The 72,089-nt window shown below is 47.3% G+C and overlaps 1 protein-coding gene, 1 non-coding gene and 1 pseudogene across 2 annotated transcripts; 1 reads left to right on the top strand and 2 right to left on the bottom strand.

Moving 5' to 3' along the window:
- Window positions 1-325: 325 nt before the first annotated feature.
- On the bottom strand, window positions 326-36,415 carry LOC149327935 (uncharacterized). Its single transcript, XM_089563132.1, has 11 exons — window positions 36,037-36,415; window positions 33,093-33,449; window positions 28,859-29,040; window positions 24,830-24,924; window positions 22,749-22,915; window positions 20,932-21,032; window positions 18,267-18,362; window positions 12,745-12,851; window positions 8,139-8,274; window positions 6,297-6,357; window positions 326-3,350 (listed from the first exon to the last, which is right to left on the bottom strand). The coding sequence occupies exons 1-11, from the start codon at window positions 36,287-36,289 to the stop codon at window positions 3,253-3,255; spliced, it is 1,653 nt and encodes a 550-aa protein (XP_089419258.1). The 5' UTR covers window positions 36,290-36,415; the 3' UTR covers window positions 326-3,252.
- TRNAT-GGU (transfer RNA threonine (anticodon GGU)) lies at window positions 4,939-5,012 on the top strand. Its single transcript has one exon. It is a non-coding gene; the product is annotated as a tRNA-Thr (tRNA).
- A 20,771-nt stretch (window positions 36,416-57,186) lies between the features above and the next one.
- LOC149327937 (uncharacterized) lies at window positions 57,187-59,280 on the bottom strand (annotated as a pseudogene).
- Window positions 59,281-72,089: the final 12,809 nt, after the last annotated feature.

Below are 72,089 nucleotides of genomic sequence, written 5' to 3' on the forward strand. Positions count from 1 at the left end.
TCCTCTTCAGTGCACCTTTAAGACTCAATAAGAGTGTTAAGATGGCTTAGGTACAGCCTACTAACCTATTCTCATTCCAAGCATGAGATCAATTACAAACATTAATACCACAGAGCAAAAAAAAAAACAAAAAAACTAAACACTTTAAAGGAATCCTAAAAATCTTGGTGGCAGAGAAACACACTGTACCAGTGTTATCATTTGTACCACGGCCGCACACTCAATTGAGGGGCCTTTGATTATATTCAGAAATTAAGAAAATAACTATGCGTTACAACAGTCAGCATCTTGATTGCATGCACAAATGCCTGCACTACAAAATGCATCAAATTTCATGCACACCGGTTTATTGACACTCACATTAGCCTAAGAAGTGCAACAATGCAACACATGAGAGCTACCCATAAGAATGTAATGTAAACAGGTATGCATTTTATATCAGGGAAGTAGATGGGCAGATCATTTCCCCTTTGCATGATCACTTCAGTGAACTTTGATGAACTGCCACATCCTTAGTGTACTGATGACTTCTTCACAAGTTTGAAGAAACAGCTTGCGTGGTGGGAACTCGTGTCAGGCCAGGCCAGAAATTCAGTACCATAAACATTGAACAGAGGCTCATAGCACAGTTAACTGGTACGCTAAGTACAAATCAATTGGAAGCCCATGTCGCCCCTTCACGACAGCTTTAGGAACCAGGTGTGAGTGAGTCTTGCATCACCAAGGGTGACAAATATCACAGGTTAACAAGCCTGAACGCAAAAGCTCTGACATCTAAGACAAATTAGTTTTACGCATGACAGAGAACACGGTGGTGTATTTCTTTCGCCAGATGACGCGCCAAGGTGGGACAAATAGCACGTGATAATGGCCAAACTTGACGACAAAGAAGGGTGGGAGGAGAAGAATTTCCCAAACAATCAACTTTTCAGAAGCAATAAAAGTTCTGAAGCAAACTTTTTAGACATTAATAACACTTTGTGTACACAGCAAAAATAGGAAGCCATAATGAGATAAAAGCCACCGCGGCTATCCTCACAGCACTTTTGTGCCCAACACAGCTTTATCCCGACTTTGCACACTCAAATACTGTGGAAAATAATTAAAAACCTGGAAGTTGTAGCCAGTGCTCAGTATGCAGCACATTACCAGAACATGGAAAACTGACGCGTTCATGGCTTAAACAATACTACGCTTTGAATCCAACCCATCCACTACAAGCGTTGAGAAATTTTGCAACATTGTTCCCCCCCCCCTGCATAGCGCAGTCCTCGCATGCACTTTTGGTGGTTTCCAGCTGAAGCTGAGAACATCCTGAATTCAATAGAAAAGAATCTGAGCTCGCTTCTAGCTCGGCAAACATGCTGCACACTGTAGAAACAATTACAGCAGGGGTTCTGAATCTTTTTTTATCTTCGAAGACTGCCAACAACTTTGAAAAGACACCCAGGTAACCAGTGTGCCCTGACTTCTATCTATTTGTGCCTAAGATGCAAGGAAAAAAGAGCGCATATTAAGAGCCCCTCAAGAAATGCCCAAATTTACTATTGATGACAGTTTGTAGAGTGAAACTGTTGGCTGTGAATAATAGAGTATGATTAGTCCTCAAATGAAGTGGCTGAAAGGAAAGTAAAGGACTGAGACATGGATAAGTTGATATCAGCGCTAAGGAATTCCAAGAAATCCTACCCCAAGGGACCCCAAGGTTTCACAGAACCCAGTTTGAGAACTTCTCGTTTACAGGCCAGATTGGGTGGTGCTGTGCAGCAGTCACAATATGTGACAGTTACAATATGCAACAGTTACAATTAGGAATGGATGCTTTCAGTTTGGAGCTCGTAGAACCACTTGCAGTTCAGAGAAGCGCGGAAGACAGTGTGAAATAGATTGGTATCAAGACCAAGCACGTGAAGTTGTCCAGAAAATTGCAATGAACCAGAAATGACCACGCTATATAAGTGCTTCGAAATTGATTTCTGTAACCCGTCCTTTAAGGTAAGGACATCATGAATTTGAATGGAGTGGTGGAAAGATATTTAAATCCAACTTTGATGGCTTATATTCGAGGAAAGTTTTCTCTTTTTCTCTCTGACCTTGAACTTTGAGGCCAGCTTAGACTTGAGTAACAGGTCACTGCCAGTCCAGAGCAAAACTACTACAGTCAAACCTCGATATAACGAACACGGATATTACGAAGTATTGGCTATATCGAACTCTTCCTAAATATTTTTGACTAATTCATGCAATTTCTACTTTATATACCGAACGCGGTTGGCCACGAAATGGGTATATCGAACTCCCCAGCGCCAAACTGTGCCCGTTCGGATGGCAGGCGGCAGGCTTCGCCGCACTGCACAAGTGACTGGTGGTGATGCGGCACGCGTTCGCACCAAGGTTTGCACTTTCATCTCGCACTCGCCAACACAGGCGTGTAGGGTTGCAGTCCGGCAGTCAGCACGCGTTCACGCCTCCGGCATCCGTCGACAGCGCCATGGAAGCAGCACCGGTGGTTGTAAGCATGCCGTAACAATCCTGCGCTCATGTCGGCCGTCGCGGAGGTGGTGAACTCGGCGGCAGCTTTCGCTCTGATGTACCGCTTTCCACGCGACACGGCTGTGATGCGGAGAAGCCACAGTAACCGGCGCTTAACTTGCGCTTGCGGTGCTGTGCGGGAGAGCCAACCTAACTGGCGCTCGGTTTTTTGCAGTCTTCGCAATAGCCGCGAGCGTCTTCTAAACGCCACCAAAACCTGGGAAAACATCTATTCACTTCTCTTGTAAGGATCGCCAGAACTGCTGTCCTTTCAATGACTAAATTGCGCCGTTATTGCGCGCGTTTCGGACGAAATTTTATATTACGAATTTCGGCTATAGCAAACTGTTTTACGATTTTGTACTAGTTCGCTATAACGAGGTTTCACTGTATACTTGAGAGAAATGGAAAAGTAAAGTACACTGTTTCACTCATACTCATGGAGTAACGACCTGATGAATGCGGATAGTGTGTATCTTTTCACATTGGAGTCACCTGTGCTCATGGAGAAAGGTACCACTAATGTCCTCGGGACAAATGCACCAATCAGTCCTTCTCTCCAGAGAGTACACACCATCTGCATGTGCTACACATGCTGGGATGTGCACGTTTCTTGAAGCACTGCGGATGCCAGACGTATGTGGTGCAGTGCACAGGCAACTGAGACACACTACTGACAGGATAAGACCACACGGCACTTCCTCCCCCCCGGTGACAGGTTCACATGTAGACCACGTAGGTGGTCGGTCCCTCGGCTGGCACTGTGCCACTTGGGTTGAGCGTGAATCCCGCAGGGTCGGTCAGCTCGCCATTCAGCGCTGCAGGAAAGAAAACCACACGGGCATGACTCGGCAGCCTAGGAGAGCACCCAGAAAAAAAAAAAAAAAGAATGATCACAGTTATTAGGTACAATATGGTATGCGAGGCTTAATGCCCCAATGGTAGGTGGGATTTAAAGGGACCATGCAAAGAATTAAAAGCCGCTTGTAAATGCTAGAAGTGATGCTCAGAAGCATTGACACCAAGTATGAGTCTTCGGAACTGAGCCGGCAATTTATTATGAATTTTTAAAAATCATGTTTTTTAAAATTCGCGGGCCGTTTGGTGTCTTCGTAGGGAGCCATTTTGGAGCCAAAATCGGGAAGACAGACGTCACTAGTCCCATGACGTCCGCAGGCCACCACACGCTGTCATTCGCTCGAGCCGCGGCAGCTATGACGTCACGGGCACACTTCCGGTAGCGGTGAAAATCATCTGCTCGAGCTGCCGCGCGACCCCCTCGGGCAAGCGCGAGCCAGCTAGGCATTGCCTTCGCGCGTATGGTTTCAATTTACCTCTGCCGCCTCTTTCTGTCGCGAGTTCGGGAGCCAAGAAAGCGCAGAGACCGGAGAGACGCTGCTGACGCACGCTGCTCCTCGGGAGGGGGACAACCGGAAGTCGTAAACCGAACGTCAGCGAATGGAGTATTCATGGGCGGAGCCCAGTCCCAGAGCTGTTTTCTTTATTTTTTTATGGTACCCCGCGGGTACGAGTTGAGGGGGGAGAGGCGGAGCGTGATTTTTAATCGTCTATAACTTCGTTGTTATTGATGCTAGCTCAAAAATTCTTGGGCTAGGGTGACGAGTGATGGAATGCCTATCTTTACATAATCTCAATAAATTTATTTCATAGTCCCTTTAAAGGGGCTCTGAAACATCTTTCTAGGGAGAGCACGTCAACTTGCTCAATCACTGCACTGTGTTGTCACCAACACCTGAGCCAAATAATACATTTCTACATGCAACAGAGGACCCACAATCACACACAAAAGTTGGCGAGCCCTTTCCGGGTAACTTTTTCATGCTCGCACCCTCCTCTGTCACTCGCAACCTGTGTATACAAGTTGAGAGGTGGCTGCTATTGGTTAGATTCTTTCAGACGACAGGCAGCTACCATAGATGTAGCCAATACACGGCGTAGCTCCGGTTTGTCAGGACGCCCTGTCTTCCAAGGTGGGGACAGCGGAGCAGTGCCGACCATCCAGCGTGCAGAAAGTGACGAGAGGAGAGGGAAAGATGCGAAGACGCTGAAATTCAAGGTGGCCAAATGTTTTAGAGGAATCCCCCAAGGTGGAGTAGATTTGTAATAAGGGAGTAATTACTCATTGACATCCACCCGAGCACAGCCATACGGCTACAAAGGAAAGCTACACAGCTTTCTCAGAAACTTCAGGTGGAGTAGATTTGTAATAAGGGAGTAATTACTCACTGACATCCACCCGAGCGCAGCCTTACGGCTGCAAAGCGCAGCCATACGGCTTATTACCAATCTACTTCACCTTGGGGGATTCCCCTAAAACATTTGACCAACACAGTTCCCACTTCGAGTTATTGATCAATTCGCTCTCGCCCTACCATAAGCTTGCCGTCCTGGTTAGCTCAATTGGTAGAGCGACTGCTCCGGTGAAGCGGTGGTCCCGGGTTCGAACCCCGGACCAGGACGAATTTTTCTTTAACTACGAGGTTTCTGAGAAAGCTGTATAGCTTTCCTTTGTAGCTGTATGGCTGCGCTCGGGTGGATGCCAATGAGTAATTACTCCCTTACTGAAATTCAAGGTTTGACTACAGATAACTCGCCTTCTATGAAGTGCATCAAAAAAATTTTTGCTGTACAATATCCGTGAAGCAGGGTGCTTTACCATCCCAGGAATACCGCGATTTTATTAGAGCCCCCTTTCAGAGCCCCTTTAATGACTCGATGGTATGTGCGATTTAATGACCTGAACCTGCACATGGACTAGACAGGGATGCAGCAATGGTGGGCTCCGGAAATTTCCACCACCTGGGGTTCTTTAACGTGCACTGGCATCGCACAGCACACGGGCCTCTAGAATTCCGCCTCCATTGAAATTCGGCCACCGCGGCAGGGATCGAACCCACGTCATTCGGGTGAGCAGCCAAGCACCATAACCACTGAAACACTACTCAGTGGGGCTGCATGTTTGGGGCATTCTTTGGGGTTGCAAGTAGCTTCACAGGGGCGGTTTGATGGGACATTTGATAATTTGACTTTCGGAAAATTGAGACATTTTCTCCAGTTGGTTATAAGTCCTAACTGAAGTAGTTTACTCAACTGGGATGCAAGCACATCACTGGTAACTTTCTTTTTTCTTCGCCACACAACCACTTGGAGACTCGTGGTTGAAGTAACGAATCAGTAGATTTCACCCATTTTTTACGTAGTGCTAACAAGTATATATAAGTATGGTATGGTACTAATATGTATAAGATTTAATGTCCCAAAGCAACATATGAGTTATGAGGGGAGCTATGGTGCACGACTGTGGCCTAATTGTTTATTTGTGACCCCTTGCGGTTCTTGGATGTGCACCAACATCGCACAAAACACAAGTGCCTTGCATTTTGCCTCCATCGACATATGCCACCACAGTTGAGATTGAACCTGCATCCTTTGGCACAGCAGTCGAGCAGCCTAACAACTGAGCCACCGTGGTGGGGCTGAATGATTACAGCTACATTCAAATAGAGAAATGGCATAGGCATCCATACATCTAATCAGATTTCATTTTGGATCACTTCAAGGCAAGCTTCTGATACTAATTCAAACAGAAACCTCTTGCCCCTTCAGGTTCCACTTAATGAGTGTCTACTGCATTGGTCGAAGCATAATGCAAAAAAATTGATGCTCCAGAAGCAAAGAGCTTGGACAGGGCAGATTAAACAATGCTCCAACATGGAGTGGCCACTGCAGCACTGTGCACTCACCAGCGAGGGTAGCAGGTGGGTCCACTGGTGCCGATGGCTCCCCTTCCGTTGCCGTGGCAACCTGCAAACCAGAGTCGGCAACTGAGCCATCACGGGCAGAGAGATCTGAGGTGGGCACAGTGCCACAGGCAGAGAACAATGCTTTAACTCTTTCGTTACTACGCCACTATGCTTCGATCACCGGTGATCGAAAAATTCGAAGTGCTACGGCAGCGCGACCACGGCCGCTACAGACTTGCTGAGTCATTTGGTTTGTTGTTCACACACTGAACTTAAATTTCATGCTTAGTTTATTGTCAAAAAGCGTCAATTTTTGAGATGTGCTTGAAGTTGGGGGTGTGGCGTCGGGTGCTCCAAACAAGCTGTCAACAACAGGAAAACCCCGTGGCATGCAATTCTGCTGCGTTTGCAAACATATTTTTGATGCATCGATAAGCACGGACCCTGACGATGACGCTGTATCATCAGGTATTGTTTGGAAGCTCAAATTGCGCAACGAGATCTCCGAATGCTGGCCTGTGCATTCAGTTTCCTGCTTCCAGTCAGTTTGTGTGAACCAAAGCTCCTCATTATAGACATTATGGTGATGTGGCGCCATCTAGTTTGTTCTTCAGAGACTACAGTTTCGGTTTCTGTGTAGACTGAAATTTTCTCATGACGCGTGAATTTCTGAAATGGCCTTGAAGCGGAGGGTACGGCGAGGATGCTCTGAGCATGGCTTCGGGCGCGTGGACGGCGCGTGCTCAGAAAAACCTTGCCACGGAATTCTACTGCATCAGCTGCAAATATTTTCTATGCTACGAGTAGCACAGTTTCTGGTGATGATGTTGCAATGTCGGATTTTGGCTCAGGTGCTGTAACTGCGCAAACCAATCCCGGAACGTTGGCCTGTTAGATTCGCTTTCTTTTTCCCAACCGCTTGTGTGGGCGCATCTGGTTTGTTGTTCAGATGGGTAGTACCATTTTCGGCATTTTTGAAGTGCCCTAAGAGTGTCAACTGCGTTCGCTTCTTGCAACTGTAGATGTTCCTCGGATAGCGGCACGTGTTTTACCGTCATGAAACTTCGCTTGCTCTGGCTAAATTTCAAATGATGCAGCATTAGCTGACAGGTACTCAGTCCAGCGTTGTCCGCTGTACTTCTCCTCTTTGTGAACGCGTCCTTTTCACTGATTTTCTACTTACCATGACCCAACTGGCTCAACAAGCTATGCTTCTTCAGCAAAGTGAGTTTGTTATATAAGGGTCAACTGACGCAACACCTTTGTTATGTGGAGGTCACAAATAAATGTGCTCCAGTAGGGTTGACATTGGGAAAATGACAAACTTCGTAACATCAAGGGATTTCCTCTGTGGAGGTTCGCTATATCCAGGTTTAACTGGACTGAGATGTAACTGAATTGAGGTTTAACTGAACTGAGGTTGTACTGAATTGTGGTTTAGCTGAGTTGAGGTTGTGCTGGAATTAAGGTTTAACTGAATTGAGGTTTAACTGAGCTGAGGTTGCACTGGAATTAAAGTTTAACTCAACTGAGATGTTACTGAACTGAGGTTTAACTGAAATGAGGTTGTACTGAATTGTGGTTTAGCTGAATTGAGGTTGTGCTGGAATTAAGGTTTAACTGAATTGAGGTTTAACTGAGCTGAGGTTGCACTGGAATTAAAGTTTAACTCAACTGAGATGTTACTGAACTGAGGTTTAACTGAAATGAGGTTGTACTGAATTGTGGTTTAGCTGAATTGAGGTTGTACTGGAATTAAGGTTTAACTGAACTGAGGTTTAACTGAACTGATGCTTCACTGCGCATACTCCTACTGAACGGTGCTGTGAGAAAGAGACTTGCCTGGACAGCTTCAGCTAGTGCGGTGGCTGCTCCGCTGGGCTGTTGCTGCATCGGCGATGAAGGCGGCAGTGTCGGGTCGAGCCCAAGCTGCTTCATCTGTACCGCCACATCAAAGAGGTAGTCGTAGCACTCACACCTGCGACCAACACCACCACCCCAAGACCAACACAAGTAAGTTCGTCTGGACAGGGTCCGGGCTAGCTTTAGTCAAAGAGAATAAATCAATCAATCACTTTATTTCAGCGTTCTTTACAAAAAAACTGAGTGCGGCAAGAAAAAAGCAGTCACTACGACCGCTTGACAAGCCTCGCCACCCTTACAAAGAGGCAGTTTGGTAGCAACTATAATGGTTACTTTATACACTTGTAACAACGCAAGGTACACGGAAAGACAAGGCATGTAAATACATGCATAAAAGGAAACTCTTTTTTTTTTTGCATGCACAAGTAGTATTTCTGCACAACAGAATAAAGGTCAACAGAATACGTAGTATTTCTGCATGAACAGAAAGAAGGACAGGGGGAAAATATGATTACAGCACACCCATTCACAACAACAGCATGCAAAGGTGCGGCACACTGTGGAATAAAAAGCAGCTGTGCAGGGTAGAAAACTTGTTTATATGTTGATTGAGTTAAGAAAGCAGCTCTGGTCTTGGAGGAATGATGTATGTCACAAAGAGCCCCTCTTTGTACCTTCCCTCGTGTGCTGAAGAATTCACGTCTGCTATGCTAGAAATTAAACATGGATGCTGTGCTCGTGCATGAGAGTTCCAATGCCAATTTTGTCTGTGCATGAAACAAGCCTCTCAGCATTGCAGCTACACAATGCAGTAGTAGAGTTGCAGCACAGCACCATCGTTTTATTTCTGTCTCAACATTTGGTTTATTGTGGTTTAACGTCCCAAAGCGACTAAGGCTATGAGAGACGCTGTAGTGGAGGGCTCCGGAAATTTCGACCACCGGGGGTCCTTTAGCGTGCACTGACATCGCACAGTACACGGGCCTCTGGAATTTCTCCTCCAAAGAAATTCAACCGCCACTTGGCTGCAGAGACTAGGCCCAAGTATATAATACACAGTGCACTTACACTCTCTACCTATGCAGCAGAGCGTCACCTCATAGCGTTGTTTCATTTTTTTTTTTTTTTTAGAACAAGGTGAGGCGGAACACATCAATGCGTGTTGTTTGTTTCACCATGTGTCGGCAAAAAGAGCTGATCACGTTATCCGTTGTAACAGGACGTGTCCACCTTGAGTCAGGTAGCAAGCTTTATAATACCTCTGTCACACAGACACTTTCGATCCTCATTGAGTCAATGCTCATCGAACTCAATGCAGATTGACGGTTGTCACACGGCCACTTTCAAGCGCAATCGATCTCAATCCTGCTTGACTCAATGCCGGCCCCTCAAGAGTGCTTGAGGTTCCAAGCTCAATCAAAAGCACTCTCGCTCTCACGAAGCTATAAAAATAAACACTAGTTAACTAAACAAAACTACAACTGTTGTTGTTGTAATTGATTAAAATGCAAGACAGAACATTTTCAGGCACTATGCCTGCTTATATGCAAACATATTTATAAATACCGTATTTACTCGCATAATAGGCGCACTCGCATAATAGGCGCACCCCCAGTTCGGTCGCGAAAAATCGGATTTTTTTATTTCCGCGCATAATAGGCGCGCCCCGAACTTGGCACTGTGATCAGTACTGTATTTACACGATTGCAAGCCAACGCCTCCCCACCCCCAAAATCTTTATTTTAACGAAGTTTTTGCTGAACTTATTACTACTCCTCACTAGTGCTGCTGCCGTCACAGATGCTGCAGACCCACAGCACGTACAACGACATCGCGTGGAACAGCCGCCCACAGTTTTCAGGGATGCTCACTTTAAACGTCTGTTTGGAAAGCTTCATCAGCCGGAAACCTTCCCGACTTAGGAGCCCGAAAACCGCGACGATAGGGGTCGCATACGAAAATCTAGGCGCGCCGCAGTCGCAACTGCCGCACTTCTCGGCCACATCGAATTTCCGGCCTGCCGCACGCTTGCCGTGTTCGAGATCTAACTCCCAGCCGTGTAGCTATTAAGGCGCTTGTCCGTCATGCTAAAATAGCAACGCTCGGCGACAGCACACGAAAGCCACAACTACGATAAACTAACGCGCTAACGCTACAATAGAAACCAGCCCTCCGACAGCCATAAAAAAACGAGCTGGTGATGCTGATGTCGATATGGATAGCGAAAGCTCACGGTGGACGAAAAAGTTGATGATGATGATAAGCTTGACCTTGGGCGCCGTCCGTGGGCGGCAACTGGAAGCTCCTGTGCGCGTGTGTGCCCTCCGCGACCAAGCGCGCGTTGCTCGCAGCCGGAGCCGATTGCGGAGGCCACGGCGCGTGCATTTCGAAGACTATTCCCGCGTGGATCGTGGAAAGTTTGGGTGCGGCCTTACACGGACATTTTTTAAAATTATTTCCTTCGGGAAAACAGAATGCGGCCCGTACGCGGGTGCGTTTATGCGGTATGTTCAATTTTGCAAGTCGAAAAATTTCCGGAAATTTTACTCCGCGTAATAGGCGCACCCCGAACTTTGAGCCGGATTTTCTGGAAAAAACGTGCGCCTATTATGCGAGTAAATATGGTACTCTCGACACCACGCTGCAAGCTTCGCCGTCAGTGTAAACAACAAAGATGGCGTCCTCCTGCTTGTCGACGCGCAAACTGTGAAGCGAGCGCGAGACAGCCGCTCTCATCGACTGCTGGCTAGACCGCCTAGATAGCTTGCGGCGCCAGAAGAGAAACGCCGTAGTCGACGCAGAAATCGCAGAGGCGTTGTGGACCCTTGGGTTCCATCGCACAACAGTAGAGGTACAGAGGTGCATCACATGTCTGGCTACGGATTTGGCTGCCGCTGCCCCCGACTGCACACTGTTGCTGGACATCACCTTGTTATGGCTGTTGGAGGAACGTTTGGCGCCACCTAACACACATGAGGGAAACTTCTCAAGGAGCATTGAAAATGCCCGTGTGGCACCGGATGTTTCAAGCATGCTCGAAAATCTCGATGCAGATCGTGTTCAATGAGCATCGAAAGTGCCCGTGTGACAGGGATATAAGACACGAGATCTGATGTCTGTGATACCCCTGCCACAGGGGCAGTCTCAGTGCTCCCCAAGACATCCATACGCACTGCTGTCACTTGGCCAATTTCATGATCATTGAGTAGTGAGCATGCGTTCCGACAGATGGCACTAGGCGTAGCAACAATCAGTAAAAACACGAAATGAAGCAGCAATAAAGCAAGCCTAATATTGAAGTAAATTCTATTTTCAATCGAAAGCTTGCTTGGAAAAAGCTATTCAAATACTTCACAATTCAGTACAATACACAGATCGCAATGACGGGCCAACAATGAGTGAAAATGCGTACTTCATTTCAGAAGCATTCACATCTTAGTATCTTTGCCGTCACTGACATTCTTTGCCACGTTCATAGCTGGTACTGTTGCCGCACTTGTAGGGAACAAGGTCTCTGGTGTCGCAAAATCCACTAAGAGCCAAAAACAGCCTAAACAAACCAGCACGCCGAACATGAATGGCATTGGTTTGTTTCTATCCAACCACTGGATACTATTCAGAGCTGTCATGGTGACTACTATAAAGAACTTAGTTCTAGAACAGGTTAATGCATACTTAGAGTCTCTTTAATACAAACTTGAAGGGACCAGAAAATTTCTTCGTCTAATCAGAAGTTAACGTTAACAGAAGTGCCTCCAAAAAAGAAAGAAATTGTATTTACTCATGTAATGAACCCACTTTTTTTCCAGAAAAGTTGACATCAATTTGGGGGAGGGTTCATTATGCAGGGAAAAAGAAGTTGCAACAGATTTTTTTTTGCCCGCCCAGCAGGCATCCATTCATCAACAAAACTCATGGACAGCTGCTTTCGTGACACAGGTGTTTAGCATCGTTCGCTTCAAGTTGTTCACTGTATCATGATGCAATCTGACAATTTTGCAATATTCGACGGCACCAGCCAATCGCATTGGGATAAAACGAACATGCTGAACACTAACCCTGATGGCCAGGTGTGTGTTTTTTATGAGAGGATAAAAAAACTTGCATGCAGGACAGTTAGAGTGAGTAATGCAAATGTTTAAGCATCAGCTTGGTGTAAGGAATCTTAAGGCCTTTTTGCTCCCAATCTCGAGCTCGCCAAACCCCTTGGGGGTCTGAAAGCCCCACTGAATACCACCCCGCATCAGGCATCGGAAAAAGGCACCCATATTTCCATGTGTCTCGTGTTCACTCCCCTTTGTGTTGGTGCTGTCGTGCCTGTTTAGTGAATTTCAAGCGCAGAAGATTCGAAATTATCGAATATTTGCACATGCCTACTCCTTTCACTTGTTACGTTCACAGTGAACCTGAAAACCTGGTACCGCCATACACTCCGAGAAGAGCTGCTTCAGCAGTCCCATACTAAACCCTTTCTTTTTCCCGTTTCCACGTGCTCCCAATTAGGAAAGTGAAAAGGAAAACAAAACAGACAAGCAGATACATTTTGGCCAGCCAGTGTTTGCCCAGCTGCACGTATACCACTCACATGGTCTTGGCACGCTGCCAGGAGTCCCCCCACACGTACACGCCGTGCCTCCGCACCAGCACAGCACAGGTGTCCGGATACTGCTCCATGGCCGCCCGCATGCTCGCCTGTGCACACCACGCAAGAACCGGGGAGCAGACCAACCTCAGCCCTCGAGAACGCTGAGAGGTCTGAGAACGGCTCGAGCAAGATCTCTTCAAGAAGACAACTCGATGCCATGTCTACAACAATGCTGAATCCAGGCTACTGTGCGAATTCCGTACAAATTTCAGCAAATATATTGTTTGGCACCAAACAATGCATTCATTGATGACAGAACTGCATCTGAAAATTGGACACATTCTTTTTGCCTGCAAGTTGATTCAAACTCATGACCTGAAGAATGGAAAGGACTTCGTGATCAATGTTTGTGAGTGAATGGCAGAGTAGCCTAGCCTCAGAGATCTTGGCATGAAAGACAGCCTCAGGATCACAGTAGCGTGCTTGCAAATAAGGGCTGGTGGTGACAGTATTGCATTGCCTTTTCTGACCTCTTCTATAGCTCAGGAAAGCTCCGTTTTAACTCTTTCGCTACCGCGGAAAAATGGCCGATTTGGAGTGCACTGACAAAAATTTTTTTTTTACAAGAAATAACAAACCTAGCGCGCATTACAATACATGAAAATGTAGCTTATTAGTTGCACTTCTGAATGAAATAAACAAAAGAGTCATATGTGCAAAGGTACTTGAGTATTTATTAGTCAAATACGGCAAAAACACGAAAAAAGTATATACAAAAAACACAAATTACCGGCTGCACTTGGCCGGAACTTGATTACAGGAAAACTGAAATATACAAATTGTTTCGCATGTCTGTATCTTTCATTCCTCCGAGTTTCAGTTCTGAGAAAAATTTTTTGCTTTTTCTACGGCCGGTCAAGTTAGGGGTCATGACTGCGGTGCCACTTTGCGAAGCAATCACGTGATGACGTAAAGCAGAGGTTTACTTTACAGGTACTCCACACAACGTTCGTTTTTTGTTCACATTTTCTGCTCTGATAGCAGACCTTGCAGTTCCTTCGTTTTTTCCGGTTGGTGACGGATTGATTGTATGGGAGAACAGGGGGCGTGGCCTTCTTTTACTTCATCATACTCGAAGATTTGTTGCATGAGCTGCTCTCTGAAAGCCAGCTGATCAAATTTGGCGTGTTGGGCGAGCTCTGGAACATCCGGATGATCTCTTCGGTGTGCTTGGTACAGAATAACACTGTTCACGCAAGTGATGTCAACACAGTAGAAAAATAGAGTTTTCCACCAGCGCACGCATTTTCTCAAGACGTTGTATGTGCCAATTATCTGATCAGATTTGTCAACGCCCAACATTCCAGCATTATATTCATGGATCAGGAGAGGCTTCTTGATGATTGTCACGGTCCACATGTCTCCTTGTTTCTGCCTTCGTTTAGCGGGAACATGCTGGTTAGCTGTGTGTATGGTGCTCATAAGGCTCACAGCACGCCGGTCCTTCCATTGCATGTACAGAATGTTGCCATCCCGAAGCCACCGGACGTCTCCTCGCTCGGCTCGCCTCTACCACGTGATGTCCTTCAACTCGGATGGGAAGCAGCGGCGGTCTTTTCTGGTTGTGCCACATGCCAGAGTTTTCCGCTCAAGAAGGTGTTCGAAGAGTTTGGTTGACGTGTAGAAATTGTCCATGTAAACCCGATAGCCCTGGTCAAGGTACTCCACGCATAGTTTGCTGACTACATCAAAAGCTAGACCATGCGGTCCTGCTACCTCACGTTTGCCAGTGTAGACAGAAAACTGTAGGGTGTACCCTGTTTCGGAGTCAGCCAATACCCACAATTTATAACCCCACTTCGTCACTTTATCTCTCATATACTGTCGAATTCCGGATCTTCCTTTAGATTTGACCATTCGTTCATCAACGGAGAGGTCACGTTTTGTTTGAAAAAAATTTACTGACGTTTCATTGATGTGCTTCAAAAGCCAGGACACTTTCCATGTCTTGCCAAAAGATGCAGCTGCTCCTGAATCCTCCGGGTCCGCTACATGAAACAAAGCAAGCAAAGCGAAAAACCGATTTCGGGACATTATTTTTGATGGAAGAAGGCCAGAATAGATCGCTCCTGTATTCCAATAGAGATGTAGTCGCGGCACGTCAACAATTCCCATGTATATGATGATTCCAATAAACTTCAGCATCTCCAGTGGAGTCACCTCTTCCCATGAGCCGTCACGCCGAGAGTATGTTGGCTTGTCCAAAATCTTCATCCATGCGTACTTGTTAGTGCTTTCACAGAGGGTCTTCATCACCTCCGCCGTGAAAAACATCAAGAAGTCTAGAGGTCGAGCGAAGCGCCGAGCGCCACTCCGCAGCGATGCGCCGATATGGACTCCTGGTTGTCTCCTTGGTTGAAACGCGACTCGACCTTGCGCATTCGGCAAACTGTCTTGGCCATATGTTGTGAAGACCCTGAAGCACAAAAATAAACCACTGTCATCAATTACAAACCCCATGCACCGCAGAAAACAAAGAGTGAACGAAAACGAAACTTACGTGCGAGTATGCGCTGATGTTCCAGGCCTCTGCAGCGAAGTCTCGCTGTCGGAACTGAAATCCGACATTTGCACATCGTTGTCTGACTCCTCACCACTGCTTTCATCGCGAAAAACGGCATCAGGAGCGGCCGAAGTGCTTGGTATGGGTTTTCGTGTTCGAGGAGCGTGCGACGAAGCGGACGCCATTTTCGCGTTCCGACGCTGCTCACCCCGTTCAAAGTTTCATTTTTCACGGCGCCCCCTCATGTCGAAACACCCAAACAACCACTGAAATCAGAAGAGTAGTCGTTGAAGACCACGCTAGATGGCGCCGCACGTCCGCAACGCTCCGAAATCAGCGTTTTTTTGGCGGGCGATTTGAATCGATCCTATGCGAACGATCGCCTATGGCGCGGTAGCGAAAGAGTTAAGATAAAGCGGAGTGCTTTCCGTAAGACTTCTGTAGTCCACTGATGGAAGCCCACTTCAGTTTATCCCCGTTGTCCCCTTAATGCTATGAAATGCTGATCACAATGACAGTCACGGCCAGCAGTGACAGTAGCACCTGGTCTTGTACCTACCTGGTCGGGTATGCTACGCGTGAAAAAAAAAGATTATGGGGGCGCTTAAAGAAAGTGTGCGCGAGTAACGCGAAGGCATTGCAATTCTACTTCAATCGGATCGTAATTCTATTCAATTCCATTCCAATTCTACTCTAATTGTATTCTATTCCTTTGTAGTTGGTGCAGTTATGAGAATCAGTAATAACTATTCTTGGTTTAGATTTAGCATTTTCCCACTTTTGATGACATCGCACCGTTCTGACCAATTGTGGGTTCACAATGCCGGCACTTTTTGGGCGATGCCAGGTTTTTGTGCCGATGAGCCATCTAATAGTTTTGCATTAACAAATATGCACCAGACAGTTCCTTCCCAGTGTTTCTTTTCTTCACTTTCTCTTTTCGATATGCTTTTGCACTGCTATGTTTCATTCTTCTAAAGGCATGCGCGCTCTTCTTTTTAAGACAACCTCAGTCTGGGATTGCTCCGATGCTCGCAAAGAAAACTGCGTGTGGACACCCCAACTGCAAACATAGACATTAAGTGCACAGGAACTATTGTGCTCAGTATGACCTACAATGCCTCCGGAGTTAAGCAGCTGAGGTTTTCAAGTAAATCAATGCATGTCACAGTGCACTGAACTTGTACAAACATTCAGTGTGCTTTGTTCCTTGCATCGACAACTAACAGCATCAATTTCCAGCATGGCTGGGCTCATGCTGCTTCAAGAACTGAGCCTCTAGCACACTTCTCAACAGGCACTGAGAATCCAGTGGACGTCCGCAGGACGTCCCACATGTCCCTAGGACATCCAAGGGATCTTCAATGCCCACTGGGATTTGTGCATTGCAGCCCATATTGAGCATGATGGTACACTAGATAAGCATAGATGCAGCGTGTAAGGAAGGCAGGACACAACAGTAGTGAGGTTTACAACAGAAAGGAGAACACACAAGACGGAGAAAGGATAAGAAAGAAGTATCACACCAGAAGGGGAGCAAAAAGAAAAGACAAAATATTTACAAAGAATCCTCTTCCTTTTTTTGACAGCAAGAGTTGTACAAGGCAGGTTTGGTGAAATCATGCCGTCTTCGTCATCGTCCGTGCACCCCCATACCCCGTGACACCTTACTGCATGCAGCAGCTACGTCACCATTCTGGGCATTTAGTGGAGTTTACATGTGGCACTAATGCGAGTGTGGCAGCACAAAGAACTTTTACGCTGCTACTTATAGTTCATAAGCACACTAAACGGCATCAGCGTTTTCCGCCAACCCAGCTGTTGCTAGAATCTGCCTACTAGATGGACAGAGATCCAGTGGGTTTTCTTTCTTTTCTCAACACGCTCACCACTGATGGCCCAGCCATGGTTCTCGAGAAACACGCCCATTACCTCCATCAGGGTTCCTCAAACTGGGTTCCGCAGAAGGCTCATAACCATTGGAGCGCTTTTTGGGCTTTCTTAATCACCTAAATTCACGCATGCCTACAAATTTCCCATTTCCTGCATCCGTTTTTATTCGATAACTAACCGTACTGTAACAGCTAAGTGGAGACTGTTTCACGCTAAAGCCAGTCATTATTGACCGAATTTGGCCATTTTTTTTAGCGGGCTATGCATCTTCTTTCCTTTACTTGGATTCGTGTGAAACAGAAATAGACACAAGTAATGACTTGCCGTGTTCCTCAGGAATTGAGCTAGAACCCTTTGAAAGTCAACGGCATGCCCGAGGATAACAACATTGGGAACCCACTAAAAGGGAGTTCAAACGAGGTAACTCCCATGTTAACTTCCAGTATATAAAGAGCATTCCCATGTGGGCATGGGCCATAAGAAACACATACGAAACAGGGCTTAAGCACTTTCATACATGCGTTGCCTGCGTGCTCCAGTCAGACCCACAAAGGTTTGCCACCAGGTTATTCAAGTCCCCTCCTAGCACCGAGGATCATCATCAGCCTGCCTACGCCCACTGCAGGGCAAAGGCCTCACCCATGTCTCTCCAACTGACTCTGTCCTTCGCCAGTTGCGGCCACCGTATTCCCGCAGACTTCTTAACCTCATCCTACCTCACTTTTTGCTGCCCCCTGCTAGGCTTGCCTTCTCTTGGAATCCACTCCGTCACCCTTGAGGACCAGCGGTCGTCTTGCCTTCGCATTGCATGCCCTTCCCAAGCCCACTTCTTCCTCTTGATTTCGACCAGGATGTCATTAACCTGCGTTTGTTCCCTCACCCACTCCGCCCTCTTCCTGTCTGTTAACGTTACACCTATCATTTTTCTTTCCATAGCTCGCTGCGTTGTCCCTAACTCAAGCTGCACCCTCTTTGTCAGCCTCCACGTTTCTGCCCCATGGGTGAGTACCGGTAAGATACAGCACCGAGGGTAGGAAGGAAGAACATTCAGGGAGAGACCACGCACCTTGAGGTCCCGCTCGAAAGGCGTGTTCTCGATGATGGGCACCACCAGCTCTTCGTCGTACCGGTAGCTCACACCAGACTGGCCCTTCTTGATGCCCTGCAAAAAGACAAGATAAAAAAAGCATAAACAAAATGATGTTCTCGCGTCTCTTCTTAATCTTGGCTTGGCAGCAATCCACTACGGCTCCATGCCAAGGCAAGGCAAGACAACTAATAGTGGCTTGAATTACACGATGTAAGGTGGGCTGCCACTAAAGTAAAGGCTCGTTAATTCGAACCAAGGGACCAGAGAAAATGTTGCCGCCGTGGTGGCTCAGTGGTTGCGGCGCTCGGCTGCTGACCCGGAAGACGTGGGTTCGATCCCGGCCGCGGCGGCTGGAATTTCTTTGGAGGAGAAATTCTAGAGGCCCGTATACTGTGCCATGCCAGTGGACATTAAAGAACCCCGGGTGGTCAAAATTATCTGGAGCCCTTCCCTACAGCCTCACTCATAGCCTGAGTTGCTTTGGGACGTTAAACCCCCATAAACCATAAACTGTAAATTATCCAAAAGTTCGAATTATCTAATCAGCCCCAAAAAACTGGCAAGCACTTTTTGCGCTGTGGTAGATTTGTTGGGTGAAAGGCTGGGCAAATAGTTGCCTGTTTCTGAGATGAGAGCAATGCAATGACGACTACCTTCCTCATTTCCATCAGTGCTTTATTGGGAGCAGACTGTTTGGAGCATCGAAGCAGAAATACTCCACAATGATAAGAGGCTTCTTTGTGGTGCGATATGGTAGATGCTTCATTCATCTCACAACTTAAGTGGCAGCTAGTTGGTACAGCTTTAAAATTTTCACCAGCGCTGCGACTAGGAACAAGAACAGAGAAGGGAAAACAAGGACAAGCGCTTGTCCTTGTTTTCCCTTCTCTGTTCTTGTTCCTAGTCGCAGCGCTGGTGAAAATTTTAAAGCTGTGCCTGTGAGGAGGCTTGACCGCACAAACAGTTAACCGCATGTGACAAGCACACAGTTTCGTCGCACTGCTTAACAGCACCGAAGCAGTAAGAGTAAAAAGGGGAAAGCATAGACGATCGATGCGCAAATTAGCATCCAAAACGGTGCATAGCTGCGGTCGGTTGGCTGGCTAATCCTGGTTAGTTGAGCCGCTGTCGCTGCGATCTAGCAAGGAGCTCAGAAAAGTCAAACCGAAACTATGCATTCGGGCTGTTTTTGGAGACGAGGCCAACCATTTGTTCTTAGGTCTGCTGTTCTGGGCACAGAAGAGTGCCAGCGTCTCTGCAGCGTGGAATTCAGGCTTGAGAAGGCTATCTGGACGATTGCTCACCACACCTATCATACCTGGACACTGTCGCCGTTTGGCAGTCCATTTGAATTAACTGGTGCGAGACCAGTAGTGTTCGAATTAGTCAGCACATGATGCTATAGGCTTACGTGGGCACTGGTAAGGCCCACAGAGGCAGTTCGATCTATCTGGATTTCCGAATTAACGGGGGTCGAATTCACGACCTTTTACGGTAACGCCTCTTGCCGTACAAAACAAAAATGGCAGTTGGGAACAACAGCACATGACCTGCACAGTGCTGCATTACTACGCTAACCAATCACAGTAGTAAATGAAATCAATGCTACGACATTCCACCGCATTGCACAAAGCAGAGGCATAAAATTTCGCGCACTTGAAATTCAAACTCGCGATTAGCCACTTGTTTAGGTAACAATAAGTGTTTCAAAGGCGGACTGTTTCTTTGTCATCGAGGAGCAGTGTGTGGCAGTCCTGAATGTGAGCGGAGCTTCATTGCAAACTTAAAACTGCACCTGACTGGAAATAAAGCAGGCAGACAGTTAAAATCCTCTCTTAAGATCTTGTAGAGAGGAATTGCTGTTGTAGATGATTGTTGTAGGATTCTTGACGTCTTGCAGATTCGAATTGCTCAATCACATTGCAAGAGGACACTTCTGGAGGGGTCAAACTTTTATAACAATTAAAAGCACAAAGGAAGATACAAGCGAGGAGAAAACATATTTACACTTGACTGGCTCGTACTTCTAAGTGACGAAACCAGCCCTCGGTCCTGCCGAAACAGCGGGTTTTAAACCCTATATCCCCGCCCTCAGTGGGAGGAATAACCAATCAGGTACTGTACAAACCTCCACCCAATAACTGATTGGGGAAAGGAAAACACAACCAATCAATGATTGGGAAAGAAGGTAGCTCATCGTGACACCGTACACATATCGTATGTACACTTTCCACCATCACGATTTTGCTTTCCTGCTGCGAGCTTCGCGAACACTCCCACTTTCCCATGATGCAGATTACTTCAACGTCCGGTTGACCCAAGCTCCAGGAAAGCCACTTCAACTCATCTGTTTCTTATCGTCGCTCCTCATGCCTGCAGCTAGCGTGACATTACGTCAAAGCACGCCACTGCAGACATGGCACAAAAGCCCACGCACTGTGATGCGGCCTAACGACTCCGTCCAAGAGGGGAGTTTGACGTCTCCCGTAATCCCCCGCCATTCCCCCCCTTCACCCGCTGGGTTGACTGACACCTTTCTGTGCGGTTGTGCGGAGGGCCCAAGAAAAAGGACGTAATGGGCATTCCACTAACGCGACCGGATGCGGTAAACAAAATACAGCACCGCGAACTTCACTCAGACCTTGATCATCTCCTGGTGGGTGATGCGGAATTCGGGTCCCGGGTAGAGCAAGGTGGCCAGCACAGCTGCCTTGGAGTGCGTGTGGATCACCGCTCCCGCACCTGGACACGTCAGCGGAAGAACGTCGACGTCAACATGTTGAAGAATCCATACTGCCGGGCAGGAATTGCAGGTTAAAAGGACATTGAAGACGACTCCACCTAATTCTTGTTTTCAGCAAAAATAAACTGCCTCTTTGTGGCTATGGTGATGTTTGCTCAAGTGCGAAAGCCATTAATATTGGTCAATGCACTTTGCGAACATGGTCGGTGGAGGCAATAGCCACATTTCATTTTCTGGCCTCTTCTAGTTTAAAAATGCTCTGTTTTTGGTGAGAGTAGCGTCTTTTCATTACAACACAGAAATCAAACCCTGCAAGTCTACTTCAGTTTGTCCTCAGAGACCATCTGAACAGTTTCCACTGCATACTGAGCTGCAACCAGGGTATGAGCCATGGTGTAATGCAGGTATCGGAACTAGCATTGAACAACCTAGAGTTTACATGACATTTGCTGAACACTCCGCACAGGAGCTTTCTTCAGTTGTACCTCATTTAAAATGTGTCCACTGTGGTTTGGGGCTGCAGCTGTGATGTTGGGGTCAGCTTCTGAGCAAACTTAAAGACAGTGAAAATGTTGAACCAAAATCAGTGGTGTAAAAGATTGCCTTATGTATATCAGAGATCAGTCGAAGTACTAAATAAATACAGCGCACATTTTTCAATGCAAACTGAGCGCAGACAAGCAGGCAAGTGGAGTATGCAAAGCTTTCACCTACTGTTCATCACCTTCTCCCTGAAGCACACAATTCTGCAATACAGAACTGCCACAGCTTATTACATGAAAAATCTTTTCATGACATAAGTCCTCTCTTTAATGAGAGTCAACTGGAGCATTCTATACACGTTTCCATTACAGGCTTGTGCCATAAAAAAGCAGAAATTATGTAGGTGAGCAATGCCTTAACCAGACTTAGCCCATCCCCTTATACAGTCGTGAAAAGATATTCTGAATGAGAATTCAGCCATCTCTCTTATTTTGAAAATTTTACAAATGGTTCTGCAATACATAAGAATTAGTGGCATTCAATATAACTTTCGACAGAGGCGAAATTCTAGAGGCCCGTGCACTGTGTGATGTCAGTGCGCGTTGAAGAACCCCAGGGGGTCGAGATTTCCGGAGCCCTCCACTACGGCATCCCTTATAGCGTGAGTCGCTTTGGGAAGTTCATCATCATCATCATCATCATCATCAGCCTGACTACACCCACTGCAGGGCAAAGGCCCCTCCCATGTCTCTCCAATTAACCCTGTCCTTTGCCAGCTGCGGCCACCGTATCCCCGCAAACTTCTTAACCTCATCCGCCCATCCAACTTTCTGCCGTCCCCTTGCTACGTTTGCTTTCTCTTGGAATCCACTCCGTTACCCTTAAGGACCAGCAGTTATCTTGCCTTTGCATTACATGCCCTGCCCAAGCCCACTTCTTCCTCTTGATTTCGACTAGAATGTCATTAACCCGCGTTTGTTCCCTCACCCACTCCGCCCTCTTCCGAAGTTAAACCCCCATAAATCAATAAACCAAACCATTCAATATAACCCGTCAACCGTATACATGCATTCTCGTGGACACATCTTCCATTCTTCCACACACGGATTTTGTTTGCTTCTGGTAATATATAAACTTTGCGTAGTAGAGATACTGCCTGCAGTCCCATGAGATTCATTATCACTGACATTCCACAGTAACCATTGATCGAGACCATGATGAGCCCCACTCACCGCGCAGTGCATAGGCGTTCATGAAGAGAGGGGTGCACTCGCTCTTGCGCAGCTTCTTGTGGGGGGGAGGCCCCGAGAGGAAGCGCTCCTCCAGGTCCTGCACAAACAGGTCCTCCGGGGCGATGCGCTCCTTCTGCACCCCCGACGGGGCTATGTAGATCTCCGACCTGCACCAACCAGGGGACAAACGAAAGTGAAGACCAGACTAAGACTTCGGTCAGAGGAAAGCTGACACCAAACTCCCAAATGCACCCACCCGAAACCCCCCCCCCCTCTACATAAGATACCTAAAAGGAAGATACAGGCACGCCCAAATCCAGTCACTTATTTTTGCACAGCTGGCAAGTCTTCACCTGCAAGCACCAAATGGCATCTGCCCTATTATGGCAGATGCTATCAGGGTGCAAAGGCATCTGTCACAGGGCAGATGCTTTGGCACCTACCCTATATTGTCTGCCCTATGACAGATGCAAAATCATGAACGTTATTCTATACACTGTGTATTTGCAACTTTACATTTAAGTGTGCTACACCGAATAGTGATTCCTTTGCTTCAGGAAAATTTTGGTCTCCTCCTAACAATATTCACTACCAAAGTAATAATCACTGCTGCTCAAATTAGTAAGCTTGGCTGCATATCCTCTGTCATTTTCACGCAAGCGGATTTTGTTACCAGTCGTGATTTTTTTTTTTTTTAATGTGCCTAGTGACATGTCAATCTTCGAAAGAAAATATATGACCTTCCCATCCCTTGGGTACACTCACCTAACAAATCCTGGCATTTTGGTGTTACAGTTTACAGCCATTGTGACCTTTTGTTCGAAATTTTTTTATCTGCCTGTGAAAAACCAATCATCTATGCTCTATGTCGTAAACCTGACTAATCAGCTTTCTCAAGGCCTGTAGAGAGTACTCAGACTGGAAAAAATAAATAAATAAATAAAAACTGCCCAGGAATAACAAGAGGCACCTGAAATGATTAAACAAACAGTGAACAGAAAGTTTGCTGTCAAAATTTCAAGCCCAAATGATAGCTATGGTACTTCCAAGTGACCAAACAACACTGCTTCGAAACAGAACTAATCCAAAAAGCAATTATTTCTCAACATTTATCAAACTGTTGCAACTGTCCGCTGCACATGGGCTTATCACTTTATTTGTTAGGCAAGGGGGCCAAGTAGTCCCAAAGATTCATAATCACACCATGCTGTTTCCAAGTTGTTCGAAACGAGTGTCGATCTTCCCTGCCCTTATCGCAAATGTTGGATGCTGTCTTTAAATTGAGCGGGGCCAAAAGTAATGGAGGTCCTGTTTTTTAACGACCACCAAGCCCGCCTGCTGCTATCGCCGCCACAGAAGCCTATCACTGTGCTCCCAACTGCTGGACTGCTGTCTCCACCACAACACATGTAAAGATTCCGGCTCTCCGCAAACCTTTAATTTACAACAGAAACTGAGCTACATGAACCAAGCACTTAATTACATCCAAAGCCCAGATTAACACGTTTCCATTTCCAGCTGGAGAAGATTGGCTTTAAAGATTGGGACACTTTGTTTCCTCACACTTGCTTCATAGTCGTGATGTTAGGGCCGATCAGGACATCGTGATCGCTGTTTGGGAATGAATGGCAGCACAGCCTTGCCTCAGTGAGAGAGGGGAAAAAAAGACCCCTTGAACATTGCAGTTAGCTTGGAAAATTGACCAATGGTAGTGACCACTGTATTCCATTTTTTCACCTTTCTACATCATAATGAATCGGTCTTCAGTGAAATCAGCACCACTGCCATAAGAATGCGGTAAACCATCTACACAGGCCAACTTCAATACGCTTAGTGTCACTTTAATGAGGGGCCAATATTGTTACTCCATGAGAATGATTGCCAATGAATTAATCCAGTCTAGCAGTACTGCGTGTGCACTACCATCTTTTATTAATCTTTATGGGAATGTTTTTACCGTACAGCGAGCTTTTTAAATGTTTCAACAGACCAAGCATCCTTTGGCATTATTTCATGAGCATTAACTATCACCATGACAAATGCGATTGTTTAACTAGTAGATCCGCAATGCAGTCACTTACCCATGCCGGATGCTGACACCTCCACCCGTGCCGGTGACCCACCCTAGATGGTAGAATTGGCGACACAGCTCGGGGATCAGGTTTCGAGGGTGTTCCTGGTGCAAAGCCAAAGGGAGGAACAAACCCACACTTGTGATGGCCAACTACACTTACACACCACAAAACGATGCTCAATTAATTCATAGCAAACAAACTACAAACAAAAATTGCGAGGACACTTTGGCAACTAAAGTGTTGAGAGGCGAAAGCCGAGGACACTATGCCATGAAGACTTCCGGAGTGTGTGACTTCACACCGTTCCCAGGGCTATATCGATACAAAAATTATACATCTTTCGGTGATCTTAAGGATTAATTGCACTTAATTACACATTTTTCCACCTAATTTGACACAGATCCGACGTTTTTTTCCGATTATTCTGTGACAATTTTCACCATGCTGTGACGACTTCCGGTGGATGTGACGTCACACCGTTCCAGTGGCTATATCGACGTCCACGCTATTTCGACATTTTTGCCTATAATTAATTAACTAACTAATCTACACTCATCAAACTTGTCTTCTATGTTTATTTTTACCTCCTCTCTCTGAAGCAACCATTGGTTCTCTTCTATCTTTTTTAGTTTTGGAATTAAACGCGTGTGACACCCTTTGTTAATGGACTACAGCATGATCCATTACAGGCTTTCGCCTTAATAAAAGCCCTCTTCTAAGCAAGAGCCAGCCTGTTGCTGAGGCCTTTATGCTGGCAGCAGATAGCTGCAGATTGGTCAGCTATCAACACATTCACTCTGGCAGCAATTTTTGGAGCCCTAATCCCTCGTGCATCATGGCCCAAAAGTGGACCAGCCTTCAATTTTCTAGGCTGCGGCGTGATCTACCCTACCAGTGAGACACTGTTGAAGCCAGCTTCTTGAAGCACCATGAGACGGCAATAGTGACCTGACATACGTGCTGTTCACTATCTCTGAAAATCAGACCTGCCCTACGGCTTCATCACATGACTCAGTATTAGCAACCCAGCAAGAATATGCAATATGAGCCACTGGTGATCCAGAATGCAGTGAGCATGTTAAGCTGCCTTGTACAAGAGCTTGACCATGTCAAATTTGAGGGACACTAAGAACAGTCAGTGCATGATGGCAAGTTATCCATAATCAGGGAGCATGGCTACCACTGTACATGCACTGATGGCCTGTTATGGTTCAATGCAAAACAGTGCCAATGAACCAGAATTAGGACCGGTATGCCTCCAGTCCTCTACATCAACTAATTGTGACCCAATGTATGGGATGTAGCCAGCATTTATAAACACAGGCTCATTTCTGCACTGTTCTGAGATTCCACCAATGGGTACGGGAGACAGTGTGATGACTCATAGCCAATTGATGGGCAGGTCTGGCTAGAAGTGATGCATAATGTTACGTGAAGGGCAGGTAGCCCGTGCCCGCGAAAGTTAAACTCCAAAACCAAATGCTTGGAGTGAAGTCTGGCAGCTTTCAAATCCGCAAGGGTGAAGACTTTAAAGCTGTTCTCCCAGCTCTAGAAGCGAGGTTTACCACCACAAGATTCCAAAGACAAACAATTCTTTTAGAACAGTGCTACATGGCTGCAAGCCTCACTACACTACGTTATTAGCAGTGGTATATTAAAAGCAAAACTTGGGCTATTCCCTCAAGACACAATCAATTTTATTGCCAACCAGTACTCGACCAGTTGACACAGCATGCAGGATAACAATGAAAACAACGAAAACGGGGTACAGACCACTTAAGTAAGCAACTGCAACGAAAAGAAAACTTGAGGGACACCTAATACATCTTAAGAGTGGAATATGGAAGCATTAGTGATCCCCATTGCTGCTATTGAGGTCTGGCCGAAGCCAAGAAGTCGTTCTAACCAGATTTTTCGGCCATTATTTTCTCTTGCTTCCCTTTCCTCCATAGGCAGGTTGTGATGATGTCACCAGGTCACGCGACACCTCTAGCAGTCATTAAAGGACTAGAGACACCTAATTTTCTTCTTTCAAACGATGCATTAGACATTAGGATACATAAATCACTGTGTGGTAGCTAAGTAATTTATAATGCTCCATGTAAATCAATGTCTAACGCATCGACCGTTTGAAAGAAGAAAACACGCAAGCAAAAATTTGGTGTCTGTAGTCCTTCAATTTAATTCTCACCTGCACCAGCGCTCACAATCAGGGAGGGAGGGGGGGGGGTGAGGAGGTTGCAATGACGTAACAGGGTCACGAGATCTTTCTCGACCAATCAGCGAATTTCATGACACACGCCACCTTTTTTTTTTTTGCAGAATGTGGGCTCGAATGCTGACGCATTAAAGACCCTTTTCATGTAGAACTAATGCTGACCACATTGCATGAGCTGACCACTTTGTGATCGCCTAGCACGCGAAGAACAACCACATTTCCTATGAAGTACTTATCTTTTCTGCATTGCTCAGTGATAGTGTTATAAACTACTATCGAAGTGGCAGTATGAATGCAGACTTGTCGATATGACAAGCATTTCCTTGACAAAAAGGGCACTATTTTGGTTTGCAAATCAGATAAGAGCAGGGACGGGAAACCTTCATCGAAAAGGAAAACCTGCAGAACTAGTACCTGCGCTGAACACGCGACGCATGGACAGGCCCCAAAACGATTATACACGCTTATCCACTGCATAGACGTCAAAGCATGCATGCACAGTAACTTGCACCACGACTTGTTTAAAACGGGATAAAGAGACGCCTCTTTAATTCTTGCATGTAAAGGGCCCGATCCACGCGGCATCGCCGTCACTGGCAACGCCGGATCGCAAGTGTAGCTCTCCTTCGATCGCCCTCCAAACTCGGCAACACGTGATGCGTTATCGCACATGCGGTCTCATCCGATGTGACGCCGGCAATATACAATCAATCATGGATCAGCACACCGTCCTGGCAACAGCATTACGACCGGGCGATTTGCAACCGGGAAGACCGAACATGCGCATTACTGGTTAGAGTAGATCCGCGCGCGCCTTTTACAACCTCTCCGTCGCGCTCGCGGGCGATCGCGAGCATCAAACGACGCGGTCTGCGAAGATCAGTTTGATCGTACCTCGTCAGGAACAGCGTCGGGTGTGTCGGCCGTCATCACTGGCTGTCCGTGGATGGACGGGGACACCGGACACAAATTATAGCGGCAACAAAACCGGCGAACACCGCACACCTCGGACGAGACAGCAAGCGCGCTGCTCTACCGCGGCTCGTCAGCTGATGTCTAGCTGCGCGCGCCGATTATCGAGAGCCGCCAAGCCGTACCTAGCCGCACGCTTTCCTCCTTTCCAAAAGTACGCAGATTTGAAAACGGCACGGATAAGCAAGGGGGACAAAGATAAGAACTAACGTAACAGGAATAACTTTGCGCGGGAGTCTACGCCTAAAAAATTACAGCGCTGCGCCATTAAAACCCAAAGTGCTTGCCTAATGGTTACCCCGGTCGCTTCAATGTAAATGCCTCGTCCACCGACACAGCTAATTTCTCGTCAGAAGGCCGACTTTTTCCGCCTCACTCAAAGCTGCGAAAGAAAAAAGGTGACTGAAGTTTCCGATATGGGCTTAAAGTACGGCTTCACAACTTCACGCACGCCGCGTCGTCTGCTATCACCGGAAATCCTTGCAGGCCGTACGAACTTCCGGAAGAGACGCGGGAAATTTAAAAGTTGTGAAGCGGTTACGAAACAAAAACTGAGCACGGACAAGACAAGGAGAGAAGCAAACAGGATGTGCTCAGGACCTGAGCTCGTCCTGCTTGCTTCTCTCCATGTCTTGTCCCCTGCTCATGTTTTGTTTTGTAATCATGTCGTACCAACCTAGCGGTCCGCTTCCTCCTGTCTCTTCATCCAGCCGAAAATGGCAACAAAGAAATAAACGCGTTACGCGACCATGTCTAGAACTATTACAGCAACGACCCAAAAATGAGCAATAGAACGATAACACCATATCTTTTTTTTTTTTCGATTCACACAAGGGCGAGCCAACCTGCCAGGACGTGACGGGTGGTGACGGCTGCAGGACGGCCGCGGCTCGAGCCGCAGCAGCGGCGTCCCGCAACTTCTGCTCGTGGCTCTTGGGCTTGGCCTTTCGTTTGGGCATGGGCTTGATGAGCAGCACGGGCAGCTCGGCCGCCGGTGCCGCAGCGGTGGTGACACCTGCTGCAGCGCCTGCCACATCGTCATCAACAACAGCCGAACTCAGTTTCTGCGCATAAATCGTGACCAAAGCCGCTAATTCCCCTCAGAGGATGTCCTCCAACCTGTGGCATCGACCTATCATCATCATAATGTTAAGGTCAACAGCGTTGCATCTGACACTGTCGCTCAAAGGTGCATGCCAGCAGGTGCAAGGTAGTTGACTGAGACGCCATGACGATAGGTTGATGCCACAGGTTGCAGGACTTCCTTTGAATGGTATTCATCACTGCATTGTTGACTTACATCTGACTATAGAACACCTTCCTGAAGATCACAGCATGAATAGATTATAAGGATAACAAGACAGAGTGCTGTGCTCATCACGTCTTTCCTTCGCCTTTGTCCTTGTTCTTCTTTTGGATATGTTGTTTGGGCTGTGACATTGAATACGGGCCCCAACCATATTCTGCAATAACTCTTTCTCGCAAATGAGTGGAAGCGATGGAGCTGAAACACGCCCTACCTTCTAAACAATGGAACACCACTTGCAGTTAATAGTTTGCTCTTGAAACGTAGTGCGTTCTCCATACTCATTATCTAAGGCATATTCCTTACGCAACTGCCAACTTTCAAAGTTAGAACGCCAGGGAGAAAACAGTTTTCATGAGTACAACAGATCTGCTAGGCATTTCTTGTAACAAGAAGCTTCCATAGATGGCGCCAGCTAAATCAGAGACAGAGTGGAGTTACCACAGAGACAGCAACGAGCAATGTGGCCAGGTGCACCATTGTGAGGTGGAACTATTTGGCAGAATGACATATTTACAGAAGCTATGACCCTGTAGTCTTCCCTTCATTGCCAAGATAAGCTGTTGCTGAGCGTCGACTAAGCGTTCACCTCAGTTGGAACACATTCAGTTTAGTCTACCACAAGACAAAGTCTGCTCCTAACTACCGCAATCGTTTACATCCTACGCTGTCACTCAATCTTTGTGAATTTTCCAACCCTATCACATCATCCGATTCCTTTCTGCCAGCCCTGACTCTGTCTCCATTTCTCTGGTGTACACTGGGCCAGAGCCGCCATTTCTTGTTCTGCATGGTACAAGTCCTGTCCAAGCCTACTGCTTCCAGTGCCTTGCCACAATGACGAGCCAATTGTGACTGCAGTCCAGACAGGACTGCAAAGTTAGCAACGAGGCAGCTGAAGTGAAATGGACAAACACATGTTGAAGTTCTGTTCCTGCTGAAGTAATCCCCACTACCATTAGATAGTTGTCTCGCTAACTGTAGAAATGCAATAGACTAGAAGACAAAAAGACTAGCTTAGGATATATTTCATACAATTATTGCTGAGGACACGCCAGAGCATCTACATATAATATGCACCAAATTTAAAAAAAAATGCAAAACTCGAAATGATGTCTTCTGAGTGGGTTATAGTCACAGCAACTTCTCACATGCTTACGTTTAAGTAGGTGCAAATGCAAAGGCAACTCAAGTCTTATAAATACTTTGCTTGTTATCTAACATTATGTACTCTAAGTTGTATAAAAATCATAACATAACAGTGAATTAACACGTCACACCAGAGTGAATTGAAACACTTAACAACAAAATACTGCCTGATCTGCTCTTGTTATTCTTGGCATGTCTACACCATGTAATGCATATAGGCAATGATGCCGCGTAACTGGGCTCTGGTTTTATTGCAAACATCTGATTCACTGAAGCACACAGTTTCCAGGTCGATCAACTGTTGGCATTGCTTTGCAGGATGAAAATCGTCTGTTGCTAACAACCTTTAATTTTAAGTGAATTCAGCTTTAACGGACAATTACACACAGGAAGGGTTGCCACAGGACAAGTGCTGTCTCAAAAATAAAAGCTGGAAGAAGGTCCTTGACCTGTAGAGATCCCTGCTGCCTGTACATGTCATATTTACACTAAATTCACACGAAAAGGCAATATATGCTCGTCAGACCCAAGCAAAAGTTCAACCTGTAAACGTTCATCCAAATACTAGGGGTGTGCGAATATCAAATTCTTAGAATATGAATCGAATACGAATACTTGGCTCCGAATATCGAATTGAATATCGAATAATCAAGTACAGACGCATTTAACCACTACAAAACATTTATTTGAGCACCGAAGAACATCACAGTTCAACTATCGATAATTAAATGAACACAAAAGGTGTGTGTGGCTGCACAAAAAGTATCAGTCTCGAACATTATTCTTAGAAGAGTGGAAATATCAGAGAAGATGGCTAGTACACAACATTGATTAAGGCTAGCTTGCCATCAGCACGAACGCGCGTTGCTGGGATGAACATGAAAGGTTGTCGTGAAGGAAAACCCGCTGCTCCACATGGTCAGGCAGAAGTAGTTCCCTTCTAGCTGAAACGACTCCTCCAGCCACAGAAAATGCCCTCTTACTTGGCACTGAACTGGCACGTATTGCGAGGTACTTCGTGCACAGCTCTGACTATACCAGCTTCGCAGTTTTACCCACAAAAAAGCTCACCAGCGCAGTCAGCTACGGCATGGCCCTTGGAGGAAGGAATGCACATTGCTCTGGGCGCCGCCTTGCTGTTGTCTCTGTCAATAGGGCTTGCGGACCGAAATGAATGCCGGTGCTCACATTGAATATTCGGCTAGATACGAATATCCGCGTCGGGTCGAGTATTCGAGACAACACGAATACTTGGATTTCGAATCGAATTCGAATACTAAAAATATAATATTCGAATTATATTCAAAAATTTCGAATATTCACACACCCCTACCAAATACATATTTTAAGCCTCGGTTGTCCTGTGAATATACGCACAAACTCTGGACTCTGTAGGTCCAACAGTTGTGCCCTTATCAATTTTCCCCATGCTCCCTGCTAAAGGTCTTCGGGGCTACATAAACATACAACAACGCTTTATAGCATATATATAGTTAAATGCATGCACAGCAGGAGGTGTATTGAAATCAAGAATGCAAGAAATGTCACGGAAAAGTGCCAGCAACTTGGGCACTGTTCGGCAGCTTGGGGTAGAAATATGGTTTAGACAAATCGACAAATTTGGGAGGCTGCTTAGAGCATCCCTATCATTCTACACTTTTTAAAAAGCTGACTACATACGAGCACAATCGGTGCCCTATGACTTCCAATGGCATTTAGGCTGCAGGAGTGATGCATTTTTTAAGAATTCTGTAAAAGACAAATGTATACTCCGTTTCATACGTAGCAAGCAACGCTGCCAAAGCTAGTGCACCAGTTCGCGGGCTATGTCAGCACGCAAAAAGTAGTTCGCCATACAACCAAAGCGAACACAAACATATTTTGTAGCGACAAATCTTCAGTGCTGTGACTGGCACCTCCTGGACTTCGTTTTACCTCTTGCCACATTTTCGTACTGTGGCTCGTCAAGATTCCGAGACGCAAAAAGTACACGTGGCGGTATGATACATGGTTGGTAGGGCAAATCGCTTCTACTAAATCCGCACCCAAAAAGTAATTCCCACTCCGCGAAAATTACGGCCAGACAGTCCGAACACTGAGCGCCTCGCAGCTTCAACCGTGATTTTCAAAGCTACTACATCGTTTTATATCGCTCTTTGTATTCGTCCCAACAATTACCGGAGTTTTGAGAAGAATGAATGATATGTGGCGGAGTAATATAGTTTCGTGGATGCACTACTTCAGCAACCTCCGCAGCACTGCCTGCTATGTATGAAACGGAGTATATGCCGCCGCGGTGGCTCAGTGGCTATGGTGCTCGGCTGCTGTCCCGAAAGACGCGGGTTCCATCCCGGCCGCAGCGGCTGGAATTTCTTTGGAGGAGAAATTCTAGAGGCCCGTGTGCTGTGCGATGTCAGTGTACGTTAAACATTCCCAGGTGGTCGAAATTTCCGGAGCCCTCCATTACGGCATCTCTCATAGCCTCAGTCGCTTTGGGACGTTAAACCCCATAAACCAAACCGAAACGGAGTATATATTATAGTGTATGTGGGGTCTGACGAGGATATAGCTGAAACTATAGCTGAGCTATCCGCACTTTGGCAAACAATCTCTGTCTTCCTTACCTGCGCCCACTGACACAGCCACGGCTGGGGAGCCATTGTTCACCTCCGCCCCGGCCGCAGCAGCCTCCGCTAGTGCCTGCTGCCGTAACTCGCTCATGCGCTCCTCAAACTTGAGCCGCATGTATCGGCGGTCCTTGGCCAGCCTCACGTTGGCCGACCGCTGCACGTGCGCCTGGATCAGGGGCAGTGGAAGCTCGAAGAGTGACTGCATGTCCCGCTGCACGCTCTGCGGACCACGCTCGGCCACATAGCGCACCACCACTTCCTCGGCCAGCGACTCGGAGAGCAGGGCGCGGCCATTCTTGAGCAGGATGCCCTTGGATGGACGGCCGAGCTGCTCCTGGAGGTCCACCAGGTCTGCAGCGGTGGCACATGCGTGCCATTCTTATATTTGCAGGCTTGGTCGCTACACTTCTTCTTGCAGGCATGCTAATTAGAACTTAAAGGTGCACTGAAGAGGAATCTAAAGTCGTCTTTTTATTACCAGATCTCGATCTACACGTTCCCAGCGTTCTTGGAAACTTCTAATTACTGCCCTGTGCGGCCGATTTCCCTAATTTAAATCGGATTAAACGTGCCGGATCCCGCCCCTTTTTTTTTAATTCCCCGCAGACAATGGGAGGAGTCGACCAACGTTTCGGCCAGTCCCGTGGCGCCTTGACGCTCTGTCATCAGCGGAGTGATACGCAGTGATCGGAGAAACCAAACAGTCCACGCGTATTTTTATTTCCGTGGGCCTAATTTGCAGCTATGTAGTCTCTGACTAGATCTATTTATTCATGGAAACCTAAAAAAACAAAATAAAAGCGAAAGCAAAGCTGCCATGCGACTGCCTGAAAGGCACTCCATGCTTTGGTCGACTCCTCCCACCGTATGCGGGGAATTAAAAAAAAAAAAGGCGGGAGCCGGACGTTAATTCTATTTAATTAGGGAAATCGGCTGCCCAAGGCAATAAATCGTAGTTTCCAAGAATGCTGGGAATGAGTAGATCGAGCTGCCGTGGAAAAAAGAAGAGTTCAGATTCCTCTTCAGTGCACCTTTAAGCTTAACCTTTTTTCAATACTTGCCACCTCAATAACAAAGATGAGATTCGTCATGAAATTGTCACGGCTCAGCATCTTCTACGTCTGCCACAAGCAAAAACCCCTTGAAGTTTCCTGAAGGCTGGCGTCTACTTCCATCAATTCATCCATAATTTCACCTTCATTGCTTCACATTTGCAGGACTCGGAACCACTAGAGCACTCTATGGCCGCACACAGGAAAGGGTATTCTTGACAAAGATGAAACTGAGAGATGAAGATGAAGTACTTACGGTATCTATTTATTTATTTGGTCACTCAAAAACCTACGGGGGCACTGAGAACGAATTGAAATTGGCCTCTACTGAAATATTGATAAATTACTGCATTTCGATGACGGATACTGCTTACTCTGCAAAAAAATTTTTTATGAGCTAGAAAACAACACAAGAAAACAACACAGGACGGTTACAAGTGCATAATGCAAATGTTTGAGGATTAGTTATGATGTGAAAGCAAATAATTTCTTAATAGAAATGTTCTGTCTTTTTCTGCGCGAAGTAAGACAGCCAGAGGCGAATCCACGCTTGCTCAGGACTGCATTGATACTCTGCAGTGGGTTTCGGTAGGTTTCAAGCCAACCAACTCATGCAGATAAGGCGGATTCATGAAACAGCGTCATATCAAATCCTTTTGAGAGGACTGCCGCCACCCATTCTAGAATTAAAAAAACATTATCTTGACTGCTTCATACATGGATAATCCTGCAGACACTGGTATGTATATTATTAGCTATGCAAGTAGTCATTATTAAAAAGTATGCCTAGCTGTGTATCTCGTCGCAACTGTTTATCTGACACTACTCCAATGGGTGCTGTTTACTTGCCTACACACAGATATACTCAACCATTTAAATTTACACTTTGTACAAAAACAATATAATCATTAAAAATGTGGAAAACCCTCTCAATGACAAAATATGTCTTTACTGCTCTTCTGGTATGGTGCTAACAGAAGTGCAAAGCTAAACGAAGTGCAATTATGGGCAAAAATATTGATGACTTAGCCATGACAAAACCTTCTGTTTGTGTAAAAACAATTGAGAATTATTAGTTGTTTTTGAGGCAAAGAAAGAATTTTTGCATCCGAGCATGCAGTTTTGCATGAAAGCGAGGGAGGAACAACAAGACATACGCATGTAAGTACGTACGCCTTAAATACAATTCAGTAGTAACGAAAGTAAACACATATGTGACTTAAGTTTCGCCTGCTACGTCTATGATAACTGTCAGAACGCTTGGACTTCTCGCAAGGTCCAGGCGAGCTAAGAGAATTTGTTTTTTTTAGGAGATTCCAACTGCGGCTTGAAATTTTGGCTGTAATCTTTCTTTTTCTCCAGCCGCTCAGTTCGCGAGGCGCGCGTAAACTTGTCTCTGAGTTATCTGTGAAATCGGAGCAAATCCGAGAGCTCGTCGCAATTGTCATTAGATTCAGCATGTGTGCGCTAAGGTGAAATCCGCAGCCACTGTCATCTTACGAAATCGCCAGTTCTATGTTTTCAACTTCTGAAGATTAAAACATCGGAAGAAAAATTTACAAAAAGTTTGCAGACGAGCAAGCGTTCAGCTAGCAGACGCTTCATTCCACGACACCACAGCATCGATACAGGTATTGGGCACTTGCCGGTCGCGCGTGACGACGGAAGTAAAATAAACTGCTTAGCGTTGATATCAGACAGCGAAATCGCCGTTAACTACCACAGTGCATAAAGTGGGAATATGAATTATCGGAAAAATTTCATAAAAGCAATCGCAAAGCAGCTGGAGTGACCGCTTCCGACTTCAAGTAGCAGACAACATAGGGGACAGCCCCCATTATGCAGGTATTAGGTTTAGTGACGCCGCCGCACTAAAGCGAACCCACCTACAAATTCGCGGCCGTGCGTTCTCCAGTACTTGCGAGCCTTCTCGCTGACTGTCAGCAGGCTGGCGACTTTTCCGCTCTCGAGTTTCTCTTCCATGAGCAGGAGAATTTCGTCGTAAATGTCCTCGGCGATCGGCGGCTTGCACCGATCGCGGAAGCGCGCCACTTTCGGCGTCACCACAGCGTCCATGATTTGCGCCATTTCGCGGAAGTTTCTTTGCTGGTTGCTGGGCCGGAGGCTGTAGCTAGACATTTGCGACGCTTCACGTGGGTCTCAAGAAGCCGTGAGCTTTCGCGGAGAACATGCTGCAGAACACGCCGCACAACGATACCAGCGATAGGTTTAAGGACACACAACAACAACAGACACCATCCGGACACGACGAAGGTTAGCTTCTGTTCTCTCCCGCTACAAAAGTGCGGCGCTACGCACCACACTTATTCAGGGCGGTGTCATAATCCTGAACGCGCCCATGGGGACGCGGGAGTTTCGAAACTGAAGTATGTTGTCACGTGGTGGTGGCTGCAGTCCGGTGAACAAAAATACAGCGAAAGTGGCTTCTAACCAAATCTCTTTATTCGGGCTGACTTGTGCCCACAAAGGACTGGATCACTCGGCGGCGGCATAGCAACAAACCTGCTCGGCGGTCGTCGAACAGAATGCCCGCCGCTCTCGGCAGTGCGCTTTTTAATGCTGATAGCGAACTTTCGAGATAGAGCTTGGAAAGTTACTGGAACACTCTGGAACAACGTAGAATCGGTTCCGCCTGGATGCGATCAGTCGAAATAAATCTAGGTGCATCTTGCGTCACAAACAAAGCGATAACGCGGCGTGCCGGCAGCCTTGAAGAATGAAAAAACAAACACTACAAAGATCTGCGGCAATATCTATAAACGCTGGCGCGATGTCAGCGCGATATCAGTACGCAACCCGGCCGCGGCGGCCGCGTTTCGGAGGCGAAACGCAGAAGGCGCTCGTGTGTTATGCGGTGTCAGTGCACGTTAAAGATCGCCAGGTGGTTGAAATTATTCTGGAGACCTCCATATGGCACACGTCTGTTCTAAACGACAACTCTGGCGTTTTTTCTACCTGTTATGATTTTATGGAAATTTCACGGTATGTTTCCGTAGGTTTCAGGTCATTTGTGCCAAGTTTCGCAGTAGGGTGGTGTTTTGTAGCAGCGCAAATGAATTTTAAGATTTCAATTTGCCACGTGGCCTCAATCGGAGGCCTCAGTCATGTGGGACGTCACTGCACGCACGGCCGTCAATATTCACTCAGTATTTGCTGAAAGACAAAAATTTCAGCTGGCTTTTGGTCATCTCAGAGAAATAATAACTTATGCTCTCGCTTATAGTTGCCAGTTTAGCCAATCAACGCGCACACGTTAGGTTTTGTGGCAGCATCCATGACGTCTGTCGTGGAGTCATCGTTAGACGAAACCCACGTTCGGCTTCCTGTTCTTTTATTTTTAATGCGATAGCATTATACGGCTCTGTCGCGTCAGCAAAAAGTGTCCGCAAACTTTGTCCACACGATTACGTCGTTCTCTGACGATAAATGCGTGAAAGTGTGATTGTGACACGCAGTGTGTGATAAAATGTTGCCGTGGGGAAAATTTGGTTCATGAGGTGCAACTAGTGCACTAACTAAACGCAAAAAATGCACTTAGGCATCAAAATAACCGTGGACGTCGATGTAGTACATGGACGTCAGAACAGCCACGGACGTCGATATACCTGGACGTTTTGCATTCACATTCCTCCAATGCGGGTCGCCGCAGTGATCTCAAAGTTTTTTAAGTACTTCTACCTGGTATTTTAAACACTTTTTTTTTGGATCGGAGCCAGAGGACTCATAAGAAATGTGATTATCACCTCAGAATGTAAAAAAAAACCGGAAGTTGGCCTTTAACTCCTTTCTCCCTCCATTTTCTTCTCATGGCGCGCTTGAGGTGACCACCGAGAGCGGAAACGGTGCAGCAGCTAGTGCGCCTAATAATAATAATAATGATAATAATAATAATAATAATCTTTATTAAGCACGCAAGAAAATCCATACAGCAAAACTGGCCCCTCTAAGCCAATGGTGGCTTTTGTGACATGGCCCGGCATCGTCAGCTAAGCGATGTGCTAGCAGTATACATGCACATAATTAAAACCAACAAAGAAATGGAAACAAGTAAGAGTGATAAACGTAGATCAGGTTTCCAAGGCAGCGAAACAAAAGCACAGAGTAATCACAACTAAACTGCGACAAACAACAGAAAAATAAGAACATACATATGTATTACAACATGTACAATACACTCTTCAAATTAGACCGAGAGTCCACAGAAAAGTACTCGTCTGGCAAGCTATTAAATATCTTGGGGACATACACGCAGCGTCTTGCTGCTCCGTATCGAGTGGATACGCGCGGTACACGAAGTGCATTTCTTTGCGCAGCGGTCGCGGGGAGACATGCGGACATGGAGGAAGGAAAGAATTCCCTCTATGCATGCGGAGGCGTAAATTCATCCGCCCAGAAATGGCGCAGCACAACCGTAGAAATGAATAAAGATTGAAAGGACGGGAAACCGAGGTCATGAGAAATGTCTTTGATGGTGTCACGCAATTATACGCCACACTTTTTAATGTATTCTTTAAGATGTTATCAAATCTGTCCTGCCAAACTAGGGAGCAGGAAGCGAAAACCAATATACCATAACTTAAGGTGCTGTGTGCTAGGGAATGTGCAATCGTATTTATAGTGTGAAACGGCTCCAAGGTTTTTAGTGTTGAAGAACAAACATGCAACAGATCTTAGTTTGGAGCATACATGCGCCCCATGATTATGCGACGACAAGTCACGATCAAAATAAATGCCGAAATACTTAAATGAGTTTGCATTTTCGACAGCAGCGCATTTACAGGATATGCAGTCTTGAGTATGAAGATACACTGGAATGAACGTGGTTCCAATCTTCAGGGGATTTTTGAAGCATATAATTTTGTCTTCTTTTGACTAATAATAATAGTAGTAATAATGAGTTTATTTTTCGTCAGGCAATTCAGTACATTTCCGGGCATGCCAATGCCATCAGTGGCTTGTTGGGTAAAACCAGGCAGCAGGCGGCAAATCTCTTGTTTACCTGTACAGTAAAATTATTTGAAATTGAAAATGTAAAAGGAAAAGAAAAATGGATCAAGGAGACACAATAAAGTCATTTTAGAACAGGAAACGAGCAAGTGGTTCGGTTTTGGTTGCTCACTAAACCCGGGGAAAAAAAGAGAACGTAATGAGAGCGTTGTACCCTATGGTTGGTTTGGTTTTGGGGGTTTAACGTCCCGAAGCGACTAAGGCTATGAGAGACGCCGTAGTAGAGGGCTCCGGAAATTTCGACCACCTGGGGTTCTTTAACGTGCACTGATATCGCACAGTACACGGGTCTCTAGAATTTCTCCTCCAAAGAAATTCAACCGCCGCGGCCGGGATCGAACCCGCGTCTTTCGGGTCAGCAGCCGAACACCATAACCACTGAGCCACCGCGGCGGCCGTTGTACCCTATGAACACAAGAAGAAAAGATCTGGAACGTTTCCCCCTTTTGCCCCCACATTTTGTTTACATCAATATCGCGAGACAGTGTATTCTGTACTGCCCTCTTACTCTTCAAAACTCTATCTTATTAGGCAGACTATTAAATTTGCGGGGACATAAAAGCAGCGCTGGCATTCTCCGTATTTAGTTCTGGTGATGGGTAGTTCATCGATGGAGGCAGTACGGAGGTTATGAGCAGATGAGCGACTGAATTCGTCACTCAACATATGTCTGACGACGGCATATTGAAGAAACGCATTGTTAAATTTAGAGAAGCTAAGAAACAAATCTTCCTTAGGCAAAGAAGTGTTATACGCTACACTTTTTAACGCACTCGTTAACAAAGTGACAATATAAGAAAGAATACTCTTCATTAAACAAGCAAAAAAATCCATAGAGCAAATTGGGCCCATCTAATAATAATAATAAAAACAATAATAACAATTTATGAGGGCTGGAATCAGGCGTCATCACCACCATCATCAGCTTGACTACGCCCACTGCAGGGCAAAGGCCTCTTCCCTTGTCTGCCCGATTATCCCTGTCCTTCGCCCTGTCCTTCCGCAAAAGGCACCGCTGACCACGCCGGAGAGGCTCGCGTCCCAACCTGGGGAAACGTTGCAAGGGGCCCCGTAATTGTTGCTCTAGGATGTGTATACAACATAAAAGGGCAAGGAGAAAGAGGCGTAAGGGTACTATCTGAGTCGTTAGGCATTCAGGCGGAAATCTCCCTTTCACTTAGTGCAGGCGCCGGTGAGCTACAGTGAAACAGCTTGCAGCAACCCGGGACGAACCGTGTGTCTTGCTGCTCGTGTATGGAGGGTTTGAAGGCGATGTGTGCATTGGTTAAACGGGGAGAATCCACTCACTTTTGGTGCCCAGGAGCACGGATCCAGTTGGCAGAGCAGAGGTGGCTTGCGCCCTCGACATGAGGGACTGCCATGATGTTCTGCTGTAATCTAGCTCCGTGAATGGAAAGAAGAATGATGGGTGTAACGTTAAGAGACCGCAAGTGGGCGGAGTGGGCGAGGGAACAAATGCCGATTAATGACATCCTAATCGAAATCAAGAGGAAGAAATGGGCTTGGGCAGGGCGTGTAATGCGAAGGCAAGGCAACCGCTGGTCCTGAAGGGTGACGGAGTGGACTCCAAGAGAACGCAAGCGCAGCAGGGGGCGGCAGGAAGTTAGATGGGCGGATGAGATTAAGAAGTTTGTGGGGAGGCGGTGGTCGCAACTGGCGAAGGACAGGGATAATCGGGCAGACAATGGAAGAGGCCTTTGCCCTGCAGTGGGCGTAGTCAGGCTGATGATGGTGGCGATGACAACCTTTGTAATAGCCGAGTCTCCTCGCTGCTGCGACGGGGTGGGTTCTCGTCTTCTCATATAGCCTTCTAGTATTGCCTTCTTAGGGGTAAGCGAAGAGTGTCAACCAACGCCTTCACCCCGCCGCGGTGGCTAAGTGGTTACGGCGCTCGGCTGCTGACCCGAAAGACGCGGGTTCGATCCCGGCCGCGGCGGCTGAATTTCTATGGAGGCGAAATTCTAGAGGCCCGTGTACTGTGCGATGTCAGTGCACGTTTAAAGAACCACAGGTGGTCGAAATTTCCAGAGCCCTTCCCTACGGCGTCCCTCATAGCCTGAGTTGCTTCGGAACGTTGAACCCCAATAATCCAATCCAATCAACCAACGCCTTTAGCAAACCGCTTCTGTTTTCAAATATCGCGCTATTTTATCACGTGTTGGTGCTTCCCCTGAAAAAAAAAAAGGGGATCTAGTTGTGCCGTTACTATACGCGAACTTCGCTGGAAGGAAGCAGGAATCACAGAACGTGAAGCACACTACTATATTTAATCTGAAACTCATAACGACGCAAAATGAAACAAACAACCTACATTACGTTGTTTGTTTCCTTTGCGTCGTTATGAGTTGTCTACAATTGACTCGGCTTTGCTATGAAGATACGTATGCCGCCGCGGTGGCTCAGTGGTTATGGTGCTCGGCTGCTGACCCGAAAGATGCGGGTTCGATCCTGGCCGCGGCGGTTGAATTTCTTTGGAGGAGAAATTCTAGAGGCCCGTGTACTGTGGGATGTCAGTGCACGTTAAAGGGACACTGAGGAGAAATTGAAGTTGCCTTGTATCGACAGAATACCAGCTTCTGATTACAAAAACGCCACTCATACTGACAACAAAGCTCTTGTAACGTAGAAAGAGCAAGAACCAAAATACAGGTATCGCCGCCACAGGCCACACTCGCAAGTACAAGCGTGATGAGATTACAGAGGCTAGAAGGTTTTCCTAGTGTCGCGACCGGGCCGGCGCAGCTGAAATAACTTGCTATGCTCATGGTAGAGAGAGGGTGCGGTAGATGGTCCTTGGCGATCACAAAATGAACAAGGGAGGGGAAAACCTCAGGTTGCTAGAGCCAACGTTTCGACAAGGGGACTTGTCGAAACGTTGACGAAGACAAGTCCCCTTGTCGAAACGTTGGCTCTAGCAACCTGAGGTTTTCCCCTCCCTTGTTCATTTTGCTATGCTCAAGGCAGATGGCGCTGCCGCCCGCTGGCGTGCGGGCGGTTGATCGTGTGTGGGTTGCTATCACTGCTTTGACAAGGCGTTAAAGTGTTAAAGACGGTGCAAACACTGGCATAGGTTCTCTTCTCATTTAGATTCGACACGGACTAGCTGTAACACCGACAGTGTGCCGCGGCAGGAGCAAATGCAAGCGTCACGTCGGGCCTCACCTACTGCGCCGTAAAGAAGCGTAAAAACGCATTTTGTACATGATACCGAAATGAGAAAAGGAAGCGGCACAAATTGCAGGGTGGAACGTCTTTATTACACAAGGTTCCATGACAACAATGTACTAATGCCTTTTTTGTGCGAAGTGCCCTGTGCGAGGCTACTGACAGCGCCTCATTTTCAGCAACTTTTTCTTTTGTCGCTGCACGCCGCGCTCTTTGTTTACCGACTTTACAAGGAAATGCATCCTAGTCAAGGCGAAAAACTTGACCACTTCTGTCGTAATTCGACGTACATGCTCCGCGCAGCCCACACCTTGAAGCTCACGTCCCTGAAGAAAATGCAGAAAGCTGACCATGCTATCTGCGTGTAGCTCATTGCGGCTGAAAAACACCGTAAATGCGTTCTCAAGCTTAGCTATGAGCTGTTCAATTGGCCTTGATGGATAAACTAAGCCTCCATGGTCAAAATTTCGAGTAAGTGAGGCATTGTTGTTTGACTCGGCTTGCAAAGGCGAAGTGCTGAAACAAGTTGCACATTCGGGGCAAGGAAATCTTTTAAGGATTTTTCTTACAACATACTCAGCTACATAAAAAATTAGTCTGCTGTCACTTTTTTTGTCTACACAGCCCTGATGATCGCTCAGGCTGCTGTGCTCCTCGAGCAGCTCTGCAGCAGAAGCCAAATTTCCGCCATCCAGTAAATTATCGACAAGTTCAGTTATTCTTTCATTTTTTTCTTTGGGAACATCAGATGGTTGCAAGAGGCACGACTTCTGCAGGTACGTTTGCTCCTTTTGGAGGCTTTGCGAGGCTGTAGAAAGAAAGGTTGTTGATAATTATCAAAAACTGCCCCACAGTTGGATGATCATTGCAACCGAAGCACTGGCGCACAATCCCAAATACATTTTCCATCCTGACTTGGCTTAGGTTTGCAGTCAACAAGTACTTGTATTGCAGCGACGTGGTCAGGTATTTTACAAGCGACAGTGTGCTTTGCAGCGTTACACGCAGCCCAAGGGCAGTTCCTGCACTTAAAACGCCGCCACTATACTGTGCAGCATGTTCATCCCATTCCTTGAGAAAAACAATGAACTCATTCAAAAACTGTGCACTTCTTGAATCAGCACGAAGGCCTTTTGATGGGATTCTAGATGACATTATAAAAATTAGTCTTTCCATTAGTTTTACAAACCGTTCTGTCGGTTCGATGTTTCTGACGTTGTCCCTTTGCAAATGGTCCCGGTAAAAGAAAATACCCTTTAGTACCTCCTGACTGAACAGCTGAAATGCAAGGTTTACTCGCATTTTTTCGAATGCGTTTGGATGCACATGTGATTGCGTGATTTGTGGCATCACCTTCAATGTCACAAATCGCCCGCGCGCACTTGCCAACTGGCTGGGCGAACGGCGCGGCTTGCATAGCGCGCCAAAAGCCGCACGCCTGGCAGCTGCAGCGCCACCTACGCTGTGCATCCAAACCGGTTTCACAGGGGCCCCTTGAAACGGCGGCCGTTCACGACACTAGGAAAACCTTCTAGGCTCTGTATTGAAACGGCGGCCGTTCACGACACTAGGAAAACCATGGAGGTAAAAAAAACTAGGAGGGAGTGCGCTCAGCCTCTGCAAGCCATCCTCCTCTGACGCCGCTGCCGAGGGTCCTTTTGCGCACTGACTCATGGGAAATAGGCCCTCCTCCACAGTTACCAGACTGCCAACCAGCGGTGCTTTTTAGTGAACGTCCGTGCTCCGATGTAGCGCAGAAGCGCAGCGCCTGTGTTGCAGCTTTGGCGGAATGCGTACCGAGCTCGAGGTTGTCTGAAGGCTCCGCGTCTCAACACTTCTGTTGATTACACTCTTGAGTTTTTGGGTGCACTGTAGAAAACTGCAGGTAAACTTTTCATCAAAGGGTGCGGCCGCGACCTCGTCACTGTTCAACTGTGGTTCATAAAGAGAATGGAGAGGAATTCCTTTCATCGTTATACTCACATACGGAGCGTTTATTTCAGCGCATGCTATAAGCGGAGAACTCGAGAGTAGACGAAGAAACGAGCCTCTAAAAAAGGGCGCAGCGGCTTCCAGAGCACTCACGGCGGACGGACGTGTTTTGACGAGCGCTTCGGCGCGCTGCGCAAGATTCTATTTCTCAGGCGGACTTCGGCCCGCCCATGGGCCCGGCACAAGTCGTGCTGAATACGCTCGCGCACATACGCGCCCTAGTAGCACAGTATGTTACTGCAACGTTGCAACAACATTGCCAATGTTGTACTATGTTGCGCTAACATTCTTCAACATTAGATAATGTTGCTGCAATGTTACCAAGCAACATGCTGATAACGTTGCCCTAAAGTGGTCTTTTTACATTGCAGCAATATTGTCAAATGATGAATAAATGTTGAATCACATACGATGACATTGATATAACATTCATGCTATAGGTTAATTGTCTGCCCTCTCGGGCTATTTCTGAAGCCCAAATAAAAGCCGGTACCAGATCACTTCTACTCACCATGACAGTTTTAATTTATTCATTAATTATTACTTCGAGGGCAAGTTTGCATGTGGTGTGTATGCAAATGGTGAGCAGTCCAAGTGTACTTGCACTCTGTGACACTAACGTAGAAAGATATATTTCTATCTAAAATATTTTTAATGAGCTGGAAGTACTTTGTTTTTCAATTAAACATGCAGACAAAATTAAAACTGCCGAAGAAATTTAGTTCTGGTTTCACTGACGCCCCGCAGTCTAATGGCCATGGAGATCATTATCACAAATCCAAATCCGAACCGCAGCCGCGGCCGCGCCGAGAGCCAATCCTGCGATGCGCGCTCATCGGAGAACCTGCGTTGCGTGTCAGCGGCAGTCGTGGCAAGATATTCACATTTTTTGTTCTTCTAGTACAGTTTTTCTTGCGGTCGCCGTGCCCGCGCTGCTGTGTTTCGTTGTGGTTTGACTGGAATTCAGCTGAAACAACAAAGGCTTGCCCAGAGGATGACCTCAATGGTGAGTGATTTCTAGACTTCCATTGTTGTGCTGTGAGTTGTGTTGGTTCTTCGTGATAGTTTGATAAAGTGTTACATTCGTTGTATCATGAAGAGAATGAAGTGTTCGCTAAGCGAAGTGTCCATTCAGCAACGACGCCGAAGAACAGCAGAGGTTGTTCACGACGAACTAGAAAACTGTTTTTCTGTTGTTAGGCTTGATAATGGTCATGGCAGCAGATTGTACGCAACATGAGCAGAACAGTATCAAGATGCCTTTTGATCGCATAATATTATTTTATCCTCTTTATCAGCGCCAGGCGAGGACGCAGTTGAAAGCCGCAGTTCTCACTTGTCGGATTTTAGCACCGCTAGCAGCATCTCTGACATAGAAAGGGCAACATAGGAGTTGTCGCGGATTTCTGACAATAAGGAGTTGGTGGTTTATGAAGATAGGATGACACTTGAGTCTGGTGCCGCTACTCAATGTCTAGAGCACGACTTGCGCGTGTGGGCAATTAATAGCCTGCTTCTCACCTGCATTCCCTGCTTATAGTGCTGGAGCCATACCATCCAGAGTTACCCACGGATGCTAGAAAATTACTAAAGACGCAGAGGCATACTGATCCAGCAGTGATGACCGATGGTCATTACCACTACTTTGGAATGTTTCGTTCTCTGGAAGAACATGTGCATGTTCCTTAACGTCTGCACTTTGTGCGAGGGCATTACACCAGTTCTCATGCATTCTACTGGAAGATAGCATAAATCCAGCGGCATTTTAAGCAAGGAACCAGAATTTATTCTTTCACTCGAAACTGACGCTGCTGCATTATACTAGTCTTTGCCCTCTCATTCCCAATCAGATGTATACCCTTATAACCAACATTTATGGGACTGTGCAACGATTTGCGCCAAGGGTAAGAAAAGTGAAATATTCATTGGTGTTCAATCATCCTTCATCATCGTCAGCCAGACTATACCCACTGCAGGGCGACAGCCTCTCCCATATTCCCCAAATTAGTTCTTTCCTGTGCTAGCTGCATCCACTTGACCCCTGCACCCATCATCAGTTTGTGATCTAGCTTATGTAGCCCAGGAAGAATCGGCCGTTAGCAACTATGCCTTTCAAATTGTGCACAGCAGTGAGGCTGAAAAAGACTATAGGCTGGGCCTGCCCTCTCCGCTCGGTTTACTTTGTCGGCCACCTGCCATGGCACAATTGAGGGAAGACAAAGGGAATGATGTGCAACCACCTCCAGCCGGCTACGCCTTCATCTACAAACGCCCTTGTGGTTTTAAGCAATTGAATGGTCATCCCCATGGATGACATCAGTATGTCCGCTTGTAAGGCAAGATTCAAGCGAGACAGCAGCACTGGCCATTGCTGTGAGGTGCGGGAATGGGAATTTTTGTTTGTAAATTATTTGCTTGCTTTTGAGGAATTTTAGGTGGCATGAATAGTCGATGTCTTTTATGTAATGAATGCATTTTTTAGCCACTTTCAGAACAATTTGTTGCTCAGGCTGTTAAAATATGCTCGCGGTGCCAGGGAAGGGCATTTTTTTTTTTCACTACTTTGGTTTGAGCCAAGTGACTGGACATAAGTTCTTTAAACAGAGCTGTCCAATGTCTGTGTTCCTTGAGGAGTGTAGAAGATTTGTTATTAGACGTGTATGCTTATATTAGGAAATTTTTTGTTCTTTTTTTTGCAGGGATGCAGCTTCTCTTGTGACATCATGAATTAGAAGAGACCATCATCGTGAGCAGCTGGAGGCTACCAGAAGACAAGCATATTTTAGACGTGCTAAATTGTTCAGGCAAATGTTGACAGTACTTTAAATTTGTAGTTTTCCAGTGCAGCGGTGCATGACCAAAGAAGGGAAGAAGGATACTTGAAGAAAACAGCGCAGCAACAGGGACAAGAGAGAAGATGAGACAGGTGCTGACTAGTAAGTGAAGGTTTATTGAGAAGGAACGCATAAAACATACTCTCTTCACAACCAAGAGTGCGCATAAACTGCGCGAATAACACTGATAACCTGTCAACTTCAGTCATGGTGGTCAGGATACAATAGTTCACAATCATGAACAAGGACAGACAGTCGTTCATGACTGTGAACTGTTGAATCTTGACCACCATGACTGAAGTTGAGAGCTTATCGGTGTTGTTTGCGCAGCTCATGCGCGCTCTTGGTTGTAAAGTGAGTATATTTTAAGTGTTCCTTTTCAATAAACCTTCAGTTGCTGGTCAGCACCTGTCCCATCTTCTCTCTTGTGCTTGTTGCTCCACTGTTTTCTTGAAGTATATACCAACTTGCCGTTTTACTGAAGTTGGGAAGAAGGATAAAACACAGCGCTCACTGACAACTGGTTATTTAACGGCACAGACACTGCTTAAATGCCCTCAGACCAGCCTTTATCATAAAAACTATGAAAGAAACATCATATCTGCATTATATGATACAATTGAAGTATTGCTCGCACATTGTGAACCAGCTTTTTTAATATGATGCGTCTCTGTCGCTTCACATGTGGTTTGTGGTCTGCTTCTGCTAAGGATCTTCGCACTTGAAAATCTCTGTACAATCACTGCAGTGCTTGACAAGTTTGGAACCTGTCTTCATTCTTTAGATCTCTTGCATGCAGATTGCATTTACGGGCCTCTAGCATTTTGCCTCCATCGAAATGCAACCACCGCGGCCAGGATAGAACCCGTGTCTTAACAGGCCAGCAGCCGAGCACCATAACCACTGAACCACCGCGGCGGCTCATGTGTGTGTGTGTTCCGTAGGGCTGGAAAACTATGCACTTAAATCAGTGATGTTAAACAGCCCAACAACTAACTCTGCTGTTCATAATACCTCTGCTCCTTGTTTCTGAATGGCCAACTAGGTTGAACTGCTACTTTGTTTATTTGTTGCAATTTTGTGCACAAAATGAATGTGTTATATTTGGGAAATACAAAGTCCAGGTGGTGCATGTTTTCAAGGTGTGCTATTGTGTAAATAGTTTACTCAAGTGTTTTGTATTTATAACATGCCAGTTGAGAGGTGTGTGCACGTTTTCATGCTATGGTAATGTGCCTAGTAACTGTTTAAAACATTAGCTCTGGTTCTTGTTCCCGAGTAGCTCACATGTCTACTGTTTTTTTTTAGATTTGTTGCAAGTTTCTTTATGAAGTAAATAAATAAATCATATCCGTGAAAATGTAAGCCCTCGTGTTGCATTTTTCAAGCTGTATTGTTGAGTGTATTATAAGTCTGCTTCCTTTTTCGAAATTATATTTCTGTCTATTTAAATAAATCATTCTAATTGTCAGAATAACCATGTCATGGAATCTTGTTGCATCTAAACGATAGGAGCACTGGTAGAGAGCTAATGAATGTAACATTTAAGGATTTATTTGGAGTAAGCGGTCTGGAAAGTATGGAAAAACAATGTGTTGTGCAGTGCAGTCTTGTATTTGTATTCTATAGCAAGCACCGCATTACTGTGTAGCAAGGAGTAATGCTCAATTGTTCATTCTTGTGACCTTAAGCTGCTGTAACCATTCTGGTATGATGATGCCATTGTACACAGTTTAGTCTTTCAAGAGATCACTTTATTGAGCAGCAGCCATTATTGGTCGCTGAAATATTTCAGTAATTTAGAATGCTGTCTGAATGTTTCTGAAACATTATGACAGCATTGCAGCAATATTGTAGGAACATTGTCGTGGGAATGTTGCATGTGTGCGAATAAAAAGTTGTATCAACATTAAGAAAATGTTGTAGCAATGTTGCATTAATATTGTCTCCAGAAGTTGCTTTAACATTGACTGAAAGTTGATGTAACATTGGAGCAATATTGTCTCAACGTTGTCTTATGTATGTTGCGTTAACGTGGCAAAAAGAGGACGCTAGCCACGTTAAGGCAGTGTTAGAAGGTAACGTTGTGGCCACACTGAGGCAACAAAGCGTGCTACTAGGGCGGTTCCGACGTGAAATGCAGCAGTGAAGTATTTCTCTCTCTCTCGCTGTCGAGAGAGAGTGCCGGCGGCTTTACGTCTGCCCCTGCGCGGGGTCTCCCGGCCACTGCGCACAATCACTTACAAAAAGAAGTAAACTGTATGTATACATAGCCGCGCGCTCGTAGCGTCCTGTCTCGGACTAATCGCGCGCGCGGCACACTGCACTAGCGGCCGGGGTGGGGCGCCCGGCCGCGCATAACCGTCCGAGGTAGCACCCACGGAGCGTTCGTGTCATGGGTGCACTACCTGGCGAAGAGCAAGCGGGAAGTCAAGCCCGCCTGCTCGATGAACGCACAGAGGCTCACCATTGTTCTGTCACGGGTGCGCGCACTGCCGCGCGGCCACAGGAGCGCTTCGAGACTGTCCGGGATGATTCCCAGCGCCCTGCAGGCCGCGAGAATCTCGCGACGCGGCACTGCAGAAGCGGCACAGCGAAGGAGCATGTGCTCCAATGTCTCCACTGCGCCGCAGTCAGCGCACGCGTCGCTCGGGGACGGTGGCCGCTGCTATAGTGCCTAGAATATACAGTATATTCTAGGCACTATACCGCTGCGGCGAGCGAGCAGTTTGCGCTCACCACGGAGCCGTCAGTTAAAACAAGCAGATGGTCGCGCAGTTGCTCGTAGAACGAAAGAGCGAAACCGAAATCCCGCTAAGAGCTACCACTGCCTTGTCACGTGAGGGCCTATTTCCCATGATTCTTTCCATTATATTTTTTATGACTAGGCTTCAAGATTGTGACGTCATGCTCCCTCCTAGTTTTTCTTCCTAAATGAGGAAAACCATGGATGAGGAAAACCTTCTAGCCTCTGTAATGAGATCATAGAACGAAACAGTGTTGCTACAACGAATGGTTCTAGCAACACCAGGAACCGAGAAACCATGAATCACTGAGGCGCAGCCAATGCATGCGCAAATCTTTTTGACGTCGCCAGATGGCGCCACGTGCCCGGCTGCTACGCGCGCTCCTGAAGCATCGGGACAAATCAGCGCCTGTTTTCCGGCGGTAGGCGGGCTCCCGGTATTCCGCTAGCGGTAACAAGGTACACGGTATGCTAAAGGTGTCTATTTGCGAGAACTTCGTTGACGACTTCGAGAACGAGATCCATCATAACGCTGGCAAAACGCCAGTGCAAACGTAATCGAAGCGACTGTAGCGACGGCCGCAATAGCCGATAGATGCCTTCAACGTGCGGCCGGCGGTAGCTTTCTTTTCGGCTACTGCTAGGCCGCACTGCTGGCAGCCAGAAATCACGGAGTCTGCGTTACGTCATGTGCATGTAATGTGCACGTCATGTTTCACGTCTCTTAGTCCTGTGTCGTCATAGGCGAATCCCAAGTTTGAATCAGAACGGCGGGAAAAACTTTTTCAACTTCGAATCCAAATTTCTTTGAAATAAAGGCATCTTTCGCTGCCGGCCAAGTGGCAACAAAGCCATGACATGCCGAACTATCGGATTTTACTATAAAAAAAATATTAATATTAAAGAACCCCAGGTGGTCGAAATTTCCGAAGCCCTCCACTACGGCGTCTCTCATAGCATTATTCGCTTTGGGACGATAAATCCCATAAAACCAAACCAACGTTTTTACGTCTTCATGTGTGCATGTATGTGTGTGTATGTGTTTGCGAGTGTACTTTCATCTTTCTCTACGGCGGCCTTTTGAATGTTGCAAATGAACCTTTCGTTTGCGCTTCTGTGCTACGTTGGAAGCATGGCCATATCATACCTTGCTGGGCGGCGGTGACGCTTATTGAGTGCTCGCATGTACATTGCTGATATCCTTCAATGACTGTAATTTATCCCGATTATAAATGCGCGATGTGTCTCAGAAATAAAACCAGTTGGAAGTTTGCGCTCTGTCCTGCAGTCTCTTCTCTTCATTATTTTTCGCGCAATTATAGTCGATTTAATGCTCAATGAACCAACTCACCGAAATGAAAGTACTTATTCAACAGCGTAACCATTTTATCGCTGAAAGATAATTGCTTAGAAAACATAAGGAAAACAATCACATGCATTCTGTGGGATTTGAACTCACGACCTCCAAATTTTGCGCCCGGTGCTCTGCCAACAAAGCTACGACGGCGTCCGTCCAAACAGCTGCTTCCGGGGGTATTTACGTTTGCGTGTGACCTAACCTTGAGAGTGTTCAGCAGCGCCACCCTTGTCCAACACCACACAATAAATATAAAAAAGAGACACATTCTCTTGTGCTCCATGCTTTCGGTGACTGCTGGCTGCCTTCAGTACACTTAAGACGACACGCTCAATTCGTCGTAGCATCTGAATGCCAGAATAGGCTGGGTTCGATCAACACTAACATTGCACAGATTTGTGCCAGTACCCAATTTGGCAATCTTCTACTCTGAAACTTCGCCGCGTTAAACCCTTAACAGAGGTGAGACAGTAAAGTTGATACATGCAGGCTACTAAAACTGCTGGCTCACAACTACGCAAATACAGGAAATACGACACAGTACTCTTATTTATCACAACAGCGTTATAAAGATACAACAAGCTTATTACAGCGCACAATATCTGATATAACTAAACCAGCTTGTCGCCCATGCAGCTGATGCCACAAGGAAAGCAAAAGAAAGTTCATGCGCTCAATGCTGCCTTTAAAAAATATAGCCTGCCCAACAAATGCTTAATAGGTAGTTTCAGTCAGAGCTTAAAGTCAGTAGGGTCACAGGGGGTCACAGACCCCCCCGCCATTATTGACAAGGGATCTAAACCTACCGTGCTAGGGGAACTGCATGAAATCAAAGCAAGCAACCATTTTTTACTCTCCTTGCCAGTGGTGGCCAGAACATTTCTTCTGTGCAGTTTAAAAACAATAGAGGGGTAATGACATACGGGGTTGACAGCCCTACACAAAAGGTGGAAGAAAAAGGGAAACCCGCGCCCTAGCACCAGCAGTCAGTCCAGGGCTGGCCGCTCTCCTACAACACGCCCATTGGAATAGGGTGGGGATCTCATTTGTTACATATATGTGACATGATGGTTTGGTTTGGTTTATTTGGGTTTAACGTCCCAAAGCAGCTCAGGCTATGAGGGACGCCGTAGTGGAGGGCTCCGGAAATTTGGACCACCTGGGGTTCTTTAACGCGCACTGACATCGCACAGCACACGGGCCTCTAGAATTTCGCCTTCATCGAAATTCGGCCGCCGCGGCCGGGATCGAACCCGCGTCTTTCGGGCCAGCAGCCGAGCGCCGTAACCACTGAGCCACCGCGGCGGGGATATGTGACATCAAATTAGCAAGCAACGACCCTCTTTCAAATAATTTCTTTCAAATAATTTCTCCCCTTTGTATAAACCGATGCGCGAAGAGTCCGCCAGCCGATTTCTATCTCTCTATTTTTATTTCCCCCTGTGCTCGAATCACTACAGACCCCCCTTCGATGGAGCCATAGTTTAAAGGGGCTCTGAAACAAGACAACTCGCTCAGTCACTACATTTATTATTTCACTAAATTCTTGTTTCGCATAATTTTAATCGACGGGGCATTGCTTTTGAATGTTTCATGCGCTAACGCGCGGTGCTGTATTATGGGTTTTTTGCGCAAAAGACACGACACAAAGAAACGAGGTAGACAGGACAAGCGCTTGTCCTGTCTACCTCGTTTCTTTGTGTCGTGTCTTTTGCGAAAAAAACCCACAATGCTTAGGCACCAACTAGCCTGCAAAAACATACTCGCAGGTGCTGTATTAATTGGCCGTATTATTTTGACAAAAATAGCAGCGGTGGAGACCATTTTAAAAGGATACATTTTTGTGTCTAGGTAAAGTAGATCGCGTTTAACGTTTTCGCTACGCTATACTAAATCTCTCCGGGGCTACACGCTGCTTACGGCACGCTAACGTAATATCGGTTCACTATCATGCTGACGCTATAATAAAACTCTCCGTATAGCTGCGCTTGCCAGGCGCATCAAGGGAATAACGAGGCAAACCACGCTTTCTACGAGAACGGTTTTCGATCTGCGCAGTGGGGAAAGTTCGCTTTTGACGCGAACGCGTTGAAGAGCTTGCGAGGCCGGAAAGCCAGCATCGTTATCGTCGTCGCTGGCGTCGCCACGCTTTAAGGCTGACGCGGCTGACTTTGGGCACTTGGCTCCGCCGCGCCGCTAGCGATACGACCTTGCGCAGCTGCTATGTCAATGCGCGGAACCCGCCCCTTCCCACCCCCTTCCCCGTGCGCGGCTGCTGATAGCGGCTGACGATAAGCGGCGGCGGCCGGATAAAGCTTTCGCCTTCTACTCTTAAAGGCTATGTTGAAGGGTCCTTCTAAGTTTTTCTATCAGCTTATCGAAAAAGGTTACAGAATTGTGCTTCTTCTCAACTGTGGGTTGAAAGTTGAAACCGCCGCGGTGGCTTAGGGGTTACGGCGCTCGCCTGCTGGCCCGAAAGACGCGGGTGCGATCCAGGCCGCGGCGGCCGAATTTCGATGGAGGCGAAATGTTAGACGCCCGTGTGCTGTGCGATGTCAGTGCACGTTGAAGAACCCCAGGTGGTCGAAATTTCCGGAGCCCTCCACTACGAGGCCGTAGTGAAACCATAGCCTTAGTCGCTTTGGGACGTCAAACCCCAATGAATCAATCAACTGAGGATTGTTGGGCGCGTGACTAGAAAAGATAAACTTACTTGCAGGTGCTTTATCAAAATTGATGACGCCTTGGCTCTGAGACAATGTCTACTGCCGTGGCGGACCTAATTTCACGTTACGCTGACATTATCGCCTACTGTGGTCTTGAATTCAAAATAAGGGCTGGAGATCCGGCCATGGAAGCTTGACCTCCCGAAAACTCAAAAGTTTTCAGGTCCAAGGCAAGAAGTAAACTTCCTAAATTCTACTTGCCCTCTCTGTGAGAGAGTACGCGTCTCGACTTAACATCTCAAGTGGGAAGCTGCAGGTGAAGAGAAAACTCAGCTCAGAACACCACATCAGGCTCCCAGACCCGGTTTTAAAGGCCCAGAAGCTCGGCCCATGCGCTATAGTGTCAAAGTTAACTTCAAAAATGATTGGCCCATTGAGCCAAGTGTCCATATCTAACTTCGCCAGTGTTAATAACTCCTTCCATAAGGCAAACATTGTAACAGAGCCATCAAATTCGCTTTCAAAGTGCTATGCGCACCGTGAAATCCAAAACGATTGGTCCATTGATTCGCGCGCAACGCCTTTCAACTTCGAGAGTGTTGCAAAAAACCTCTCCTAAAGCTTAATAGTACCAGACTGCCAAGTTCCATTTTCAAAATACGTTGCACACATTTGACTCCTTTCCCGCCAAATTAGGCTTCCGCGAACTGTTGAGCCTTCTTGCTTCTTCGTAACTCGGGTCATTAACGATCTAAAAATCAAGAAAGCAACCGTCAAGCACTCAACACTATATATCACTGAGTCCCGTCAGAACCTAGTGCCGAATGGTTCGTTGTCGCCGGCTGTCAGCACCCCTCAAAGCTTGAGTAGCTTTTTACCTATTGCTTCGAAAGTACTCGGAGTCGACCTCGGTCGCAACTGGCTTCATTGTTTACTCCAAGCGCGCTTCCGGGGTTGGTTGGTAAACATCTATTAAAACAGTCAAGGGGCCGAAGGCCCAGATTTAGGGGTCGGCCAAGACTCCTTGGAATCTGGCAGCCTCTAGAGCGAGACCGATGAGCGTTCGTTGGTCGTCCAGGGTAGAGCTGCGTAGACGGGCCTCCCAGGTATGTTTTGTGGTGATATGTTTTGCCGTACTAGTAGCGTGTCCCACCAGGCATCGGGTCCAGGAGCACCGCCGCTGTGCCGAAGGAGGAAGGGACGTGGGCCGGAGACGGGGAGTAAGGGAAGTGAAGGAAGAACTGTATTTACATTTTTACATGATTATTTACAAAAAAATGACAAACAAGGTAAAAACTGAGAAGTCTCAGGGAAACGTTGAGCAGATCGCTCAGGGAGTCGCTCCGGGAATATCTTTTTGACGAACGGCTCGAGCGCTTTAAATAGACCCTCCCGAGATCTTCCCGCCTTTTTCAACCAATCGTAGGGACTTCGTCCGGGTGCTCCAAGGTCGTTCACCGCTTCGTCGTCTTCCTCGGCTGAGGCCCCTGAATAGTCGGAAGTGGCCCGTCAGGCCAGGTGGATTTCATATCTTGTCTCGAGGAAACAAGATGGGCGAACACCTGCCGCGTCGTCACCTCGCTTCATCCGCTGAGGCCCGTGGATATTTGGAAGTGTCCAGAAGAGCGTGTTGACGGGTTAGTCGTTTCCGGCCAGGTGGATTCCATATCTTTGTTCCAAGGAAATTCCCCAAAGACGAACACCTGCTGCGGTGTCACCCCGCGGTTGACAAAAGAGCTAGGACCGGTTGAATGGCAGGCGCTTGGCAGACGCTCGTCTCCACAGGTAGCAGCTGGCGTTGAGACATGTCACCTTGACAGATGCACACAATGTCGCAAGGTCAATACTTGGGTGCCTTGGGTGACGTTTAAGGGGAACTCCGGAAGACACGTCGTGGCAGTTAGGCAGAAGTGGTGGTACCAGGAATCCAGGAGTTGTATACCTCCCTCGTGTTCGTTTCCACCTGTCATGAGGTTGCATGGGAGCGCGTGTATGAAGACCACTTTCGCAGAACGACGCACTGCCTCTGGACATGGCCTAAGTGGACACAGGTGTGACGGGAACACACAAAGAGAGTTAAGGGGGGGGGGGGATAGAAACACAACAGTGGGTGTTGGCATGTGTTGTCGTGGACAAGTTCCCGCCACTTGGAGGGCAATTATTTCTAGGCGATCTCGGTGTTGCAGAAGCGTAAACCGCCGACAGTTCCGCTGCCAGAGGGTGAGACGGGTGGAAGTGTTATTGCGAGCCATGTTGGTTTAAGCGTTGCTCTAAGAGCTGTATGCGCGTTTCGACCTGCATGAAACGGGCACCATGAGCTTCTTGTGTACGTGTCAACCTATCCATGGCCTCTGTGAGACCCTGAAGCTGCGAGAGGACTTGGGTAGAGAACTGCTGAAAAGTGTTATTGAAAGTGTCTTCAATGTTAGCCGTGCGTCTGTAGAGGCGCCTGTGTAATGAAGGCTCGATTGTGCAAGTTTTGCGTTTGGGTGGAGAAGGCTCTTGCAGTGAACCATCCTCCTCTTCGTCGGGGGCAGTGGAAGGAAGTGGTGGACTGGTTTGGGTAGCTGGTGCGTTGTTAGTTGTCTGTGTGGCCTGTAATACTGATTTAAGATTTGAAATTTCTAGTGCTTTCTGTTGTATGAGAGCTTTAAGTTCCGCTATTTCACATGAGGGAGGTAGCGGTTGTTGCCATGGTGGTTGAGAAGCTTGATCTACCCAGCCTACCTTGCTCGCCGTCTTCTTGTTCAGGGTGTCACTGGCGTGAGCCCTGGAGCGGGATGGTCGGGATCTGGACCTGGAGGGTGACTCCTCGCGCCTAGTCTGGCTCCTGGCATGTCCTAGATCCTGGGAATGGCGGGAGACCAGCCGAGGGAAGGAGCGGGGTCTGCTCTTGGAGCTGCCCCGGGACTGTTTTTGCTCCTGGTGCAGGTCGAGGCGGCTCTTGCGTTGCGTCTCTATCTTATCTTCCTGCTCGGAATTACGAATATCCTCCCAGCGGCATTTGTTCACAATGTATAGTGTACGGTAACTTTGCAAGTCATGTCTCCCGTGAGGTGTGCGTCTCCGCAGAGGGGGCACCGAGGTTCACAGGCGTGGCCTGCAGCGGGTTTCAGCGTCCCGCACGTTCTGAAGCGTTGATTTGGTGAGAGAGAGAGAGAGAGAAAAAGTTTTTTTGAAGAGGTATTCGGGGCACGCCCAAGGGACCCCGCACGACCCCACTGCGCTCAAGTGTGTATGTTCCTAAGGTCCATAACACTGGCAGCCCGGCCGGTGGCGATGGTCTGCACGGCCGGGTCCTCCGAGCGCAGCAGGGTCTCCCAGTCCTCCCAGGTCTTAAGGTTCTCTAGGTCGTTCGTGGGAGGATCCGCCGGGCAGAGGGAAAGGATTTGGAGGGAAGAAGCGAAGGGTTCTGGGCATGGGGCGCAAGCAGGAGTGGGGAAGGAGGGATGATAGTGGGTTAGGGTAAGGGGTAAGGAGATAGAGTGTGTCTGTAGTCTGCGCCAGAGTGTTGCTTGTTTATTATCTAGGGAGGAGTGGGGCGGGGGGTAGAGCTGGCGTGAGGCTCTGTAGGCTTGCGTCAACTCGCTGAATGAGTGCACGCGCTCCTTCGTGAACCCCCGATCCGAGGCCACCTGAGCCCGGTTTAAAGAACCTCGGGCAAAAAGGTTGGCGGCCTCGTTTTCGGGATTCCCGGAGTGCGCGGGCACCCATATCAGCTCCACTTGGCGGGGCGGGGGTGCATCGGGCGAGTCCAGTATACCAAAAGCAGGGACATGGACTGGGGCCTCGAGCAAAATGTAGAATCGCAGTTTATTTATTTATTTATTATTCCTCAAAGGTCTCTTTCCGGACATTACATGAGGGGTGGAGATAACACGGCAAAAAATATTATACATTAATAAGAAAATGGACAAAAATCACTTAAAAGAATCACTTAAAATGTACCGGGCTTCCGTGCGGGTGATAGCAAGTGCAATGGTGACTTCCTCTGCAGCTTCTGGGGAGGTGTCTGGAGGCAGAGGTAGTGGGAGGAAAGCGAATAAAGAGGAGTCCACCACAGCTGCTGTCGCTTCATCACCCGTGCAGGCAGCGTCCACCCATACGGCGTCCGGCTGGGGGCTGTACGCTCGATGGAGTGCCTTCGCACGGGCTCTGCGGCGCTGCTAATGGTGGGACGGGTGCATATTCCTCGGGAACGGCCTGATGAGGAGCTCCCGGTGAAGCGATCGTGGGATGGCGAGGAGGGTTGGGTCGTTGGCCGATATTTTGATTCCGAGGGAGTCCAGGATATACCGACCTGTGGAGGTTTGTGTGAGCCGGTTGTATTGGGCCTGTCGGTGGGCCTCCACCAGTTCCCCGATCGTATTGTGGAGGCCCAGGGCTAGTAATCTGTTTGTGGGTGTGTTGAGGGGAAGATGAAGTGCTACTTTGAATGCCTTGCGAATCAAAGCATCCAAAGCGTTTATGTCATGTTTGGATAGTTGTAAGTATATGGTAGTGTACAGCACACGGCTGAGGACGAAGGCATGAATGAGGCGACATAGGTCGCGCTCCTTCATGCCTCTATGACGTCCCGAAACCCTGCGGATGAGGTGCGATATCGCGCCTACAACCCGCTTGAGTTTTCTGAGGGTGGTGGTGTTTTTGCCATCGTTCTGGATGTGCAGGCCCAATACACGGAGGGTGCCAACCTCAGGTACCGGGTCACCATTCAGTTCAATGGCAATGGGGGAGCGGGGGCAGGGGTGGTTCTTAGGCCGGGTGAGGAAGAGTTCGGACTTTTCTGGGCAGCAAGACAGTACGATGGTCCATGCGTAATTTTGTGTGAGTGTGGCTGCTTCCTGTAAGGTGTTCTCTATGCCGCCGTCACTGCCGTCGGTGGTCCACAGGGTGATATCGTCGGCATAAAGAGTGTGCTTCAGGTGGGGAATAGTTGCTAATTTTCGGGCGAGGGGGATGAGGGTAATGTTAAACAAAAAGGTGGAAGGGACGGACCCTTGAGGGGTGCCTATGCTCTGAAGCGTGTAGGAGGGGGAAGACAGAGGGCCGAAGTGTGTCTCAGCCGTGCTGTCAGTGAGAAATGCTTGAATGTAGGCATACGTGCGCGCACCCACATTCAATGGGGACAGAGCAGTCATGATCTTCTGATGTTCAATGCGATCAAAAGCTTTGGAGAGATCCAAAGCTAAGACTGCCTTGGTGTGACCTGGAAGAAGCGGGTCGAAAATGTCGTGTGTGAGTTGCAGTATGGCGTCCTGTGCCGATAGATGGGGGCGAAATCCTACCATGCTATGCGGGTAAAGATTGTTGTCTGCCATGTGACTTGTGAGTCTCGCTAACACAACATGCTCGAGGAGCCTCCCCAGCCATGAGGTTAGCGAAATCGGGCGAAGGTTCTGAATGGTAAGTGGTTTGTTGAGTTTGGGTATGAATATTACCTTCGCGTGGCGCCACGACTGCGGGAGGCTTGGCGCGGAGAATCAGGAGGGCCGCTCTGACTTCCGTCTCCGTGATGTCGGTGTCGTGAGATTTGCTTGTCCTGTGTAGTGGGGTAAAGATGTGGGGGTGCCGGGAGAGGTGTACATGGCTTGAAGTGTGTCTAGGAGGGTGTCGGGATCGTGAATGTGTTCGTGTGGGAATCGTGTCACGCGGTGCTGTGTTGCTGATTTGGTGCGTGCGGGTTCAATGAGGTAACTCCTCTGATTTGGTGAGTTGGCGCACACATCGGCCCGATGTCCGAGCTCATCGCATGCGTGGCAAACTTCTTAGCGTTTTTTGTAAAGATAGCACCGAAAGGGTACGCCATAGTAGTCGATCCATCTTGGGACGCGTTCGTCTTGAAAAGTGAGTAGAATAGACGCTGTCTTGCCCATTCTACGCAGTTGGAATATTGGAGGGTTTCGTGGGTCATCAAAGTTTGCGTGTAGGTCCAGTGCTGTATACTCGAGGTCGATACCGCGCACCATTCCTCCCCCGCAGGTTTCCGGAGCCGCTGCGTACACAGAGACTTTGTAAATCTTGTTGTTGATGTGGAGAGTCTTGATACTCAGGAAGTGATGCGCACGTTCCTTACTTGCTGTGCTGACGATGATCGTGTTCTGTTTGTCGTTAACAAGGAGTTGGTCGAGGCCCTTGCCGTCGGTGTCGCGGTGTCCGGCTGCTGGCTTTGCCGCGACAAAAAGCCGGGGAGCTGAGAAATTACCCGCAGCTAGACCGTCACGGGGCCGAATAATAATCTTGAAATTGTCGCGCGGAAGCCGTGGTTGATTAGAGCCGACAGACTGCTTTGCTAGACGTCGGCCGTTGCGGAGACAGCTGTTACGTTGAGGGTGAGTCATCGCCGCCAGCAGCGTTCACGTCGACGAAGGCAGCTGTAGAGCCGCCTGCTGCGTTCGCGTTGGAAGTCCTGGCAAGATCTTGCTTGCGCTTCTTGTCGATCTTGGTTATCCAGTCGGTTTGGCTTTGCAATTCTTGTGGGGTGATATCCGTACCTTATACCACGTCGATGGCACGAACGGAGAGCAGGCCCTCTGCCATGAGGAACCTGTAGTCCGTGCCGGTGGCGGCCGCCTCGGCTGAGGTTAGGCTTAGCGAGACGGGCGGGCGAGGCTAGATGAAAAGCGCCGAGATAGTAGAAAATACTCCATTTCTTGCCTTGAAAGCGGTAGCGATCGATGTTGGAGCACTTCCGATGTCAGTTGAAACGTCAGTTCCGATGATGTTGAGTGAAATGTTGATCCAAGCGAAATTTTTGGCCAGCCAACGTACCTTCAAAGGAGCCCATGTGAGCCACATCTTACTCCTTGACTGAACCACGGGCACCCACTTCCAGGGTTCCCCCGGTGGCGGCGACATTCTACCTCGAGCGCCAGTGGGGCCGGCGTGGGCGTAAACGTGGCTTCAAAAGTGGCCCGCCCATCGACTTCCTCGGCCTAAGGGTCAAGCCCTTCAACTTGACAGTTGTCAGCCCTTCAACTTGTCAGTGCCAACTTCAACTTGAAAGTAAATTCTACCGATGCCCACTGATTTCCAGAATGCGCAGTGTGCCTCAGCAGGCGTACCAGGTCTCAGAGTCTGCGCGCGTTCTGTTTCACTTATTAATGCGAAAATGATGCCCACTAACAACGAAACCAGGCATCGGCGTACACAGAAGCGGTTCCAAAAACTCTCCATGACGTCACCAAGACGCCATGACGTCAGGAGTAAACCATAAGATAGGTAACGGCAGTAATAGCTAATGACAGTGACGTTATATGTGTGTGACGTCACCACGGTCCCAGAGACGAGAAGTGACGTGGTGGCTTGGTTAAAGCGTCGCTTTTATGCACGCATATGTCGTGTGGTCTTTACTAAAGGCCTTCATTACAGCCTTTGAGAAGTTATTACTAGTTACTAACTGCTACTAACTAGTAAAGAAATTGATTTAACGGCAGTAGCTCACGATGACTCACAAATCCTTTCGCGTCCAAAGTACGCATACAGGTTGTCTTACGTGCCCTCCGTAATTTTTTTCGAAATCTGTCGACTCGAACGGCGTCCTAGTGCGCTACCCCGCCGTGTTCGACGTCAAGTCGTGTATGGATGTCTGCAGCGTGCGCAGGCCCGCGGCCCAGTGGATACGACTGTGAAGTAAATTTCCTGTCGAGACCCGTTAGTCGCCACTTCAGCAGGCCTACAGGCGTCCCGGGAACCAGTGTAACCAGTTGCTGAGCCTCGTATTCTCCTCATTAGAAAGGGGCGGTGGACTTTAAAATTTGCAGCAGGTGGTATATATCTCTTCGCTTTAGTCATACGCGGCGGCAAGGCGGCATGCCGGCGCTCTCGCAATGCTTTTTTTCGTAATTAGAATGCAGCTTGTCGCGGAGCTGCCGGCGCGTCAGTATGTGTACGTGAATGTGTATGCAGTCCCGCGAGCTAGTAGCTTTGCTGTTGTCGCACTCGGAGCCAAGGTGACGGCTTTCGCCTGCGCGCATGTTTCCCTTCGTCTGAGCTTAGCTGGCTTGGCAACCCAGTCTTGCCGCGCATTTGTTTTCTCTTTCAAGGAGTCCGGCCAGGAAAGGGGAATTTGAAACTGCCGACTCAAGGAGCCGCAGGGGGCATTTCCGACAAAGGTAAATTGAACAGTAATTAATTATTTTTGGTGCGATGTTATTGACGCAAAGTAATGCATTACATTGTTGAATTACTTTGCGAGAAAAGTAACTCATTACATTGAGGTTTTGCGGTTTATCCTTTATAGGGGCTTAACGTACCGAAGTGACTCAGGCTACGAGGGACACCGTAGTGAAGCGCTCCGGAAATTTCCACCACCTGGGGATCTTTAGCATGCACTGACATCGCACAGTACACGGGCCTCTAGAATATCGCCTCCATAGAAATTCAGCCGCCGCGGCCGGGATCGAACCCGCGTCTTTCGGGTCAGCAGTCAAGTTCCATAACTACTGAGCCACTGCGGCGGCCCATTACATTACAAATTATCGGAAATAGTGATTATTCTGCTGTAAATTTAATTATTGCCATGTCTGGAAAATGCATACGAGATGCGTGCGAAATTCCCCGCTTACGCATCCACACGCTGTCCCTTACACTTACACACACAGAGCAAGTTTCAATTAAAGGGTTCGAAGACTGCAAGTGGAAGACCGAGCATGGACGTAGACGCCAAAACAAGCCTGCGAGACGCCCAACGGGGCAGTCGCTAGTGAAACTTCGAAATGGCTTGCCACTCCAGACCTCTCGGCTGTTAATGCCAATCATCTTGCTTTGATTAATAGGCTAAGCCGGCGAGCTTATATCTAATAAATTACGCAGGGAACTTAAGGCTGCTTACGCGCTCTGAATCTGAAAGCATTGTCTCATAGTGAGCTCTATTGCGAGGTTCATTTATGATTCCTTCCTTTTCTAATGACACGCCTACTCATTAAAATGCAGTGCTGATCTGTGTTCGCCAAGAAGTATTGCTTCAGGTCCTGCAATGGATCTTGAAAAGCGAATTTATTTGACTTCTCGTGCCATAAGGTACCTTGTAGGAGTGCAGTATGTTGATGAAATTCTTGATATCTTTAGCAGGGCGTTTTTGCGGGCTGGTTGTTTGTGGACGATTTGGACTATTGTGGCGGTGGCGTCTTATTCGTCTCTTTACCTTCTTTCCTCGTCCTATTCGCGCTGTTTCCAACTTTCCTCTTGATAGGTTTTTCCTGGTGGGGCTATACACAGCTTATGGCAAACTAGAAAGATGGACCGGCGCTGTGAATCATTTGTTTCGATGTAATCTCATTTCTGCCAAATCATCGCTCACCTGAGGGAAGTGTACGAACAGACCGACTTTAAACCGGAGTGGCTCTTCCTCTTAGTGATGTACTCAGCCCTATACTTCCTGTCCAGTGCTTTGTTGTTCTGCCTTTTTTTAGATGTCTATCGTACCGTTTCCTAAAATCTTTGTGAAGAGTTCATGTAAATAGAACATTATTTCTGTGTAATAAATACTTGTATAAAAAGAGCAGTTTTGTGGCCTATAGTCTTGCTTTTTTCCGCATTGACAAGCACAGCATTAACAAAGCTGTACCCTGAATACTTTAATTTGGCATCGTCTCTGGCGCTCAGACAAATCGTTTCAAGAGTTCTGGCCTGTGCTTCGGTTAATGGGACGTAATACTGCTCCATTCTCTCGGAATAGATGCTCTTTTGTACCACTCAAATACCCTGTTGTGCATTTAAATCCAGTGCACATTACTTGAAAGAGCAGGGTCCTGCTGTTGAGCGTGATGCTTAGAACTTTGTCCCACATGAGCTTTCGATTTTCGGTCGTGCTCAGGCCTGCAGCAAAATTCTGGCAGCAAAAATTTATTATGTACTAGATGTCTTGCGCTGCGCTAAACGAAACACACAGCGTTTTCATCGCATATTTACCCCTTTTACTTGGGCATCCCATTTCGAGCCGATGCGACGTGAAAATCTTTTCAGGCCGCGTTTGGACGGAGGCGAAACGCGAAAGGCACCCATCTGCTGTGCGATGTGAGTGCACGTTGAAGATCCCCAGGTGGTCGGAATTATTTCGGAGACCTCCACTACGGCACCTCTTTCTCTCTTTCTTCTTTCCCTCCCACCTTTCTCCCTTCCCTTACGGCGCGGTTCAGGTGTCCGCCGATATATGTGCGACAGATACTGGTAAATTGTTTTTAGGAAAGGAAATGGAGCAGTATCTGTCTCGCATATCTCGCACAAAAACACATACCCAGGCTCATTAGGAAGGGTCTGCGGATCAAACCACTGGTAAAGAATATGCATCCTTCACGCCACGCAGAAAGACGGAAAGCTTGAGCAACAGCTCTACGGAAAATATACGGAACGGACGAAGAAGCTGGCTATGTAGACGCGGCAGAATACACATCAAATGGAGCGTTGGCACTGGCGGTAGTGGATGGGCGCGGACGGCTGCGGGCCGCGGGGTCGGTAGTGACAAAATCTTCAGAAACAGCAGAAGAGCCAGCTGTGGCACTAGCCATAGCTAGCACTGACACGGATGCAGTCTTCTTGGATTCTAAATTAGCTGTCCGTAGCTTTGCGGGGGGCAGAATTTCGACTGCGGCACAACATATACTGAGACTGACCAGGCAACCTTACAAAAGAAGTTGATGTTATATGGGTGCCGGCTCACTCGGGGAATCCAAGGGACGATCCGGCCCACAACATGGCTCGAAGTTTCGTCAACCGAGTCGGTGGGTTGTCCGTATCCATGAATTACTCCAAGGAGAGGATGACATCTTTCTACGGAATTCACGATCCCGGCCGCGCCGGCCGAATTTCGATGAAGGCGAAATTCTAGAGGCCCGTGTGCTGTTCGATGTCAGTGCAGGTTAAAGAACATCAGACGGTCGAAATTCCTGGAGTCCTTCACTGCGGCGTCCCTCATAGTCTGAGTTGCTTTTAGACGTTAAACCCCAATAAACCAATAAACAAGGCATTATAAATTGGAAGGGCACAAATTTCCACCAGCTGACAAATGAGGCATAAGAGACCGCCTGGAGGAGATTACAAACGAGGTCCTTTCTTAGCCCCCACCTGTTGGAAAAAATATGCCCAGATGACTTTAACCCCGAGAGCAGGTTCTGCGGCCAAACAACCACGTATGACCACGTACTATGCCAATGTAAAGAAGAACCTCCACCGGAGGATCTAGTACGAATTCCTTCTGTTGAGCGATGGGAGGCCGTGCTGGTCAGCTCGGACCCGGGCATTCAAGCCTTGGCCACCGAGTGGGCCGCTCAGGTCGCCGCTAGCCATGGTTTGGTGGCCATCTGGCGCGGACCGTCTGCATTTTGAAGAAATAAGCGTTTCAAGAAAGAAAAGGTGCAGTAATTGCCCCACTGATGGAGGAGATCCGAGCCACTCCACGATGGAAAGGATGAATGGGGCAGTGTGGGAAGAAACGACTTTCAGAGGAGGGTGTGACTGTGATGGCACTGGTTTTCAAATGAAGGAGGTATACGTCGTTGCCTCAGCTTGGACAGCCGACACATTGGTTGCGTGGGCTTAGAACGGCGGCTTTGAAACGAACAGTGCACACAAACAGCCCTATACTCATTTGACACGGGCACGGCTGAACTCCTTTCAACTCCCTTCATGCAAAGCAGTCTTCATCTTGAGGGAAACGCGGGCTATATGTCCCATGCCTTTCCTTATTAAGCGAATAAGCAAACAAGGGAAGGGGCATGAGGGGCTCGTTATAAATATGACAGAAGCCAACAGCCACAGAAACCAAGGAGCACAGGATTTTTTTTTGTGGTGTTGATCAAGTAAGAATTTTACTTAAAGCTTAAAGCTAATTGATTAGAAAAGCAGAAAAAAAAAACAACCACACGCCGCCGGTGGGATCCGAACCCACGACCTCCGAATTACGCGTCCGGTGCTCTACCTCTGAGCTACGGCGACGGCTGTCAAACCTTCTGCTTTCGGGGGTATTTATGTTCACAAATAACCTAACCTTGAGAGTGTTCATCAGCGCCACCCACGTTCGTAAGCGGCGGACGTGGAACGTCCTGAGTTACCGCTGGTGTGACGTAGAACGCCATCGAACGGCGAGGGTGGAAGCTGTGTGAGAACCCTCTTATGCTTCCTATGGCGTCAAGGCTGCCAGAACCGAGACCCTCGCTAAGCAATTAAGCAAACAAGGGAAGGGGAATGAGGGGCTCGTTATAAATATGAGAGAAGCCAACAGCCACAGAAACCAAGGAGCACAGGGGATTTTTTTTGTGGTGTTGATCAAGTAAGAATATTACTGAATATGTTGTCGCTTAAAGCTAATTGATTAGAAAAGCAGAAGAAAAAACAACCACATGCCGCCGGTCAATTCTAACGACGGCGCTACACTCTTAAACTACGCGCTTGACGTCTTGTCCTGACGACTTAGTTTTTTAGTGAGATGCCTAGATATTGCACTTTGAGAGAAAAAATGTATCAAAACCATTTCACTCGTTTTTATCGTCATTATTTTTTACGTATGTACTAAATGAATAATGCCTAATGGGCCTCTGGTGAGTCCTCTGAGAAGCTCATTAGAGGCTGTGCGCCAAGGCGACAACTCTTGGGAGGTGATACGCCCTTACACTCCTTTAAGTGAAGGACGTTTAAGGGAGGTCCGCCAGACTTGTATAGTAGGATGTGGCCCTCGCAAGTGTGTCAGAACCTACTGCTGTGGCGTTTTCTCGTTGCCTTTTGCCATTTGTTTTGTCTCCTTTAGTGGCTGCTAACAAAAGACTCCCTTGACCTACTCACTAGCGTACTTACGCGCATCCCACGTCTGCACTCCGAGCGGAAAAATTGTTGTGCGGATTCCGGATATTTACAGCGTTCCCTCCTGATATCGCTTTCAGGAGTAAACGCCGGATGGCACGGAAGCGCGTCATTTCGGGGTCGTATTCCAGCTCAGCGACAACCCATGCAGCAGCTGAGTTGTTTGCTTTTCGTCCTTTGTTTGTGTTTTGCGATTCCCTTGCTGCGCGCAAACTGTTGTGGCTCATAAATAAAGAATGAAAGTGGTTGAAACAGATCTTTTCAGCATCGGATGTTTGCTCTGTTAGCCACTGTGCTGCGATACCGTACTGTTTTTTCTCCGTTATCATCACACTGTCATAGACTCTGCTCCCGAGGTATGTAAGATATATTTTTGGATTTTTTCTTGCCGATTTGTCGCTAAGCATTCTAAAACAATGAGCTGGTGAGAGAACCCGATGCCACACGCGAGCCCAGAACATAGCCAACAATTCTGAACAAAAGAATTTTTGAACGAGAAAATGTTGATGAGCGCAGTCTTTTCACATATTGTGAGCTTTATAAAAAATTAATATATCCGCAGAACTCCGGTCGGCAAGCTTAAATTTTTTTGCTATCGTTTTTTTTAATTGTCAAAAGAGTTCTCCATTTGTTTTCTTTGGCATCTTCACTGCTAGATGCTAGCGATGGGAACACTATAAAAGAAAGATTTAGCTACACATAGAAAGAATGGACCATTAGATTCGATATTCCTATTCTAGTACCTTACAGTTTTCCAATTTTGAGACTTTTTCTCCACGAATGTTGGACATGATCTGGACAAACGCTCCTGGTCATGTGACTGCCATTATACTCTGCAAGGCACTAAGCACCAAGTATCATTTCGAATGTTTTGTACACCCCATTGATATCCTATGGCAGTCGAAACCAGCCAGTGCGAACTCTGGAAGCCTTTTATAAGTCATATTTTGCTGCGCCTAGGAAGCGTACGCCATCCGTATCAACACCTTACCGTACTATCCCACTGCACTCTTTAGTTTTGTCCGAATCAGAAAGGAAAATACCCCTATTGAGTTGCGCGGTGTTCATTAGTGGCAGCCCACAAGTGGCGCTGGTGTGCAATATGGGCCAGTGTGAGAGTGAGGACGTATTTTCGAGTGTTTATTGGTAATAAATTATGGAGACCGGGAGTTTTTCCGTGTTTTGATACAGACGGAGGAAATCAGGAGCGACTTCGCAACAATCGGTGACTTCTTTCCTTTTCCTTTTTTAGTTCGATATAGGGTTGACAGCCAAAATAAAGATGGTCTATTGTCTTCGCGTCCAAGTTACTCAAGCCGCGGAGACGTCAGCGCGGACATAGCAGCTTCCGTAGAGCAAAGAGGCAATAGATGAGGCGTATAAGGTTAACGAGGCTATGGTAATGACCGCTGTTGATTGAACAGGCGCATATGCAAGGCAGCTATCTCTGCCAGGGTACAGCAGGACAGGAGAGTGCAGATGGCACGTTTCGTTTTACAGGCGCACGACAGAGTACTTGATGGAGAAGGCGGGAAAGGAGCTGCTATAAATGAAGGACAGGAACCTAATGATATTAGGTGAAGTACTTAAGGATATACTGAGAGGGAAAGCCAAAGGTATTGCAGAATAGACCACGAAGGGAGTGAACGACCTCAGGACAACCTCCCAAGGTGTGCAGATGGCGATCTGCACAGTATCAGAGGCGGTAGGCCAAGGACAAGGCGTGGAAAGCGCTGTGAATGCAGAGAACAGGGATATCCGAAGACTAGCAGCGGAAGCTAGCTTTGTAGTAGCACGCGCAGACCTCGATACACGCTACGTTGGGCCTTACGAGGGTTTCGCACGTGGTGTAATCCATTTTCATCGTGAGCTTGGGCAGCCGGTGGGACTCGCGGGACTTCTTCAACGCCCCCAGGAGTTGAAGAAGAGGAAGTGAGTAGTGAATTTAGAGATGCAACCATAGGACAGGAGGGCGAAGTGGGACCAGCAAAGACCGTACACGAGCACTACCGTACGCACAGGCATCGACAGAGCAGGTAGGGGCCGGAAGAGCCGGGCTGGGACAGCAAGAGGTGAACAGAAAATGGGACACTCACCGCCAATGCTCGTTACTCATCCAAAAGCTCGAATATGTCAAAAATGAAGCGGAAAGCTCCCTTTGGATGAGAGAGGATAGAGAAATTAATTATGGCAGTCCGAGGAAATTTTAGAATAATGTGCTTAGAGAAAGACCGAAAAGGTATACAATTTTGTACAGGACGAGAAAGGCTACAATCGAAAAGGGAGAGTGGATTTGGACTAGATCGATAGGGTCGATAAGTCAGAAATTCATACTGAACGGAGGTACGGTCTCTAGGCCAACAGATGCTTCAACGCTGGATATGGCAGACGAAATGTTAAGCTTGGAGAACCTGGACTGGAAGAGAGTCCAGGAACGAATTCCTAAGAATGCGGTAACTAGAGGTTGATTACTGAGCTAGTGCCGCAAAGTTAGCAGGCATTGTTCAGAGCTTTAGAGCAAGTCTTTGAAAGTAAGCAGGTACCAGAAAATCAGCTGCCTAGCAAACTAAATTTAATACGCGGACGTTAAAGGAGAAAAAGCCAGGATTGATCATATAGATCAACCACAATAACACCTGTCATATACCTATATTGATGCATGAAAATTGCAGACGAAAAAGTAGCGCATGCATTAGTAGAGGCAGAAAATGGTTGCCTCCCGCTCTCACGCTGGGACCAATTTGGGGTCGCTGCTGTTTTTCAAGCGAAAGCTTCACTAAAGACCTTGGGCTTCAATCGCGGACCGTGAAAATTTGTCCTTCAGCTGAATTAGAGGTCAAACCATAGTAGAGCCATGGTGCATAGCCGGGTGCTAAGCCAAGGTGGTCCATAGGCTTAGAGGTCAGACCAAGGTGGAGGTTGGCCAACTCCCATCTCAAGGTCAAGTCAAGGTCAAAGTCGAAGTTGGATATATGAATGGTCGTCTAGAACCCTGTATGCTCTGGAAGGCGCAAGTCCCGTTCGCCTTCGCCTTTCCGCTATCACGCTTCGAGCTCCGGTCGTCAGAGCAGCTCTGCTGGCCGTCGTTCGCCGAGTCCGCGTCGAGAAAACTAACAACAGCGACCTCTGGAGGCAAGGCCACTGAGGTCGGGATTAATCAAGATCCTCCATCGCGAAATCCTCGAGCCTACGATACCTGTGCAGAGAGAGGCAGTGGTACTCTGAGACCACGTCCCTCGTCAAAGGCACTGCTGCTGAAGTGGCGCATTTATTCGTCCAGAACATTGTCTTGCATCATGTAGCCCCTGCCGTTGTTGTTACTGACCGGGGCCTGCTTTCACGGTCCGCTTAACCCAGTCCACGATGACTCTGACGCACACCAGCCATCGACGTGCTGCGGCATATCACCCGAAGACAGTTTGGCAGAGCGACTCAACTGCACACTAACCGACATGCTTTCTTTGTATGTTGACGTAGAGCATCGGACTTGGGATACCATTCTGCCATACGTAACGTTTGCGTACAACAACGTCCTGGAGGAGACAATCCGACTGACCCCTTCGGTCTTCGGTCGGCAAGTGACCACTCCGTTGGATGCTATGCTGCCCGTTGACTCCTATTGCAACTATGGCGCTGACCTCAACGTAGACCTTGACCTTCCTTCAGCGTGCTGTGGAATCGCGGCAACTGCCACACCTGCGGATTAACCGTCAACGTGAGTCTGACGCCGCTGGTGTCAGATATCCTTTATAAGTTAGATAAGTTTTATAAGTTAACTTATAAGTTTTATAAGTTAGATATCCATTTCCAGGTAAAAGAGACAGTGGAAAGTATGGAAAAGTCTGTTCAGCATCTTTCAGATCAGTATGATGAAGTGCTGGCCAAAATGCAGCTTCAGTCCACTGAGATTGTCATTTTATCGAAAAGGGTTGAAAAGATTGAGGCACAGATTCAGTCAGAGAACACTAACACCGAAGTCTGCGAACTACGACAGCAAATAAACAGTCTGGAACAGTACAGCAGGCGGAATAACTTGGAAGTACATGGACTTGCGCAAACCAAAAATGAAAACTTGTTCCAAAAAATCAATGCTCTAGCCCAGGACCTAGAGCTTCCTCAGTTGACTGAGCACGACGTTGAAGGCCTTCATAGACTGCCCGCTAAACGTGGCAAAACCCCGGCAGTTCTGGTTCGCTTTTCCTCACGTGTAATGAAGGACCAATGGATGGCAAAGAAGCAAAGTATGCGGGAAGCTGAATCCACAGTGTACTTTCTTGACAATTTAACAGCGCAGAACAAAAAGCTGATGTGGATGATGAGGACAAGGGCCACAGAAAAGCAGTACGAATATGCTTGGCACAGTAATGGAAAGCTTTTTGTGCGCAAGTGCCAGGGTGAAACGGCAATACGGATCGCGTGTGTTGCTGACCTGGAAAATATCATCTGAGCAGGCACTGCCTCTACTTCGCCTTACTGATCAGTTTTTTTCATTATTTTTCTTTGATGGCATCACAAACAAAGCCTCTTTACTACAATGCTTTATCTTTTAACTCTGCGGTGCGCAGTTGTCTTGTTCACGAAAATGACAGGATGTCAGTCTTTCATGTGAATATTAGAAGTCTAAAAAATAAGCACTTTGAAATGCAATCAGCTTTGGATTCCCTGAATCACAGATTTGATATACTAGCGTACACCGAAACATGGTTCACAAATCAAAATGATGTTATCTTCTTTCGTGGCTACAAGTTTGAAGGCGTGTTCAGAGAAAACCGTAGAGGAGGTGGCGTCGCATTGTATGTTAAAGAAAACCTTGACTATGAAGTTTTATCAGATTTTTCTTTTGTCGATACCCACTACGAATCGGTTGCTATAAAATGTCATGGAACACTGATCGCTTGCATTTATCGGCCCCCATCTAGTGAAAGTGCCGAATTTATCAAGTTTGTGCGTGATCTTCTTGAATATGCTTGTATCGTAAATATCCCTGTTGTTTTGGTTGGAGACTTTAACATTGATCTTTTGACAAACAGCTCCCCGCGACGTCTTTTTTGTGAAACCATTGATGCATTTCTCTGCACCAATGTTATTCAGTCACCAACAAGAATAACCTTAGAGAGGGACTCATTATTAGATTTGTGTGTTACAAATCATGAGTTATCAAGAGTGCTATCAGGTGTGCTTACATTTGATTTGAGCGACCATCTGCCTATATTCTGTTTTTTTCCTCGGGCGATAAAAAAAAGGAAGCAAGTACCAACTCCCCAGATAGTATATCGCAGTTTCAATCAAGAAAACTTAGCTAGGTTTAGATCCATGATGGAAAGCACTGCCTGGA

The sequence above is a fragment of the Amblyomma mixtum genome, chromosome 10 (assembly GCF_055824585.1).
Source record: "Amblyomma mixtum isolate Tamu chromosome 10, ASM5582458v1, whole genome shotgun sequence".
NCBI lineage: Eukaryota > Metazoa > Arthropoda > Arachnida > Ixodida > Ixodidae > Amblyomma > Amblyomma mixtum.

Excerpts from the sequence above, each read along its gene's own strand:
- LOC149327935 (XM_089563132.1), bottom strand. The coding sequence starts at position 36,289 with ATGTCTAGCTACAGCCTCCGGCCCAGCAACCAGCAAAGAAACTTCCGC. Across the intron at positions 29,041-33,092 it reads GGCTGTGTCAGTGGGCGCAG|GCGCTGCAGCAGGTGTCACC; the intron begins GTAAGGAAGACA and ends ACGATGTGGCAG. Across the intron at positions 24,925-28,858 it reads CACCCGTCACGTCCTGGCAG|GAACACCCTCGAAACCTGAT; the intron begins GTTGGCTCGCCC and ends GCTTTGCACCAG.